General features: G+C 34.6%; 1 pseudogene; it reads right to left on the bottom strand.

The window, feature by feature from the left end:
• Positions 1 to 7,897: 7,897 nt before the first annotated feature.
• LOC149138461 (mitochondrial pyruvate carrier 1 pseudogene) lies at positions 7,898 to 43,840 on the bottom strand (annotated as a pseudogene).
• Positions 43,841 to 60,948: the final 17,108 nt, after the last annotated feature.

Raw genomic sequence — 60,948 nt, 5'->3', positions numbered from 1 at the left:
CTTTTCTCCAGAGACCACTAGATTTTTTGCTGCACTTTCAGGAACCACAGAACTGTTGCACCCATCAATAACAGTGCTACCTTGAAGCTTGTACAGAGTTCCAAGCCGAACTCTCCACATCAATATTAGTGCTCCTCGAACCATCTTGCAGGTATCTTTCTCGAACACTATTTTTATACCTGCATCATCCATCTTGCTTACAAAAATCAGATTTCTGGCCAATGCAGGGATATTGAGAACACCTAGAATTGTTCTAATCCTTCCACCTCGCGGCTTCAACTTAACTTTTCCACGACCAAAGATTCTAGTCTTCCTGTCATCCCCTAAGAAGACATCGCTACCATCATATTTCTCATACTTGTAGAACCACTTTCTATGGGGAATGGAGTGAAATGATGCACCTGAGTCAATCAACCATGCCTCATGATCTACATGTGTACTTGAAGAAGAAGCCAAGTACACATCCCCACCTTCATCTGAGGTGGTTTTCGCCTCTGCAGAATGAGCATCATCAGATCCATTTCCTTTTTCAGGAGCTTTAGATTTACAATCCCTTTTCAAGTGTCATTCCTTTCCGCATTTCCAGCACACCTTTACAAATTTTCCTGGAGATTTAGATCTCCCACTCGAGGACTCATTTTTATTTCTGTTCTGGGACCTTCCTCGTACAGACAAGGCATCATCATTCTGGCCCTCCATATTTTTCGTTTCATCTCCTCCAACAACAAGGATGAAACTATTTCATCAAACTGTAAGGCAATTGCATTGCTACCTATTGCAACAACCAGACTATCCCACGAATCTGGTAGAGAACACAACAAGCTGATGCACTTATCTTCATATGAAATTCTAATATCAATAGATAATAACTGGCTTACCACAATATTAAATGCGTTCAGATGCTCTGTCTCCATCTTTCATCCTTAGGTTATACAGATTTTTCTGTAGGAACAGTTTATTCACTAGAGACTTAGATTGGTACAAAGTCCCTAACTTGTCCCACAAAGCCTTTGCCGAAGCTCCCCCTGATACATTCAACAATACTAAATCCGAGACACACAATCATGTTGTGCTCTTTGCCTTCCGATATAACTTCGCCCAGTCTTCAGTCGACACTACGCTTGGTTTAGTACCTAAATCTACCACGATCCACTGATTTTTATCCACTGGTAGATCCTCCTTCTTGAGTTTCTACAACTCAAAACTCTGACCATTAAATTTTTTGATCTCTATCTTTCCACTGCTCGCCATCTTCTTTCACCACAAAAATCGATCCCGTAGATCTCCCATTGAACAAGGTCTACCACAGGCCCGAGAAAAAACCCCTCAGCAGTAAAGGTGTCCCCTTGAAGCCAAAACAACTCTGACACCAAATGTAGGTTTTAACCATATATAGAAATTACCTGCATATGAATTCTAAAAACAAAAATTAAACAATGGCGAGAGCATAAAACATAAAACAAATATACACATATATTTTCCCTTGGATCCCAAAACTGGGATTACCAGATTGATTTTTCATTATGTTCCTTTCAATGTTACAATCAATATATATATATATATATATATATATATATATATATATATATATATATATATATATATACATGTCGAATCATCCATAAATCCCAATCCATTAACTCTGGATTAGAACATAACCGTAGTTTTCTTGACCGGATCTACAAAATATCATGGACATAAAACCATCGTGCCCAAAACCATGTCTTTTATGAGAGTGTAACATATCATTAAGAGAGAGAGAGAGTTACGTAGTGCCATGAGAGTCATCAAGGAGAGAGGTGCGAAGTGATTGAGGTGATGAAGGTAAGGTGACTTGTACTTCCTTTCAATAATAATATCATAGTATCATAAAGGATAATAATAATAATATTAATAATATCAATTATTAAGTTGAGATTGAACTATTAAGATTGTTTAATGATAGGTTAATGATTTTCCTTCAACTATACTTGATTACCAATAGAAGTAAAGTGATTTACTATTTTTGGAAAGTTGTCATTAGGGGAGTTTTGAGGTCTAAAATGGGCCTCCTAAGAAAAATGTACAACCAAAATAAACTTTATAAGAACCAATAGGACTCAAGATGATGATGTCAACCATGGGGGATGATTCACCATTTTTGGAGTAAAAAAGTAAAAAGGCTAAAAAATAATAAAATAATAAAATAACTTTTTCAACTCGTATTTTCAACTTATCTCCTTAAGGTTTTAATCAAATTTCGAGTGGGAGTACTCGTTGGATGAAAAATTTAATTCCTCATCCAAGGAGTACCGATGTTGCATACTTTCAATCGACCCTGCTACACGAAATATGAGAAATACATTAAAAAATGTGATTGCAATCACGTTTTTCATGTATTTCTCATTTTTCATGTAGTAGGTTTTTTTGAAAGTATGCAACATGGGTACTCTTTGGATGATGATTCAAATTTTGCATCCAACGAGCATTTCCACTCGAAATTTCAATAAACCCATAGGGAGATAAGTTGAAAATACGAGTTGAAAAATAGTTTTTCTTTTGTTTATTCTCTTTAAAATTTGATGATGTAATCTATTATTATTTTATTATTTCCATTATTATTTCATAATTTCCTTAGGAGGCCCATTTTAGACCTCAAAAATCCCCTAATGATTTGAGATGCTAGACATGACTTTCTAATTTTATGCCAGCCAGGTACCCCATATTAGCAAAAGATGAAAAACCCTATAAGGATTCGTTGTTATATCAAACCAAGACTTGAAGCATTCTTCCACAAAGTGACCACCACAAACAGTTTTTAGATCTGTTATAAATTCTCACACTCGTGTAATGTATGAACAATAGGCAAATAGGTGATCGAATTGTTTGACAGGCTGGTTTGCACAAAAATTGTCTACTTGGGCCATACCTTCCTCTATTTTGTGAGTTTTCCCAAGTGAGGGCTTTGTCACTTACGCAATCTACATGAAAATTTGGGCTTTCAAAGAACACTGAAATTTCCACTACACTGCCACCAGCTAGAATCTCTATTCCATGCCCCATTACATAAAGCATCGTTTCCAAGCTTCGGTGAATGGTATCCTCGTGTTGCATTCTTTGATCAGATCATTTCATCAACATTGTCCTTCAGTCTTACATGACTCATTCTTAGGTTTTCAATATATTAATCTTGTCTTGTAGCAAATGGTGAAGAATGTAGCTAGTGTCGTTCTTCATAATTGTATTTTTCAAAAGAAATTTTATTATTAAAGAAAACGACTTATTAAAGCATGGGTTTCATGTTTGGGTCAATGATTTCTAGGTCAAAGTCTCCATTGAAGGCTTCTACATTTTGTCTTGAGTCAATAGAGTCATTGTCATTTTATTAGACCCTTCTTGGGCTTTTGTATCATGTAAAAATAATTATTTTTGAGTCAAAAGGGTTATTTGTCACCTCCACGCCAAGTCGGCCCTGTCCTCATGAAGTCGACCTAGATTAGGGTTATTCGACCGAGCAAAAAGGCTATATATGGAGAGGCAACTCGACCTATTTGAAGCATTCACTTAATAAGTTCGATTTGCAAGAAGAAGTAGAAAAAGAGAGAAAATTTGCTGGAGAAGGATAGAAGAAGTTGGGAAGACCTAAATCAAGTCCTTGGGCAGTTTATCTCTCACACTTGCAAAATTTCTGGGATGTATTTGGGGCCAAAATTCTGAATCTCCTGTAGGTTTGAAATTTTGTTGTTGGGGCCGAAATTATGGATTGAAGTTGCAACTGGGACGCTGACACTTCGAGACTTTGGCAGGGGTCATCTACAAGGAGGAAGGGCTGACTTGGTTATTGGAGGAAATCTTTGTCTAGGTCTAAAGGGTCTTGGATTGTCTCATCGTGATTTGAATCTATTAGTGGAAGAGTTGGACCGGGTTTACCCCTTAGAGGGGTTTTTCCCTAGCTGAGTGCCTACATCTTGTGTCTCTCGTTCTTGTGATCTTCATATACATTTTACTTGGCAATTGCTTGATGAAAGATAAACTAATAAAGAAGTAAAAGAAGCCAACATAAATCACAAGTAAATATCAAGAAAGAGGAATCAAACCCTAAGATGTTGCAAGACAAAATTAGGGATAAGGTATGGTTGATTTGTAACTTGCAGATTATCATTAGAATCAGGATTCATTTCATAATCAAATTGTTCCAAAGAAAGACAAACCAATCGCAAGAATTTTTCGCGCAAATACATCCAATTACTAATTTTTCTTAGGGATGTATTATTCTTTGCTCTATTTTAATCGCATTTACCAGTTTATTCATCTTCCATATTACATGCACCCCATGACATAATAACTTTATTAGCATTTATGTGGAAAGAACAATAACATCAGTAATGCAGCGAAACATAAAGGAACAACAGAAGAAAAGAATGCACAAATAGAGATACCAAGGTTTGGTTGGAGACCACGACAAAACCCACAAGGGGGAAGACCCTAAATTCAATTATTCTTCTTCTAGATTCATCAATTGTCCAGCTGAGATACAAATTACAACTATCTTATAGTAATGCTGTCAACATTGCCTTTGCATGTAAAAGTTAGGGTTTCTCTTTAGGGTTATAGGAGGCAAAATCTATGCACATAGAAAGAAAGAAAGAAAGAAATTATTTTAACGTCCACGAGGCTAAAGATAGCCTATGGGACAGATTGCTTTTTCATCTGCTTGATGTATTCGGCCCTTTTTTTGTGAAGCTTCACAATAAATGCTCCCGTCTTCTCGACAAACCCCTCGTTAAATAGATTATCCCAAGAGCTAGCTGTCAGCGTATCTGCATAACTTTCCCTGTTGTCTTTGAAGGCCTCACATTCTAAAATGAAATGTTTTTCTGTTTCCACTTTTCCGGAAGAACAAAAAATGCATACCCTTTCCTCCCACACTTCCTTTGGCCTTTTCCAATGCCCTGTGTTGGGTGAAACTATGTTCGTTTAATTCCGTTGTAGTACTTACCCAACTATTTAATTTATCAATCCGAGGTCCGTAGACTTACGAGACACATGCACTGTATATGCAGGACTGAAGTGGAACTAATCTAATCTAATCTAATCTAAATTACTGAAATCAAATTAAAGCATTGAAACACTAACTAGGAAAGCATGAAATTGCATGAAGGAAAATAAATACAACATGTGAAGAAGTGAATGGCAAACAACAGATATGAGCTCATGACAATAAAACTATGTCAAACTATATTACAATAACTAAATTACAAATCAAGAAAGAGTCAAAGTTAATCTCCATTCTCTATTATTCATTATTCATCACAATGAAGAGAGAGCACTCTCTTATATACATGAGGAGGATAACCTTTCCATAATTACATTCAAATATTCTCTCAAGCACTCTCAACTAGTTTCCCATTATTACAAGATATCATCGCACAAATCTCTCAAACATGATCCCACAAATCTCTCATATCTTGGATAAGATATGTCTTCATGATTTTCTCCTTAGGATAAGATATGCTTCCATGATTTTCTCCTTAGGATAGGATATGCTTCCATGATTTTCTCCTTAGGATAGGATATGCCTCCATGATTTTCTCCTTAGGATAGGATATGCCTCCATGATTTTCTCCATAGAAAAAGGCTTGCATAATTATCTCCTTGATATGGTGGAGGAGATATTAATTCTTCACATATTTCCTACATCACAAAACTCACATATTCTTGAGATATATATATAAAAATATGTACATTTTCTAATAATTAATCATAAATTCACTTATAATACAAAAATGAATAAAATGGAAAATAAGAAGGTTAAACCCAAGTGTATGTAGGAAAGTGATATGATAACAGGTTAATGGAATGATGAAATGTAAGGAAAAAGGTGGATGAAAATATGACATTTCTGAGTCCCAACATCCTCCCCAACTGAACTTGTTGCATGTCCTCATGCAACCATGCATGGGTATCTTTTAAGAACATTTGGCATATTGAACTTTGGCTTTACATGACGATGTCTTAAATGTTTCCAGGATATGTGAGAGACATTTAGTAACAATTTACATTTTCTTATGGTTGGTTCTTGTGTGACAACCATGAATATGGTTGGTTCTTGTGTTAACAACATTCATTTCATTTTCTGTTCTCTTTTCTTCAATAATGTAAACACTCACTGGAAATCATAATGTGCATAAGAAAGCCCTTTTGTAATATTAATGAAGCATGCCAATATTGCGTATGAAACAAAGTGCAACAAAGTATCATTGGAAAATAAATGTTGGTGAATGGTAAATGGAGTGATAGTGGTGAAGAATTGGAATCATGGAAGTGAATATGTAGTGAATGTAGTTCTCCCCCCCCTCAACTGAATTGGTTGCATGTCTGCATGCAACTTAACATGGCGTATGAAAGGAAATGTAGCATGGTGAGGGAATTTTCCAAAATATTCAAGTTAGCATATAAGGAATTGCATGATTAAAGATTAGAAAACAACATACCTCTACTTACCCAAGAATGATGAAGTATGCAATAGGAATGTAGCTGCTGCTGCTGCTAGATCAGGAAAATGTGACTGATGTAACTGGATCCTGGAGAATGAAGGAATCTGAACTGCTGATGCTGAATCATGGAAAAGATAAATGCTGAGAGTGGTACTGTGGTACTCTCATAGATCAGAATGCATGCTACTGTAACTGCTGAGGGAGTCATGAAAAAGTGTATAGTCTTCACCCACTACAAACCCGATGGTACAATTTTAAACATGCGAATGAATGTGTCGATGTCGAGCATGAATAGAAATCATTGGATTACCGGCCATTGATGTATGCCGTTAACCAATGCGAGGCAACTCACCATTGATGTCAATGAGTGCCAAGGTACCGGAGTACATCTTGCGAAGTACGAATGGATGTGTCGAGGTCGAGCCACTTGCAAGATCTGATGATCAAGGGACATTGATGTATTCCCATGATCGCCAGCGAGAGAACTTGCCATTAAGGCATGCAAGCCTCTAGGTACTCAAAATGAACTCTAGTCTATTTCCCAGATAAGGTGCTGGTGTCGATGGGGCAAGACTTGTTGAAAGGTGGGCCTTAAGGAATCCCACATCAGTCAACGCGAGTTTGTACAAAAAGATTTGGTAGGACTATAAATAGAAAGAACTCATGGACAAGCAGTGTGGATCAGCATGGCTAGGAAATCAAGGTAATGTGATCATGGAAAGGGAATGAGTTTTATTCAAAAGGCAAACTGAAAAGGTTAAATGGATGTATGCGATTCAGAAAAATAAGCGTGCATGAAGTCGTGAAAGATAAGGAAATGGAAGATGGGCTGCAACACAAGGATGGTCTAGGTATGTGGAAGAAAAAAGGGAAGTAATCATGACGCAAAAGGTGTGTAGTGGAAAATGTCATGATATGTGCAGTGAAGAATTTGTTCCTTCAAGTGTCCAATGATGCATGTTTCATTGTGATTTCGAAAAATCACTTTGCATACTCTGAAAAACTTAGCACCATTCCTGCATGAAAATTGTCATTTTCATGTGCCATCTCCATCGATCATTCCTGTATGAAGTGACTTCAAAAACAAATTAGCTCATTTTCAAGAATTTATGAAATGTCCATTTCACTTGTTAGTATATACATCCTAACTCTTGCCCACAAATTCACAAAAATATCCAACATACTTTGATTTCCCCCCAACTAGAAATATTGCATGTCCCCATGCAATGTATTCATTGATTTTGCAATATTTTTTCAAAATGTTGTTATTAGTTTGCAGTCAAATTGGTTTAAAACATTTGAAAATACTTTTTTTATCTTTTTGGGAAAGTAGTTGGTGTTATGTAAATGAATGAGGGCAAATTTTATTTGATTATTATTATTAGTTTTTTTTTTTTTTTTTTTTTGGGTCACGAGTGATAAAAAGGACAAAATACTTCTCTAAAAGCTACAAATTGTCAACTTTTCTTGTGCTTGTCTAATGCAATTCCTAGCTTTAGACCAAATTACCAAACTAATATGAAAGCATCGTGCCTATACTTAATCTTTTGATAACTAGAATCGCACCACAAGGATTTGGTATTTCAGCAAATTCCCCAACATTTTCATCATAATCAACAGCCAAAATAAAAAAGGCATATTGCAGAGAATAGGAATGAAAGGCAAATATCACGTGGCAGAAACATTTATTTCTTCTCGGCTTCTTCTTTCTTTGGTAGGTACCCATTAGCAGAAGCCCATCTAGACAGCTGATAAAGTTGCACAGTTTCATTTGAGGCATGGCAAGCCAAAAGTAAATAATTGCGGGGCTGCACCATCCAGGCAAATCTCATGAACAATCCTGAGTAAACACACATTGCTGCAGTCATATTCCCTGATATCATATCTGGGGGTTTCTGCATATCAACCAAGCCAGCAATGACGAAGCCCCAGTTGGCAATGGGACCCCAGAAATGAGTTGTTTTGGGGCCGACAGGACTGTTCCAAAATGTTCGCAATGCTGCCACTCCTTGATTCGGTCGTACGCAACGGCGCCAAAATGTTGGGTGAAACTATGTTCGTTTAATTCCGTTGTAGTACTTACCCAACTATTTAATTTATCAATCCGAGGTCCGTAGACTTACGAGACACATGCACTGTATATGTAGGACTGAAGTGGAACTAATCTAATCTAATCTAATCTAAATTACTGAAATCAAATTAAAGCATTGAAACACTAACTAGGAAAGCATGAAATTGCATGAAGGAAAATAAATACAACATGTGAAGAAGTGAATGGCAAACAATAGATATGAGCTCATGACAATAAAACTATGTCAAACTATATTACAATAACTAAATTACAAATCAAGAAAGAGTCAAAGTTAATCTCCATTCTCTATTATTCATTATTCATCACAATGAAGAGAGAGCACTCTCTTATATACATGAGGAGGATAACCTTTCCATAATTACATTCAAATATTCTCTCAAGCACTCTCAACTAGTTTCCCATTATTACAAGATATCATCGCACAAATCTCTCAAACATGATCCCACAAATCTCTCATATCTTGGATAAGATATGTCTTCATGATTTTCTCCTTAGGATAAGATATGCTTCCATGATTTTCTCCTTAGGATAGGATATGCTTCCATGATTTTCTCCTTAGGATAGGATATGCCTCCATGATTTTCTCCTTAGGATAGGATATGCCTCCATGATTTTCTCGATATGCCTCCATGATTTTCTCCGTAGAAAAAGGCTTGCATAATTATCTCCTTGATATGGTGGAGGAGATATTAATTCTTCACATATTTCCTACATCACAAAACTCACATATTCTTGAGATATATATATAAAAATATGTACATTTTCTAATAATTAATCATAAATTCACTTATAATACAAAAATGAATAAAATGGAAAATAAGAAGGTTAAACCCAAGTGTATGTAGGAAAGTGATATGATAACAGGTTAATGGAATGATGAAATGTAAGGAAAAAGGTGGATGAAAATATGACATTTCTGAGTCCCAACACCCTGTTTCACAACGGAGTTGATGAGAATTAGTCCTTAACTGAGCAATAAGAATTTTGGCTCTCCAAGAGATATTGGCCTTTATGTATGCTTTTGGTTGATGATTATGAGTGGGATTAAACAATTCAATATAGTAATTTTTCTTTCTTCCTAGCTCCTTCTCCCAAGTACGTTTGTGGAACTTTTCCATAACAAAAGCTTTTATCTCTTTGTTGTTTATGGGGCACGCGTTCAAGCAAATATCCCATTTACTAAACCATTTGTTATTTTGTTGCATCCAAGTTTTTTTGCTCTTGCACAATTTATCATTAAAGACAACCTTAGGCCATCTACCCTCTTCCATTTGCTCAATTTTTTTTAAATAACTTATGACTCGCACCATAGCAATTGCTTCAATAGGAGCAGCCCCTATTTCACTTAACAAGATATCATAAGGCACTGCACTTTTAATCTTAAATTTGTTTGTAATCAAACGCTTCTGAATTTTCTCAATTTGTCTCCACTGCATGTCGGAAGTACTGCTAGCCCACAGTTCACAACCATATAGAATCACTGGAATCACTAGAAGCCCAAAAATAGTTTGAGTGGTCTTCCAGTCCCATAACTCTGCCTCTCTACACCTATTTTGAAAAGCATAAAATGCTTTCCAACCACCCAAAGTTCTTTTCTTTCTACAACCATTCCAGCTTAGATTTTTGTTGAAGTCAACTCCAAGGTATTTGTATTCCGCAACTTTTTCCAGAATGTTGCCTTCAAAGTAGAACTTATGTTGGTTATGTTTTCTTTTCTTAGGGAAGACCACTACTTTCGTTTTGCTGATATTGACTTGCATCCCCACACTTCTACAAAAATGCTCAAGGGATAGTAAGTGCTCTTGCAAACCAAGCGCCGATTTAGAAATCAGAATAAGGTCATCTGCATACAAAAGAAGCCTTATAACAAACTTGCACAAATAGATACCATCACCCCCTTGCGAATTTAACCACTCCTCAAGCTTGTCGATATATAAACCAAAAAGGGTAGGAGACAGTGGGCAACCTTGCTTGACCCCAATATCGCTTCTAAAACTTTCAAAAATGCCTGCCGAAGTTCTAATTTTGACTTTCACCTCTTCATACAGCCTATGCACAGCTGCTCTCAAATGTTTAGGAACCCCAAGTTCCTCCATTCTTTGCCAAAGTTTATCCCTAGGAACCGAGTCAAACGCTTTTCTGAAATCAACAATGCAACAAAAGACTTCTTCCTTATTCTCCCAAACTTTTTCAATGATGTGCCTTAAAGTTATGCAATGATCAACTGTTGAATGCTTAGGTCTAAAACCTGCTTGCCCTTTAGCACGCTTATTTCTTTCTTCTGCCCACTTGCTAATTTTGTTTTCTAGCATGCTTCCAAATAGCTTTGCAAACAAAGGGTTTATCATAATGGTCTTATAATTGAGGGATTATTGATGTCACCGCTCTTGAAAAGAGGTATTGCCAGACTAGTTGTCCAATCTGTGGGGAGCCCTTGTTGTATGATGTTGTTGAAGATTTTTGTAATGTGAGGTGCAAGGATCTTTGAGCCCCACTTTAGATATTCTGCTTGGAGTTCAGCTAAGTCTTTTGCTTTTCCAACACCCAACTTCTTGATACCCATCTCTACCTCTTGTACCGTGAAGAGTTTAGTATCCGTGTTGACCAAGGGGGGAGGGTCAACCTTGGGAACCTGCTCATAGAGTTGTCTTGCATAGTCAAACCATTTAGAAGCTGTAATATTATTTCCAATTTGTATCTTTTTCGGTTGGAGCTCCTTCCAAAATAATTTGGGATTATTTTTCCCAAGGAAAATTAGTTCTTCCCTCCTTGAAACCATGAAATCAGCCTTTTTCTTGCTTAATAAATGCTTGTAAGATTTGAGCTTTATGTTGTCCTTGTTTGACTCTTTCCAGATTCTCCTTGCCTTTTTGCATTCCTCGTCAAACCAAGCATTAACCGGAAAGCAATTTGTTTCAGACTTCTTAATTTTTGTTCTTTTGCACTTTGCAAGTGCGCATTGAATTAAATGTGTTAATTCATGACTATGAAGGCTGTGAATTGTAATTTTCTCCTTCTCAAAGAGCCTCTCTAACGTCATTTTGAAGGTATTACAATTTTCTGGGGTCAAAAGAATTCTGCCCTGTGGGAGATTTTGTTGGACATGCTGAATTTTTTACTCTAATTTTTTCTTTCCAATCCAAGAGAAACATAAATAAATTGGCTTGTGATCTGATTTCAAATCCCACAGCTGATCTCCAACCAGAACTTCGTCCATATATATGATGTTATATTGTCTCGCATATGATGCCATACCAATACATATACAACGCCATATTTCTCTGAATAAGCTGCCATACTAATGCATATATGATGCCATACATATAACTCGAAGCCATACTTGTGACTGGAGCGAGAGAAAAAAGAATTGATACTAGACAAAACATAGAGAAATTGATGCCACACTTAATGTAGATGTCATACTGCCATTCATAACGTAGACAAACTAACACATAGGAATTATATACATATCATTACAGAGGAATACATACGAGACCATACCATATCATATGCCATAACAAAAAAGTCATATAAATCATTTTAGTAATGCGATGTCGAGATACAAATCCCTTTAGAAAGAAACAAATCCCTACCGAGATGCCATTATACAATACGGTGATGTAGAGGATTGATACCTATACTTCCGCACTGAGAGCTGAGAACATTGTGTCACTGAGCTCTTCCGAGACTCCTATGCCACTGCTATGCCAAGACTACTGAGGCACTGTTATTCTGGGACTATTGAGCCACTGGTATGCTGAAACTATTGTGCCACTGTTATACCGAAGCCACTGTGCCATTTTGCAGAAATATTGAGAGTCAAGACAACACTATAACAAGATCGCAGCGAGTCTAATATTGTGATCACAGAGGATGCATACTTTGCAGAGAGTCGAGATAGACCAACCATAGAGGGTGCATATAAAATGTGAGACTAGCCATTGCGATGTGCATATATCGCAGCGTAGATACGATCCATACCATACAACGAGACGTATCATGCAATATGGAAGTGCCCAATCATATTGTGACGAGATCAATCGATGACCATTTGAGTGAGAGTCAAAAGCTGCGCAGTACCACATTTGAGCAAGAGGATAAACCTATAGTCAATACAAAGTTTTGTGCTCAGTGGATAGAGTCCTGTAGCCATATCCCGTGATTCGCACCACAGAGAATATGTTATCTGCACCACAAAGAGAATTTAATACGAACCGTAGGAGATATGATGAGCCACCGAAAGATATTCGATATCACCGAGTGATTACCATGGATAGGTATTTATATTGATTTCCTTGTGTGATAGGTCACGTTCATTTGAAGAGTTGACATGAAACATTTGAAGTTGGCCTTGAATTTTGGCAGGTGATTTAAAATTTAAATCCAAACAATCATTTGAATATAAGTGCCTTCATTAGAAATAATTGTTTTGCCAAATAATAATTTCTTTAACATATTTTGAATTTCACCTATGGGGTTTAATGGATCTCTCAAAGGAAATTTTTCTCAACACCGCCCCATATTTTCAACACTTTCTCTCAGCTAGGGAGGAATTTCCATCAACATCACAAGCCTCATCTAGGATATCTCATTATAGTTGCATCATGATGTATCTTGAGTGAACATATCTCAATCATAAGAAAGGCGGACAATTGAATCATTGATAAGACCTATCTAATATCCTCTCATGAAAGAAGAGTAATCTATAACCAATGGTAGGGGAGATCAACCCTCCAAACCCTACTTATGCATAATCAAAGGTAGGGGAGACCAATCCTCAAACCATACTAGTCTCAAAGACGTATCCCACAACTATATCAACTAAATATCCATTACATCATATCTCAACATAACTTGTTTCCATTGATCATTAGCTAAACAATCTTGATCTAAAGAAGAGGAAGAAGCATCATAGGGGAGTCCATATCAAACCACATCATAATCATAGGGGAGTCCATCTCAAACCACATCATAATCATAGGGGAGCATTTGACTTCCATCCTATATCCAATAATCAATTCAGTCATCTGAAGTAGAATCATCATCATTATCAAGTCATATCTTGTCTCGGGTCATCTCTGCTCGTCTCCATTTGTTGAATAATCTCGAATCTAAAGAGGAGGAATATGACATCATAGGGGAGCTCAAGCTACCACCCTCTATCCAAAGACAATAGGCGAGATCCATATACTAGGCAAGGATCACATCCATCTTGTTGTTAGATAAACAAGTGAGACCAAACTTGCCAGAAGGTAACGATCACATCTATCCTATCGTCCAATGACAATGGGAAAGATCCATCTACCAACAAGGATCACATCCATCATGTTTTCTAGTCAATAGGCGAGGCTAAACTTGCCATATAGGGTAGAGATCAAAACCATCCCAATGTCTATTGATCTTCCCATGTTGACCCTCAAGAGTCAAGTGGTAGAATGATTGCATCCTCAACACTTTAGGGAGATACCACTTGCTATGCAAGGATCACACTATCTCAAGTCATCTCAACCCATTGGCTAGATGTGTAGGCAAACCCAACAAGCCCCGCTTGTGGGTAGGATGCATACTGGGGTGTACTTTGCCAATCATGGTAGAGGGAGATACCCAAATTGTCATAAATGACAAGGATCATACACACCCTAAGGTGATAATAGGTGAGATACCACTTACTACAAAGGGTAAGGATCACAACCATCCTATTCTAGAGATCCCTCAACCCTAGGAGCTCTCAGGCTCAATTCCTCTCTCTGTGAACTCAAACAAGGGGGAAGAGTATAGCTTAGTGTTCTCGATCAAACCTGACCATTTCCTAGGAGGGTCACATCCATCAATCCAAGTTGCTCTCAAAATATCAAAAAATATGATGTAGCATCACTGCTTCTCTTTGCAATATATCAAAATTTTCATATCTAGTACCAACTCAAACAACTTATTGAAGATCCCGTTTACAATGCCTTATGCAGTAGTTTCGAGCAACATTCTTTTGTTTTCCTGTTCATACAGGTTATCAAATCAAATATTATGTTTGAGAAAATACATGTTGTAAAGAAAAGAATACCATATTCATCATTTCTCCCTCTCATATAGGGAGGAAGCAACCACAAGCCTAAGCTTGTCTCATACAACAACGTAACCTCAATCCATGAGGATGTCTTTGTCCCAACCATATATGTCCAGAATTTATCTAGCTCGGGATGCATGCAACACAAGGATCCATCTGGTTGATTTCTCATTACATGATCCACCAAATATAGCAATAATAATCCATCATGATTCTAACAAAACACTTCTACACAAGAAGTGGATCCTGAAACTGCTTGAGGAAAACCAGTCTTGTCCCCAATGAATTGTCAGCACATAAATTAATTAATAGAGACATATCTTCAAGAACATCAAATGTTTCATCAATCCTTGTATCATTTTGCAATCATGGGATTTCTTATTCATTCACCACAAGTAATAATAGGTGTTGGGATCTTATCAAGGGTCTTCTCCCTCTGAATCGGAAGCGTCTTCAATCATTATCAATCAAGACTTCAACCCACCTATCATATTACTGTCATGCATCAAGATCATTGTTTCTTTAGGGCATAGCCATATTAGTTCATACAAAACTATCATATATCAGATCAGGTTCTCATTATATATCATTGTCATGAGAAATCAACATCAATTATTCAATATTGCTTTATTGTATATGTCATCAATTATTTATCAATGGTTAATGTCGTGCAATTATGGTAGCTGAGAAGTGTACCTCCATTCATATCACATCTCTATCATGTTATCAAATCAATCTATCATCAAATCAACGCATCAATTTTTGTTATATTGTCAAATAGTTACAACTTATCAAAGCCTTATCACGATCAACAAGAAGATAGTTAGTAGATCTTGAGTATCAATCTTATAGCCACACTCACAATAAGGAAAAGACCCTCTAACAGAGTTTTTTGCCGAATCCCCTATTAAAATATCCCAAAAATCCATTTGTAGCAGAGGTCACTAGTAGAGTTGGCCAAGTGGATGTTTTAGCGGGTGTTTTTTAATGGTGCGTCTCTAATACAATAACGCACCAATGTGTTACTATACATATACGCACCCATGCCTAATAGCACATGGTGCACCATGGCAGCTTTATTTTTTTATAAAAATAAAAAAATAACGGTGCACTAAGCACAAAAAGCGCACTAGTGTGTATACTACTCGATAGCACTGAAAAAAGGGTTAAATTTGCAAAAATGACGGTCTTAAAATTCATTTTTCTCAATCTGGTGCTATACTCTTATTACGACCCAGTGCTAAACAAGTACACTAATGCCCATGTGCGTACACAATATAGTGCATTGTTGTGGAGTTTTTTACTTCAAAATAACGATGCACTTATTAGATTATACACACCAATGTTGTTAATTGAACTAAAAGCCCCAGTGCTGAATAGAGAGTGATGCATCGTCGAAGTGTTATTTTTTATACAAATTAAAAAAAACGGTGCGCCACCTATATATGACGCAATAGTGCTTACACTACTCGATAGCATTAGACAAAAGTTAAATTAAAAAAATTTGTCGTAAAATTATTTTCACCATTTCGGTGCTATATTCCGACGAAGCACTGGTGTTGTCCGTGTATTAAAATGCCTTGATGCGTAACTACCAAGGCACCGATGCTTATACTACTCGATAGCACCAGACAAATATTAAATTTAAAAAATGTCGGTCCTGAAATTGTTTTCACTATTTCAGTTCTTTATGCCCATGACACATCGGTGTTGTTCATGTATTAAAACACCCCAGTGCGTACTTACCAAGAGCACCACTTCATGGTTTTTTAATTTAAAAAAATGTGGTGCGCTTGGAAATAGCACACACTAGTGTTGTTACAATAATGCACCACAAAAAGGTTAAATAAAAAAAAATCGGTCATAAATTTAATTTTTACCATTTGCAGTGTTGTAGAGATCTAAAGCACCGATGCCACTTTTGCCTCACTCAAGCGCATTGTCGTCGATGCTTCTCTTGCTCACCGCCCTTTTGTCTCGTGCTAAGTGCTTGACTTTCGAATTTTCTCAAATGATGGTGAAATTTGTTTTTCTCATTTACGTGTCAACTATGCCTCCCCGATGAACAAATGTCTAGGTAATGTCTATGTTTCTCACTAATTTAATTTTTTAGTGGATTAAAATTGCAAGTTAGGTCCAAAAATGCATTGTTTTCGGAAGAAAAATAAATCCCACGCGGTGTGTTCAACAGGTTCGGCTCGCACCAGTGGTGGTGCACCTTGTAAATTTATAGGGTGCACCGCACTCTGGTGCATGTACTTAATTCACCGCAGTGTTGTCTGTGAGTTTGGTAAATTAAAATGCACCAGGAAAAGCTATAATTTGTACGTCGATGCATACGATTTTAAGTTCCTCCCAGTGCGTTTATATTTATAAACGCATTGCACGCATAATATTAAAAAAATATAGCTATGTGCATTTGATAACCTGAACGTTCTGTTTCGGTACGAAAATGTTATACGTATGCACCGATGCGCAATATTGTCTTGGCGCATTGCGTTGAAGATAAAAAATAACCAATGTGTTTGTATGTGTGCCAACCAAAAGCAATGTGTCATATGTATGTACACATCGTTTTTAGTGCTTTCCTGTTTGATGGTGCATGGATTCCGGTGCATTATTGTTTTTGGGCTGCAGTGAGGATGATTTTATTTATTCATTGAAAGTTATATTTCCATATTTATAAATACATTTTTCATATAATAAAAAAATGATGGTTTATGTATGAGGCTGATGTATTTTATATGTCAGTCATGTAGCAGAGACGTCAATAGAGGAAGTAGTAGCATGAGAAATTGTCAGACCAATACAATGTGGTCTAACCATGGGAGGCACAAGAGAGGGAAAGGGATTTATACCATTGCCCTATTAGCGCAGTGACCCGAGTGCTCTTGAGGAATCTAGGCCTCCTTAAGTACTATGAGAAGTCCACATCTTTGAAGGCACACTCTGGCTTGTTAGCACAGTTGATTCGTTGGTGGAATGTCCAACAACAGTCTTTCCTTGTCGGTCCTAACATGTGGTATAGGCCCTTTGAGGAGGACATATATTTTATCACTGGCCTATCTAGGAGAGGATAGGATTTTCCCCAGTTCCCTGATGTCCCCCATGGTGTTGCAGCAAAGATTCAGCTTGCCTACTTTTGGGCTGGTGTAGTGCGTCTAGAAGATTTTTAGGTGTCCGGTGGACAACTATGAATTGTTTCTTTTGGTACAGAGGAGGTTAGGTGCCTCTCAGTATTAGTGAGTACAATTGCACACTATATTATTGATGGGAAACACATTAGTTTCTCTCTTTTGTTTTATGTCGATTCTTTGGTGCAAGCACCACGATGTATCAGATGGCCTGCCATTTTTTTGCGGCAGTTTTGTAGGGATTTAGATAGATGTCATTCTATGATACATAGGAGGACGAAATTCCCTTTCACTTTAGAGATTTTTTGTTTATTTTTTGAGAGGTTTTCGGAGACAAGGCCTACTTTTGACCGTTGCCCAAGAGGGGTCTTCCGGTGTATTTGGCCAGGATTTCCGCCGAGGCATTAAGGCTACTGGCCAGTGAGGATAACCACATGTTTGTTTTGGTGTCGTGTCCGTACGTGGGGATGGATAGGAGATAATGTCCCAACATCCTCTTCACACCATATCAACCTACAGATGATAGAGGTAATATTGGTGTTTTCTGTAAGTTAATCTTGTTTCATTTTATTATTTTGATTAGTTAGGATAAAATTTAGTTTAGCACGTTCTTTAAGTTGTTTTATTAAATTGTTTAATGAAATTGTCTAATTATTGTTGTGTACTATATATTTTGTAGACATTAGCAGTTTTGTGGGGGACATGCCTCCTCCCCCACCAGAGGGAGATGTAGAGATAGGCGAGGACTCGGAGGGTGAGGCACATCCTTCGATGCAGAGGGGTGTGGGCATGCAGGCGCTTATGGATGGTCTCCAATTCAGGATGGAATATTGTCGTCAATTGTTTAGGCTTTTGGTTGAGGAGGGAGTCTTCCTTGCGAAGGTTTGAGACATCAGGGCATATCCTAGACTCTTGGAGCTCTTCAGGGATTTTTTGTGTGATATGATGAGTCTTATGCATCACATCATTTGAGATACCAGACTACTCGTAGCGAGGAGGGATGATAATGTATCAAATACGTCACACGAATATTCACCAGTGCTACCCCATCGAATCATGATGATGAGGGTGGTGATGCTTCTAATAGTACTACACCATCAGATCATGGTTAGGGTGTAATTGATCCTTCTAGTAGTACTCCACCCCCTTATTATTCACCTCATGATGATCAACCAACATTGGCGATGGTGCCTCGTGTTTCTCTAGAGAGAGTAGACCAACTACCTTCTCCAGTACCTCATAGTTCGACTATTGAGACAGTGCTTGACCATCCATCGAACCCAGGTTGCCATTACTGTGTCTCTTGTATAAGATATTTTACAATAGTTATTTGAATTCATGCAGTTATTTGACTTTTATATATATATATATATATATATATATATATATATATTGCATTTATTTTGTTCATGTTGATGTACTTAATTTATATGTTGGTGTTGATGGGCATATTGTTAGGTCATGTTAAATATATTCATTTAATGTGCTTGTAGATAAATGTGTATTTGATAGTAGTTATTTGACATGAGATGTATATCTGAGTATCTGTGGTGATGATGTTAGATTACAATACTTGTGTTTGTTAGACGTGAGCATGATGATGATGCCATGTTAGATTATTAGATTTGTGTGCTAGCTAATGACGTTTATATGTGCTAGAGGTGTATATAATTAGATGATGTTAGCAAATTTGAATGTGTATTTTAGATGATGTTTATGTTTGTTAGATGGTTATCATCATGATGTTTATTTTTATGAAATAATATTTATTATAGATTATGTATTGGTGAAGTTATATCAAAATTTTATATATGAAATTACATGCAAAACAACTTACTTTAAAAAAATGCAAAAATATTTTTATAAATTACAAAGTTTAATATGGTTGAAACTATAACTATAAAATTACCATAAATATTTTTCTTTTGCTTAGATAGTTCATTCATATTCATTTTAACCTAATTGGTAAAATATTTCAATACTCAAGGAAAAAATAATTAAAGGTAAAATAATTTAGTTAGTTCTTAATAAGATGAAAATGTGTAACTCATTCAATTTTTAATATAAAATATTAATAATAATAAATTATTCAAAAATAAAATTTAAACATTGAAAAATTACATTATAGTCGATCTATATATAGAGATAGAAAAACATTATAGATCCATCTTAATCACATATTTATGAATCACTAAAAGAGATTATATCTTTTGACATGTACATCTTTTTTCAAGTTTTGCATTCCAAAAAGAGATTTTCATATAATGAGATTTCATCCCTCTCGTCTCTTGATAGATCCATTGTTAAAATGGATCTATATTGGTTTATAAAATTCAATCTATTGTTAAATTAAAGAAACTTAGGTATATTATTATTATTATTTTTTATTTTATAATTAATTTAGATTTAATATAACTTAAAAATTTCTATTTTAATAAAATTTAATTTATCACTAAAATTATGAGTATTTCAAGCAATTTAAATTTAATATTTATAGCAACTCTTACCAATTTAATTTAGAAATTTCTTTCCAAAGATGAGAATCAAGACGTGTAAAATAAGACTTGTAAAGTTACTTGTAGTTGGGAATTTTCTTTATTGGAAGTTCTCCCTAAAAAATGTAAGTGATTTTTTTTTTCTAGTAATAAAGATATAACATTTTGGTGATATTTTGGTTTTTTATTTGTGATTATGGTTTAAATTTATAAATTTTTAATAATGATTACGAGTTAAATAATACAAAAATCACACTATCTCAGATATAACTTTTTTACAAATAATATATTTGATTATTTTTTAATGAACAACTCAAGAAATATTATTTTTTCCACATACTTATCACAAGATGGTCACCAAAATTCATGTTTTCACATTTTTGCTAACTAATATTACATCATGTTTAAATAATTTACTTATAAATACATAAAAATAGATGTTTATTTTACATAATCTAAATAGAGAAGAAAGATGCATCACCAAGTCTATTAAAAAGTCAAACAAATGTCTCTTAATCCCCATCACATTATTTATCATTTAATTTTTAGCCATAAAATATTTATTAATTTAACTTTTATTTACAATTACCATTGAAAAGAAAAAGCCAAAACTCTTCCATTATCCATGAAGAAAATGCATCCATGTCAACGCATTTGTTTTTCTTTTGGTCCATAGAAAGATGTAATCGACATTTTATACATGCATTAGACCTCCTTTTAGTTTACATAATATTGCAAGAATTGGAATTTAAATATAGTAAACACGACTTTACCTTTCATGTCAAGAATGTAGTCTTACATATTAATACGCAATTTTTCATTGTTAAAGTACTCATAGATTTATCACTACATGATTTATATTAATTTTTAAATAAACCTGAAGAAAAAACATGTGAACTGGTTAATAAACCAATAAGTATCTAAATCTAGAATAAATCTTCAATGTTTTCCCAAATTCCCTATTTTCTCATTTTGGTTATAATCTTCTCATTTTCCTATTTGAGAAGGATTGTCACCTTGAATCCTTATTATTATAGATATTGTAAACCATGTTTTAAACTGCATTTATATTTATGGAGACATGTAGCATAGTGAAAATAAGGGAGGTTATTTTACTATATTGAAAAACTTTAGCGATGGTTGTAGTAGGCCTTTTAGTACACATATATAACACAAGTATGAATTTTCTTCTCCATTTGCTATGACTTTATGAGTTATTTTAAATTGATACTCATAATGTCATTTGAGAAAGGAGATAGTATGAGTATATTTAGATTGATATCTTAATGAAATATGGCTCTAAATTGATAATTCTTGCTTAGAATTATAATATTTTGATCCATCTTGATGTCATTTTTTTTCCTCTGGAAAAATCCGTAAAGTTTTCATTAATATGAAAAAGTTACATATGTAGATGCTTGTTCGCATATGCCATGATCGCTGTGGATCTGTACAATTTACAAAAAATTTGCATTGATCATTTGCCTGATATAAAAGACTTGTGCAAGCCTATTTTGTCTATAGAAAAAGTTGTTGCCTTTCCGCAACCTTCAGTTTTGTCAAAAATGTCTATACAAAAAACTGTAATCTGTAGAGCTGCTGCCATTTCTGCTATGTTATGTATGGGGTAGACCCGCTGTAGGATATCGCGGGTCTATATAGGGCCGATGGTAGGATCCATCTTGATGTCTATCCAAAGCCTATAGAAAAATTCTACTGTAAATTAGATTTAAACACCAAACAAATATGTTAAAATTTTAAATTTTAAATTATAAATTACACAATTTGAAATACTCGGTTTTAAGTGTAAAAATGTTTCCATTGCAAAAAAACGTGTATAAACGTTTGTGAATCTTGCCAATTATATAAAATGCCAACAAGACAAATAAAAAACATTATAATTAGCAAAATAAAGAACAAATACATACAACAATAGTGTAAATGATGAATTAACACAAGTACATATCACTCTTTGTTGTCATTACTTTGATTATCTTCCTCACTTGGCATGATAACATTTTTGTTCTCAAATATATCTTTTGATCTAGGGTCATGTCTTAATACGAACCACCAATCTCTATCCAACAGATCTAGGTAAAAAAACACATGGCTGTAGTGTTTAGGGAGAACATAAAGCTCCCTAGCTTCGTGCCACATCTTTCTAGAGTTGATAGATATCAACCCACTATTACGATCTTCCTTTACATTGTCTGATCAAAGGTGTTCCACCATTTTCACCTAAAAATAACACATTGGAATGAAGAGAAGTCCACTTGAATGATCTCTTTTATCTTTTCGATGTAACTTAATGTCCCATGTATTAGGTTTTGATTGTGGTGGCTAGCACGACTAGATTCATTGAACTCGACTTCCACTCCACAATCTTGTGTCATGCATTGATCATCGACATCCTTCATGCAAAAATGATGCCCATATGCCCACATAGATGGCAACAAGTGCACCTATAAAAAAGTGAAAAAATCATAGTGTCATGTGTCTAATAATGCGAACATAACTAAAATATGAAATATAGTTGTTACAATTCAAAGGTGCATTATGAAGTTAAAAATGTATAGAAAGAGATTATTACCAAGTTGTTGCAACCAATCCCTATGTTTAACGCATCCTCTTTAGCACGCGAGTAACGACTAGATGCACCATATTTCTCTTTGACTTGATCAACAACCCAACTGTTAGGGCATTTCATTGACATATATTTTTTTAAATGATCAGGATAAGGCACACTTCTACCATTCAATTGTTTGAATTATTTCCTGTGATTTTCACATTTCCTCTTTTGTTTGTACAATGCTACCCACGATTGTGTCGCTTCCATATTGTAAAGAATGAATTTGTAGATGAATTCAATTTCTGAATTTGCTTATGAAATCAAACCAACATATACAATACATATGAGATCAAAATATGCATTAATATGAAGTTCAATGTGAACAGTTACTGTGTAGAAATCTGACCAATGATAAGTCACTAACCCTTTATCATGCGCCTTTTTCCATTTGTTTGGAGAAGCTCCCCTTCTCTTTTGTCGTCTCAAATCACTGCACCTAGTGTGTTGTCGATTTGCTTGATGTACTCACTCACATAATAGAAAGACTCATATGATATGCACCGTTATACCATAGACCACTCATGTTTTTCCTTTGTGATGCAGGAGCATTCAACCCAAAGGAAACTATTGTAAATAGTAGACATAGGGGGTCATGCATTCTTAGAATTATTTTCCTAAGTTTCAAGTTAGTTTAATATTTAGACTTCTAAATGTGATTTAAATTAGATGCTCTCAAATAAATAAATAAGAGCATGAGTAGTTCCATGATTTTAGAAGTAAGGGAGAGCTTTTAGGCATAAAAGAAATAGATGTGGATAAGGAGGCTTTTCTGTTTTAAAACAGAGAAAAGATAGAATAAAGCCTCAAGAGGTTTTTTCCATATATGCATGCATGTAAAAGCTTTAGGCTTTTGATATCAATGTTTATTATAAATATGTATGTAAGCCTAAGGGCAAGAGGGAGCCACTAGAGGAGAGAATTTGGCTTGTGAGAAGAGAGGAGAATTTGGCTTGTGAGAGGAGAGGCACCATAATTGATAGTCGGGCCTGTGAGAGAGTGCAGCATTGACTGTTAGGCCTGCGTGCCTGTATATGTGTGTGTATGTATGAGACCGAAGTCTCAATATAGATTTATTGCTTTCAGATTAATATATGCATAGTTTCTGATGAAGGGCACGTATGAAGTGTCTGCCTGTGATTATTTATGGTATGGATGAGAATTAATGGTTCTGTTAATGTGCATGTATCGGACAGCTTAATTACTGTATATTGAAAGTATTGGAAGTGGTTTATTTCCCTGCATAATGTTTGGTTGGAGCCTTCATGGCGTTTCCATTTAACTGCTGCTTCCGTGGACTCTCTAAGTCCTTTTTATAATGTTCTGCGTATAACTCTGTTTACATAGAGAATTGCGATATTTTTCCTTAAGTGGCATTGTAGCGGACGCGAATTATTATAGTGGCTGATTAAACCCTTATCGGGTCCGAACCCTATTATCGGATCAGAAGAGAGCCTTTGGGATCACTGAAGTGGAAGCCCGAATTACCGGAGCCGAAATCTTATAAAGCAGAATGGAAAGCATATCGGGTCCGAAACCCATATCGCGTCAGAAGGGAGAGAGGGCCTTAACCTTGTGAACGCTCTGATACACCGGAGCCGAATTGTTATGAAGCGCAACATATAAATAGCGTCGGGTCCGAAGAGAAGCCTTAGCAGTGTTCCGAAATCCGGAGCCGAATTTATATTAAGGAGCACCCTAAAGGAGATCGGGTCCGCAACCCCGTCAAGACTGGCCGATAAGGAATCCGCCGATACGACGGATCCGAAATCAGTTTAGAAAGGAGTGTAAGGAGGCATCGGGTCCGCGTTCCGTCGGAGGACTGAATCTATTATTTACAGCGAGTGCCGATATATATCGGACCCGAAACCGATATATAAAGGAGTATAAAAGTACATCGGGTCCGCACCTCATCGGAGGTCAGGCCTTAAGAGTTTTGTTGTGGTTGCGAAATCCGGACCCGCCGAATTTATGAAAGCGGCTATATAATCCTTGAGATCCGCGTACATTGAGTTAAGCGGGTTTTATGTTGGTTCTATGTATTGATATTATATGGTTATATATGGCCATGAGGGGTTTTATGGTATCTCCATATATGTTTATATGTGTGGCGGGTTGATTAAAGTGCTCGGTGATGGTTGATTATAAAGCGTCGATAAAAAGGTGGCTGTGATTCTAAATAAGTCCATGGTTTATAAAAGGCTTAGAGCCTAAGCTGAAGCTTCCGATAGGACTTTGTGGCCATATCCACAGGTCCAAGGTTTAGGAATTTATATAAGAAAGGGGATTTTGGGCTTGTACCAGATCTCTTTTCATCACTTTGTCGATCAAAACTTTTCAAAATGTACCTCTAAGAAAAACATCTAACGACAAGAAACCACCCCAACTAATTCAACCTCATCTACTAGGTGAATTAGAAGATGAACCTGCAAATCCATGAAACTCGTCGATACATTGGAGAAATTTTGAAGTCTAAAATGGGCTTCAAAACAACAATGTACAACCAAAATCGACTTTATGAGAACCAATAGGATTCAAGATGATGATGTCAACCATGGGGGATGATTCACCATTTTTTTGAGTAAAGAAAAAAAAGATTAAAAACTAAAAAAAATAAAAACTACTTTTTCAACTCATATTTTCAACTTATCTCCTTACGGTTCTACTCAAATTTGGAGTGGGATCACTCGTTTGATGCACAATCTAATTTTTCATCAAAGGAGTACCCATGTTGCATATTTTTGATGGACCCTACTACACAAAAAATGATAAATACATGAACAATGTGATTACAATCACATGTTTTCATGTATTTATTATTTTTATGTAGTAGGGTCCATCGAAAGTAGACAATATGGGTACTCCTTAGATAAGAAATTAAATTTCGCATCCAACGAGTGCTCCTACTCAAAATTTGAGTAAAACGGTAGGGAGATAAGTTGAAAATACGAGTTGGAAAAAGTAGTTTTTCTTTTTTTCCCTCTAAAATTTGATAATGTAATGTAATCTTATTTTATTATTTCCAATATTACTTTATAATATTTCTTAGGATGTCTATTTTAGACCACAAAATTTCTCTAATAGTTCCTTCTTAAACATACAAACAATCTCAGCGATCTCTTGATGCCACCATGGAATGTCAGCGATATGAATCTCCTTTGATGTGATCCAATGTACAAATGCGAATAATTTACATATGGCACGTCGTAGGTGTTGGGGGAATTCATGGTTCACACACCCATGCACGAGAATATATATATATTTAAATTAATATATAAATATAAATTAATATATTTAAATTTGATGTAAACAAAAAATTTTCAACAGAATAGGGAAATGAAATTCAAATTGACATTGAATGAAAACATAAATAGATATTTGACATTTGCACTGAAATCGATGATATACAAAGTTAGTTAATAAGTAGACATGTTAAGATTCATGACTTATTTTCATAGTCCTTTAAATAAGTTGCAGTAATCCATACAAGGAGTAATTTACAAAATTATATCCTTCTATTTTAATTTATAAAGTGTAAATGGAGATAGAAATAAAATTAAAAGTAGAAAGTGAAATTGATATTGAATAGAAGTAGAAATAAAAATAAAAATTGCAATGTACATGAAATCAATGTGTTAAAATTTCACACGTACATTGAAATCAATGCGCTAGAAATTGAACAAAATTGAAATAGAATTAGAACTGAGATGTACACTAAAATCAATGTGTTTGAAAATCACATGAACTTTAAAATAAGCTCATTAAAAATTGAGATGTCCAAAGAAATCAATGTGACAAAATATGAAGGTGACATTGAAGAGAAATTGAAATTGACTCTTTTAATGAAACCAATTATGTACAAAGAGAGTTAACAAGTAGTCAAAGAGCACACATGTCAGAAAACGATCATTGAAAACTGGATTGTTATGGTCAATTCACACCTCAGTACCCTTGGAAAAATTCCGTAGTTGACATGTAGACTTTTTCCACTCGTTAACTCAATCAATTAAATAATTTGTGATCATAAATTTACTGAGTAATTGTATGTCTAGATGTTCCTATTTCCATTTCAAATGTGGTAATGGAGATAGAAATAAAATAAGAAATTGAAATGGAAATTGAAATTTGAAATTGAAATTGACATTGAATAGAATATAAATACAAATTAACATGTACATTTAGGAATTGTCATATAAGTTGACATGTACGTTAAAATCAATGCTTTAGATTTTGAATAGAACTGAAATAGTATGAGAAAATGGGATTTTGTAGTAACCTATACGAGGAGAAATTTACGTAATAAAATATTTAACGAAACCATTTATGTGAAAAGGGAGTTAACAAGTAGTCAAAGAGCACATATGTCGAAAACAATCATTAAAACTAGGCCATTATGGTGATCTCACACCTCGGAACTGTTGAACGACATGTAGAGTTTTTCACTTGTTAACTCGCTCAAATAAATAACTTGTGATCATCTATGTCTCGAGTCTAGATGCTTCTGTTTCAAATTCTAATGTGGTATTGGAGACAAAAATAACATAAGAAATAGAAATGGAAATAGAAATCTAAAATTGAAATTGATATTGAATAGAATATAAATAGAAATTAACATGTACATGTAGAAAATGTCATAGAAATTGACACTTATGTTAAAATACAATGCCTAGATTTTGAATAGAACTTAAATAGTATGATAAAATAGGATTTCGCAGTAATCTATGCAAGGAGAATTTCACATAATTGTATTTTTCCATTTTAATTTCTGAAGCGTAAATGGAGATAGAAATAAAATAAAAATTAGAAATTTAAATTCGGAATTGAAATCCATACTCAATAGAAACAAAAATAAAAACTGCAATGTACATGAAATCAATGTGTTAAAAGTTTGCACGTACATTGAAACCAATGCGCTACAAATAGTAAAAATTGAAATAGAATTAGAGAGGTTCTTCCGTATTTGCGAGAGGTTCTTCCGTTTTTGCGAGAGGTTCTTCCGGCTGCGTCAGGGAGAGGTTCTTCTGTCTACGAAGAGGCTCTTCCGTATTTGCGAGAGGTTCTTCCGTTTTTGCGAGAGGTTCTTCCGGCTGCATCAGGGAGAGGTTCTTCCGTCTGCGGCTGCGGGTAAACAAGTTTATGAAGGCATGCCGTTAAGCTGCGGCTGCGGTTCTTATATTTTTATAAGCTGCGTTTTTCCTTCTGCGGCTGCGATTCTCAGATCTGCGCTATTTTTTATTTTTTTTGAAGACTATGTTCAGCATTCTCCATAATGATCACCGATCTCAGATCTGCGAAAATAGATCTGTGAGCAAGTCTTTTTTTTACGTGGGCATCCCGGATCGAGTGGTTCATGAAGCGAAAGTCGGTGATTTATTTTTCCTGCTGGGTTCTAGATCCAATCTTCTGCTGCTAGATCTAGATCTAGATCTAATCTTCTTTGCGGCTGGGTTCTAGATCTAATCCTCTGCGGCTAGATCTAGATCTAATCTTCTGCCTTATTTCTCTGCGACTGGGTCTCGGCTTTCTACGGGCAAATATGGCTCCCAGCTTTGCGAAAATAGTTGTTGGCTCAGTTCCGTCCGCTTCTGGAGGGCAAGCTCCTGCGCATATTGTCAGTGAAGCCCCAGCTCCCACTGTCCAGGTGGTCCAGGCCTCACTCAATGAGGCTTTGAAGTTTTCCGAAAGTGCCCTAATCTGCCGATTCAATGGTTTTTGGCCGCGATTGACAACTCTCCACAATTGGATCTCGAAGGTATGGAAGCCTGTCATTTCTGATGAATTATCTACCCCTGTGCTAGGGTTTTTTTATATTAGATTTTGAAAATCCTGAAAGCAGACAATGTATTCTAGATTCCGGCCCTTGGTTTTGGGAAAACTTAGGCCTATTCATGAAGCCATGGAACCCATCATTCGATCCCTCAACCACAGTCATAACTTCAGAACCAGTTTGGGTGAGATTGCCAAGCCTACCCTTACATGTCTGGAATCTCTCCTCGCTAAACGCCATTGGAAATACAATTGGGAAATTCACTGCAGGTGCCCAGAAACAGAGGAATATGCCAGAACCACCTATGCACGCATCTGTGTGGAAATGGACTTCAACAACGGATTCCCAGCTGAAATAAACCTAACAAGTAAAGACTATGTGTGGAACTAGAAACTCGATTATGAAAGTGTCCTCTTCAGATGTCGATCCTCCTTTGAGACGGGCCATCTAGCCAAAAATTGCCCAAAAGCCTCCCAGAAAAAAATTCTGCTAGAAAAAACCACCACATATCTACATGGTGGGAAGGAGCACAAAAAAAACACTACATTTTCATCAAAGAAGAATACTCTAGAGAAAACTCTGAATCACAAAAAAGAAACAACTCTCAAGACAAGCAGGGAGAAAGCCTCGCCCAGCAACAAAAAAGTGAACTCGACAACCCCTCAAGCATCAACAGTTATGAGGATTTGGATACCGCACAAAATAAATCATCGTTTAACAGCAAAGCAGATCTCCTAGACCAAACTTCTTCTTCGTCTATCTTCAAGAGTACGAACACAATAGATCGCGAAGCTAAGACACCAATGTCCCAAGAACTAGAAGAGATGAAGGAGATGCAAGAAACAGGAAGTTGGAAGACCGTAGAGAAAAAAAAGAAAGCTACAGCATCAATCTCGCCAAGAAAGACAAGGAGCCAGACAATTAAAAACTAAGAAAATTATAGGTCCGATAGACCAATTTGGTCTCAGTGGACGTTAACCACTATCATCATCATCATCAGAACTTATATGTACAATAAAATCGATGTGTTAAAAACTACATGGACTTTAAAATGACTGCATCAGAAATTGACATGTACACCAAAAATAATGTGATAAAAATTGAAGTTGACATTCAGGAGAAATTGAAATTGACTTTTTCACTAGAATCTTTTATGTAAAGTCAATCTATTGGAAATTGGCATGTATCCTCAATTATATAGTTATGTAGCTTAAATACAAATAACAATTGACATGTTCTTTGTAATTAATATATTAAAATTTGAAGTAGACAAAAAAATTGCAACAGAATGGGGAAATGAAATTCAAATTGACATTGAATGAAAACATAAATGGATATTTGACATTTCCACTAAAATCGATGATATGAAAAGTTAGTTAATAAGTAGACATGTCAAGATTCACGACTTATTTTCATAGTCCTTTAAATAAGTTGCAGTAATCCATATGAGTAATTTACAAAATTATATCCTTCTATTTTAATATATAAGGTGTAAATGGGGATAGAAATAAAATTAAAAGTAGAAAGTGAAATTAATATTGAATAGAAGTAGAAATAAAAATAAAAATTGCAATGTACATGAAATCAATGTGTTAAAATTTCACACATACATTGAAATCAATGCGCTAGAAATTGAACAAAATTGAAATAGAATTAGAACTGAGATGTACACTAAAATCAATGTGTTTGAAAATCACATGAACTTTAAAATAAGCTCATTAAAAATTGAGATGTCCAAGGAAATCAAAGTGACAAAATATGAAGGTGACATTGAAGAGAAATTGAAATTGACTCTTTTAATGAAACCAATTATGTACAAAGAGTATTAACAAGTAGTCAAAAAGCACACATGTCAGAAAACGATCATTGAAAACTAGGTCGTTATGGTCAATTCGCACCTTGCTACCCTTGGACAAATTCTGTAGTTGACATGTAGACTTTTTCCATTCGTTAACTCAATCGTGATCATCAATGTACTGAGTAATTGTTTGTTTAGGTGTTTCTATTTCCATTTCTAATGTGGTAATGGAGATAGAAATAAAATAAGAAATAGAAATTTGGAATTGAGATTGACATTGAATAGAATATAAATACAAATTAACATGTACATGTAGGAATTGTCATAGAAATTGACATGTACGTTAAAATCAATGCCTTGGATTTTGAATAGAACTGAAATAGTATGAGAAAATGGGATTTTGCAGTAACCTATATGAGGAGAAATTTATGTAGTAAAATATTTAACGAAACCATTTATGTAAAAAGAGAGTTAACAAGTAGTCAAAGAGCACACATGTTGAAAACGTTGATTGAAACTAGGATGTTATGGTGATCTTGCACCTCGGAACCGTTGAACGACATGTAGAGTTTTTCAATTGTTAACTCGATCAATTAAATAACTTATGATCATCTATGTACTGAGTCTAGATGCTTCTGTTTCAAATTCTAATGTGGTATTGGAGATAGAAATAAAATAAGAAATAGAAATCTAAAATTGAAATTGGTATTGAATAGAATATAAATAAAAATTAACATGTACATGTAGAAAATGTCATAGAAATAGACACTTACTTTAAAATACAATGCCTAGATTTTGAATAGAACTTAAATAGTATGATTAAATGGGATTTTGCAGTAATCTATACTTGGAGAATTTGACATAATTGTATTTTTCCAGTTTAATTTATGAAGCGTAAATGGAGATAGAAATAAGATAAAAATTAGAAATTTAAATTTGGAATTGAAATCCATACTGAATAGAAACAAAAATAAAAATTGCAATGTACATGAAATCAATGTGTTAAAAGTTTGCACGTACATTGAAACCAATGCTCTACAAATTGTAAGAAATTGAAATAGAATTAGAACTAATATGTACAATAAAATCGATGTGTTAAAAATATACATGGACTTTAAAATGACTGCATCAAAAATTGACATGTACACCAAAAATAATGTGATAAAAATTGAAGTTGACATTGAGGAGAAATTGAAATTGACTTTTTCACTGGAATCTGTTATGTAAAGTCGATCTATTGGAAATTGGCATGTATCCTCAATTATATAGTTATGTACCTTAAAGACAAATAACAATTGACATGTTCTTTGTAATTAATATATTTAAATTTGATGTAAACAAAAAAATTGCAACAGAATGGGGAAATGAAATTCAAATTGACATTGAATGAAAACATAAATGGAAATTTGACATTTCCACTGGAATCGATGATATGCAAAGTTAGTTAATAAGTAGACATGTTAAGATTCACGACTTATTTTCATAGTCCTTTAAATAAATTGCAGTAATCCATACAAGGAGTAATTTACAAAATTATATCCTTGCAGGGAATCAATAGTTGAATTGAGGCTTCTGTGATCCATAATATTTGAAAGAATAACTTAGGCGTAAATCACATGTACATGTGATAACTTCGGTGTAAATCACATGTACATGTGATTTACGCCGAAGTTATTCTTTCAAAAATTATATCCTTCTATTTTAATATATAAGGTGTAAATGGGGATAGAAATAAAATTAAAAGTAGAAACTGAAATTAATATTGAATAGAAGTAAAAATAAAAATAAAAATTGCAATGTACATGAAATCAATGTGTTAAAATTTCACACGTACATTGAAATCAATGCGCTAGAAATTGAACAAAATTGAAATAGAATTAGAACTGAGATGTACACTAAAATCAATGTGTTTGAAAATCACATGAACTTTAAAATAAGCTCATTAAAAATTGAGATGTCCAAAGAAATCAATGTGACAAAATATGAAGGTGACATTGAAGAGAAATTAAAATTGACTCTTTTAATGAAACCAATTATGTACAAAGAAAGTTAACAAGCAGTCAAATAGCACACATGTCAGAAAACGATCATTGAAAACTAGGTCGTTATGGTCAATTCGCACCTCAGAACCCTTGGAAAAATTCCATAGTTGACATGTAGACTTTTTCCACTCGTTAACTCAATCAATTAAATAACTTGTGATCATAAATGTACTGAGTAATTGTATGTCTAGATGTTTCTATTTCCATTTCTAATGTGGTAATGCAGATAGAAATAAAATAAGAAATTGAAATGAAAATAGAAATTTGAAATTGAAATTGACATTGAATAGAATATAAATACAAATTAACATGTACATGTAGGAATTGTCATAGAAATTGACAGGTACGTTAAAATCAATGCTTTAGATTTTGAATAGAACTGAAATAGTATGATAAAATAGGATTTTGCAGTAATCTATACGAGGAGAATTTGACATAATTGTATTTTTCCATTCTAATTTATGAAGCGTAAATGGAGATAGAAATAAAATAAAAATTAGAAATTTAAATTCTGAATTGAAATCCATACTAAATAGAAACAAAAAGATAAATTGCAATGTACATGAAATCAATGTGTTAAAATTTTGCACGTACATTGAAACCAATGCGCTACAAATTGTAAAAAATTGAAATAGAATTAGAACTGATATGTACAATAAAATCGATGTGTTAAAAATCTACATGGACTTTAAAATGACTGCATCAGAAATTGACATGTACACCAAAAATAATGTGATAAAAATTGAAGTTGACATTGAGGAGAAATTGAAATTGACTTTTTCACTGGAATCTGTTATGTAAAGTCAATCTATTGGAAATTGGCATGTATCCTCAATTATATAGTTATGTACCTTAAATACAAATAACAATTGACATGTTCTTTGTAATTAATATATTAAAATTTGAAGTAGACAAAAAAATTGCAACAGAATGGGGAAATGAAATTCAAATTGACATTGAATGAAAACATAAATGGATATTTGACATTTCCACTAAAATCGATGATATGCAAAGTTAGTTAATAAGTAGACATGTCAAGATTCACGACTTATTTTCATAGTCCTTTAAATAAGTTGCAGTAATCCATACAAGGAGTAATTTACAAAATTATATCCTTCTATTTTAATATATAAGGTGTAAATGGGGATAGAAATAAAATTAAAAGTAGAAATTGAAATTAATATTGAATAGAAGTAGAAATAAAAATAAAAATTGCAATGTACATGAAATCAATGTGTTAAAATTTCACACGTACATTGAAATCAATACGCTAGAAATTGAACAAAATTGAAATAGAATTAGAACTGAGATGTACACTAAAATCAATGTGTTTGAAAATCACATGAACTTAAATAAGCTCATTAAAAATTGAGATGTCCAAAGAAATCAATGTGACAAAATATGAAGGTGACATTGAAGAGAAATTGAAATTGACTATTTTAATGAAAACAATTATGTACAAAGAGTGTTAACAAGTAGTCAAAGAGCACACATGTCAGAAAACGATCATTGAAAACTTGGTCGTTTTGGTCAATTCACACCTTGCTACCCTTGGACAAATTTCGTAGTTGACATGTCGACTTTTTCCATTCGTTAACTCAATCAATTAAATAACTTGTGATCATCAATGTACTGAGTAATTGTATGTCTAGATGTTTCTATTTCAATTTCTAATGTGGTAATGGAGATAGAAATAAAATAAGAAATAGAAATGGAAATAGAAATTTGAAATTGAAATTGACATTGAATAGAATATAAATACAAATTAACATGTACATGTAGGAATTGTCATAGAAATTGACATGTACGTTAAAATCAATGCCTTAGATTTTGAATAGAACTGAAATAGTATGAGAAAATGGGATTTTGTAGTAACCTATACGAGGAGAAATTTACGTAGTAAAATATTTAACAAAACCATTTATGTAAAAAGAGAGTTAACAAGTAGTCAAAGAGCACACATGTCGAAAACGATCATTGAAACTAGGCTGTTATGGTGATCTCGCACCTCAGAACCATTGAACGACATGTAGATTTTTTCACTTGTTAACTCAATCAATTAAATAACTTGTGATCATCTATGTACTGAGTCTAGATGCTTCTGTTTCAAATTCTAATGTGGTATTGGAGATAGAAATAAAATAAGAAATGGAAATGGAAATAGAAATCTAAAATTGAAATTAGTATTGAATAGATATAAATAAAAATTAACATGTACATGTAGAAAATGTCATAGAAATTGACACTTACTTTAAAATACAATGCCTAGATTTTGAATAGAACTGAAATAGTATGATAAAATGGGATTTTGCAGTAATCTATACGAGGAGAATTTGACATAATTGTATTTTTCCAGTTTAATTTATGAAGTGTAAATGGAGATAGAAATAAGATAAAAATTAGAAATTTAAATTCGGAATTGAAATCCATACTGAATAGAAACAAAAAAAATATTTGCAATGTACATGAAATCAATGTGTTAAAAGTTTGCACCTACATTGAAACCAATGCGCTACAAATTGTAAGAAATTGAAATAGAATTAGAACTGATATGTACAATAAAATTGATTGGTTAAGAAAAAAATCAATGAGTTTATGGAACAAGGGAAGGTCTATGAAACAGAGGAGCAAGAACATGGCGACCTAGGGTTTTAACATTTCTCAGCGACGGAGTACTGCTCAGAGCACGGCGCCCCAAATCCACCAACCCTGCAACTCCTTATAGCCACGCACGTCAGCTCATATTTCATCCTCAATGGCTTCCCTGATGGGGGAGGACTCAGGGCCTCCCCCTTTGGTGAACGATGCGCTACGAGCCACGAACAGATCTGACAATGCCTCTGATCCACAGCCGCAAATAGATCAGCATAACATTGATTCGCATAATGAACCACAGGGTACAAAAGATATACCCCCAGATAGACAACAACACGCAATGGGAGATGATGAGAAACCCAAAGCAACCTCTCCAACCTGCAAACCTGTAGCTGCAAAACGACCTAAGATTGAACTGCCCAGTCAGAGAATCAATACCCAAATCCAATACATGAAACACCATGCCCTTATTGGGAAATTTATTGGGTTTTGGCCAATAGAGAAATCCTTACAGGGATGGATAACATCCAAATGGAAACCAAAAGGACACATCAATCTGAAGCTAGGACCGAAGGGTTTTTTCACAGCAATCTTCAATTGCATAGAAGATCGAAACAGGGTCTTAGACAACGGCCCTTACTTCTTCAACGCTGCTAGACTTTATTTATGTGACTGGATCAAGCGATTCAACCGGGATAAAGAAGATCTTAGCTCAGCACCAGTTTGTGTAATATCCCTTCCCTTAATAATACATAATAAATAATAAAAATAATAAATAATACAAATAAATAATAATAATATAAATAATAAATAATAAATCACTTAATAATAAATAATAAAAATAATAAATCATAAATAATAAATGATATTTAAAAATATACAAGAAAATAAATAAAAATAGTAATAACTATACTAAAACTCTAAATCAGAATAAATAGAAATAAAACAAGAAAACTATCAAAAAGAAGGAAATAAAACAAGAAAGCTAAAAATCAAAAGAAAAGTAAAGAAATAAAACAAGAAAGCTAAAAATCAAAAGAAAGTTGCATGTAGACACATGGAGTGTGTGCATGTGGTTCCCCTTCCAATGTTTTGTTCTATTTAATAGATGGTGAGGAAGATGAGAGGTATTCCAGAGAAAGTTGGTGAAAAATAATCTGGTCCAGTACATCAATACCAAAACAACATCGGTGAATTTGGTGAAGTAATCTTGGAAACTGGACACAGGTGAAAATGGGTACAGATTCTATCTTGGGACAGAATTCCATTATAACTCCAAACTACTAAGCTGATCTTCATAGCAATGACTTACTCTTCATAAAAAAGACGCAACCAAGACACACATAAAAACAGAGCATCAAAAGCCAAATGTAACTATCAAGGCGCAGGTTACATATAATTTTTGTAATGTTTCCCTGTACATCAGTTTCCGGTTTAGTAAAGATCCATTCTTCTTTCTGAAATTGTTTTCTTTGTCAAGAATCTCGCTCTTTTGATCTGTTTTACTCCCATGGAATGATATGGGTAAATTGATAGCCCTCCATGCATGCTTCTGGAATTCTATTAATGCTGCTAAAAGATATGTTCAGGTATATAATTATGTTGTTCTGTGGCATCCATTTAATTATGTCAAGTAGTTCAGTTCCCTGCGGCAATTTGCGCATAGGGATAGTAAAGGGACAGAAACTTCCAGGAATAGAAATCGAACCCCAATCTTTGCAATTCCCTGGTAGACTTCTGGGTTGTAATACCCACAAAGGATGAGAAAAAAAAATGTAGGAATTCAATAAATAAAAGCTGTTGGAAGGAAAACTTCTTTCCGAGCAATAGCAGTTTCAACATCGTTGACATTTATAGTTTCTGCAAGGACAATCACTGGTTGGCCTAATATCCAGAAGGCACATAATATTAAACTAACATAAACTGAAACCCATCCGCAAACTATTCAAGAAACCCAGCAAAAAGAATAGTGACCAAACTAAGTAGGTAAAGATAGAAAACGGGAAGCAAAAAATAAATAAATAAAAACTCTAAACATCTTGTTAGGGAGAAATAATACCCATGTTTCTCTGCTAGCCATGGTTCTACGTGCTGCAGCTTGACTATCACTATGGTTACTACCCATAATCTACACTAGTTAGGGTTAGCATATACTCATTGCATTCTGCAAGCGCACGCTAGCCAAATTATATACCGCAGAAGATGAAAAGAAAGCAATACCTGCCGCAAACTCCCGAGGAAGTGGACAGTTCTCTGCCTGTGTTTTTTTGAAGTAGCCTTGTTCATGTGAGAAAGAAGTGTTACTAACTAAAATTTTAAAGCCATAAGGTCCCAAAGGGTTTGAACTGCTCTGATACCATATGTAACATTCCGGAATTAAAAATATCTAATGTGACATTAATTTAAATGAGAGTGTCACTTACCAAACCTAATAACCATGATTTTAATTAACTAAATGTTACTTGAATGAATAGTGCTTACCTGTTTACCTGTGGTCGAAGTAGGCTTACCGCAACAAGGTTTTGGGGACGACTCTCCACCCAACCGTAGGCTCAATTGTGCAACGTCTTGCTACAACTGGCCACCCCCGAGCCCTCAATCAACGTTCTACTGCCAGTGACTCCTAGGTCTTAGTATACCATTCTCCCAAGAGAATGAAAGACAGAATCTCGGAAAGATGGAATGCTGGAATCCCTCTCATCTTCCTCACCATCTATTAAATAGAACAAAACATTGGAAGGGGAACCACATGCACACACTCCATGTGTCTACATGCAACTTTCTTTTGATTTTTAGCTTTCTTGTTTTATTTCTTTACTTTTCTTTTGATTTTTAGCTTTCTTGTTTTATTTCCTTCTTTTTGATAGTTTTCTTGTTTTATTTCTATTTATTCTGATTTAGAGTTTTAGTATAGTTATTACTATTTTTATTTTTTATTATTTTTATTTATTTTCTTGTATATTTTTAAATATCATTTATTATTTATGATTTATTATTTTTATTATTTATTATTAAGCGATTTATTATTTATTATTTATATTATTATTATTTATTTGTATTATTTATTATTTTTATTATTTATTATGTATTATTAAGGGAAGAGATATTACAGTTTGGATCTGGCTATATTCCCTGCCGCTGGAATATTGGGATAAGGATTCTTTAAAAGACATTGGAAATGGACTAGGAGAATTCATAAAAGTTGCAGAAGAAACAAAACACAGAAGATACACTTCCTATGCCTGCATCTATGTCTACATGCACCTGAAAAAAGCTCTTCCAGACTCGGTAAGTTTATTCCACGATGATTTTGAATGGATTCAGACTTTAGATTACGAGCATGTTCCATTTCGATGTCGAAAATGTCATGCTCATGGGAACCTATTCTTAGACTGCCCACTCAATGCCAAGCCCTCCTCCAACACCGCCTCTGGGCAAACTGATCAAGAGGGCTTTACCAAAGTGAACTCTCGGAAAAGGAATCACAAAAAGCCTGCTTCTCAACCTAAAAATACCCTTGCTAGCAATCCAAATCCCTCAACCAGCAATAGCTTTGATATTTTGGCTCAGACTGACTCTATGGTCCCTGAACCCCCCATGCACTCTCATGAGATTCCTAATCAGCCCTCTACTAACCCTCAGCCGGATGCATCTCCTGACCATGTCCCTTAGCAACACTAAACTCCCCCTCCACTGCCTACATTAAAGAGATGGCCTGGAAACCTAATGGTATGGACATCGATACCCTTCTAATTGATCCCAAGCTTGCAGTGAACATCATGACTGAGAGCAGTGAACTCAAGAAAATGGATGAAGAGCCTAAAAGCATTGACCTAGGAGACTTGGATATTTTTAGCCTTGAGCAGGCATGCAAGCAAAAAACAATATGATAAGATCTTGGCAAGACAGCTAGAAAGTCTAGAGGTCATCCTATCCAGAGCACATCAACAAAGATCTCTAGGAATTCAACTAGGAAGTCAGTGGGATGGCAAGAACTTGTTCAAGGATACTAAGAAAAGAGGGAGAAAGACAGATCTACAGTGAACCATCCTCATCGGGGAAATGCTGGTAGAATCTGGAAGATATTCTAAACTCACAAAGTACTATAGGCCACTCCCCAACCCTGAACCATGAAGCTCACATCATGGAATCTAAGAGGGTTGAACGGCCTGGGAAATACAGAATGATAAAAAACTTGATACAGAAGGAGAAACCTCATATCTTCTTTATGCAAGAAATGAAATGTAATAGTACTCTTCTCAGTACCATTCTTTCAAAAGCATGGCCTGGCTGTCACACAATGGCGGTGGATGCTATAGGAGCCTCGGGTGGATTAGCAATAGCTTGGAATGCACAAGCTATTGCGCTCACAGATTTCAATGCAAACCACCACTTCATTCAAGCTAACTTCCATATCATAGGGACCAATGTGCATGGTCATCTTACCAATGTGTATTTCCTGCAAGCTGCTGAGGACAAAATCAAAACTTTGGACACACTCACACTGCTCAACACCAACCGAACCCATCCACTCTAGATCACGGGAGGCGATTTCAATATGATCACCAAATTAGAGGAAAAATTAGGAGGCCGAATCAGATTGGACAATGAAAGTGAGTACTTCAAGGAGTTCATTCAAAGCAATTGGTTAATCGACCTGCCCTGCAACAACAGAATATTCACCTGGAATAACAAAAGGTTCGGTCCTCATCAGATTGCTTCAAGGCTTGATCGATTTCTGCTATCAGATAATGCTATTCACCTAGGAGGAGACCTCTCAACCTCTATTCTTCCATTTGCAGGGTCGGACCATTGGCCAATTTCGCTTCAGTGGCAAAGACCAGGAAACTCCACTAGAAGACCCTTCCGCTTTGAATCCTTCTGGTTGACCCATCCACATTTCAAAGATCTAGTACAGCATGCATGGAAAAGTTTTCTTCCCCCTACAGGTTCCAAAATGTTCCAATTTCAGCAAAAGCTGAGGTTCCTAAAAGCGCAAATCAAACAGTGGAACAGTGCTACCTTTGGAAACATTTTTCAAGCTCATAAAGCCCTCGCTCAGGAAATGGAGAAACTCTAGCAAACCATCATCAAAGAAGGCAGGACTGAAGCCCGCAACGAACAGGAAAAGAATCTTCAGACTCAGATCAATGAAAGAGAAAAACAAGAGGAAATCCTCTGGAAACAGAAATCACGAATAAGATGGTTAAAGGAAGGTGAGAGGAATACAAAATTCTTCCATCGTACAACAATCCAAAGGAGAATGCATAACAACATCACCCAAATTCACAACCAACAGGGAGACCGATTGGAAGACCATGGGGATATTGAAAAAGAACTCATCAAGCACTTCAAATCAGTCCATCAAGAACCTAACACCAATAGACAGCCAACAATTGACAAGATTCTCCCTCATATCCCAAAGGTGATAACAGATGAACACAATCAATTGCTTCTTCATCCGATAACCTTACAGGAGGTGGAATCAGCTATGAAGCAGCTTCAGGAAGGAAAAGCTCCTGGTCCAAATGGCTTTACCTCCACTTTCTTCCACAAATTCTGGGATATTATCAAAGAGGAGGTCTGGCAGGTAGTCGAAGAATCTAGAACTCTCCATTGGATGTTACCCTCCCTGAATGCAACATTTATCACTCTCATCCCCAAGGAGGAACACTCTAATACGCTGGACAAATTCAGGCCTATAGCCCTCTGCAATGTCATCTACAAAATCATATCCAAAGTTATAGCCTCACGTTTGAAGTCGTTGCTTCCCCTGCTCATCTCGCTAGAACAATCGGGCTATGTCGAAGGAAGGCAAATCATAGACGGAATCATCCTCACCCACGAGATCATTCACTCTCTCAAGCACCACAAAAAAGCAGGTATGCTACTAAAAATCGACCTCTCAAAAGCTTTTGATAAGTTGAGTTGGGTGTACATTCAATCGATGTTAACAGCCTTTGGTTTCTCACCTATTTGGGTTCGATGGATCATGAGCTTAATCTCCTCAGCTTTCTTCTCCATACTGGTTAATGGAATCCCTTCCACCCCCTTTCAACCCTCAAGAGGCATCTGCCAAGGGGATCCCCTCTCTCCATTCCTCTTCGTTCTTATGGCTGAAGGGCTGGGTAGAACCATAAAGCATGCCCTCCAAGAGCAACAGCTTAGAGGAATCTCCCTTCATAATTCCCCTGCCATTACCCACCAGCAATTTGTGGATGATAACATGTTATTTGGGCATCCCTCGGTCCAAGAAGCCCGAAAATTCAAATCCCTCCTTGATGATTTCTCCGCAACATCTGGTGCCAGTATCAACACAGTTAAATCCCAGATCTTCTTTTTTCATACTCCTGCCATAACTCAATCCTCCATAGCTCGCATTCTGGGATTCTCTGTTGCCTCTCTCCCCTCCAAGTACCTTGGTGCCCCCTTAACTGATTCTACCCTCAAGCACTCCTCTTGGAAAATGCTCCTCGACAAGCTTGAAACCCGCCTCACCTCTTGGACCTTTAGAGCCCTAAACATGGCAAGTCGACTAATCCTCATCAAAGCTATACTACAATCTATGCCTCTTTATCTATTCTCTATTTTAGCAGTGCCCAAATGGGTTCTCAAAAAAATCAAAGATCTCCAAGGAACTTTCTATGGGGATTGACGGGACATAACCGCAAATGGGCACTGGTCAAGTGGGCTACCGTTTGCCTCCCAAAAAACCTTGGGGGAATTGGTCTTTGGGACCCTCAACATAGTAACGCAGTCATGGGAGCACGAATCTGGTGGAAGTGGCTTTCAACCCCGCACACACCCTGGGCGATCCTATGGAGAGCCAAGTATGCCAACCACAGATCAAATGAAGAACTAATCAGGCTTACAGACACGGGTAAGGGCTCCCTAATCTGGGACTCGGCTAGAATGCACAGAAACATGATCCATCAGCACAGCTTTTGGGAAATAAGAGACGACAATAGTGCTCATTTCTAGATGGATTCATGGCAGCAAAGACCCAAACTCAACAGCTTAATCTCACCTCCACCAACAGAAGACGAGGAAGTACATCGATGGGAAAAACCAATACTGGATTCCCACCCTCGATCAGGGATATAGACAATGGCGCAAAGCAGAACTCATCATCAGGAATGGTACAGAGATAATGTATAAGGAGCTGGACACAGAGCTAACCAATAGGTGAATCAGATTTTCTGAAGAAAAGGATATATTACGTTGGGGATACAAACCACGTGGCACCTTCACCACACAAGAGGCATACAACCTTATGATCAATCCTCAGACCAACAAGGACCCTCTTTGGGACAAAGTGTGGTCCCCTAAAATCTGGCCCAAGATCTCAACTTTTCTATGGTTGCTCTGCCATAAAAGAATTCTTACTTGGGACAACTTAAGGAGAAAAAAAAATCATGGCCCCTCAAGATGCCCCAACTACAAGCAACAGGAGGAAACTATACAGCATCTCATGGATTCCTGCAATCTGGCAAACAAACTTTGGGAAAAAACAATTTTTCAAATGTCAAAAAGATGGGAGAGTTAAAGAAGACATCACCAAAACCATTCGTCACTAGGCTAAAAACCCGTACAAGAGTCCCCTGCTTAATGCATTATGGAGAATCGTTCCAGGCCTCCTCATATGGACAATCTGGAAGGAGAGGAATCGGCGTATCTTCAGGAATCAAGCCACCCCCATAGAAATCATATGGAATAATATGTGCAGCAACCTTCAGGAAACTCTAGCACTCCAATCTTGGAGCAATGAGGACTTTCCCATCGAACTGCAAGAACGAACTATATGGATGAATTGGAACCTCAGGCTCATCCAGACTCAGGAGCCACCCAACAGATCCATCCCTGCCCATCACTCTTCTAGCAAGTGGTGCCCTCCGCCCTCAGGATTCACCCAGCTCAACTTTGATGGCGCTTCTAAAGGCAATCCAGGTCAGGCCAGACACGGAGGAATCTTCAGGGATCATTATGGCAATCCTTTGCTACTTTACCTAGGCACTTCAGGATGGGACACGAACAATTTAGCTGAATTGGAGGGACTATGGCAAGGTCTAAATCTCGCTCAGCAACATAGCTACTTTCCCTTAATCATAGAAGGAGATTCTCAAATCCTTATCAACATGGCCCAACAAATTATACATGGAACTCCAGTAAACAAGCTATCCTATAGCTGGAGACTTGCAGCTTGTTTGCAACACATTGAGCATTTGCTTGCAACTAATAAAGCAATCACTTTCAAACACATCAAGAGAAATGGCAACAAAGTGGCCGATCTCTTAGCCAATCTAGGGGTGATAAGTGATCGAACTCTATACACAGGTTCACTTGAAATTATAAAAGATGCCACACACCAATAGGAATACACCAAGCTGGTGCAAATGGATGCAACACCCCCAGATGCAGGTGTTAGATGAGCAATTAATGCACATTGGCCGCCGGACAAGCAGGTGACTGATCCTTATGGCAACATGTGCCCTCCCCTGTGGGAATTTAAGGCAAGTCCTAGCTCCTCAGCCGACGCCATCAACCAGTTGTGAAAACCGAGAAATTCCCTGCAAATTCAGACATATGGAGCAAAACCCCCTGCAATTACCCATTCGGCCTCTCAGTTGCTCTTGCCACCCCTTTACAGTAGAGTCGAGCCTTCGCACCACTACAAGAAGATGTTGCAGACTCCTCTACTGTGTCGACCTGGGCAATGGTCATCATTTTTCTCACATCTTTCTCTGCAACCTGCATTTTGAGGTCTCGGCCCCTCTCTCCAGCCCAAATTTGAATTCCCCTATTCCTCTTAACATCCCCTCCACCGTTCTTGCCCCGCCTCCTGACCCTGAAACTCAACACTCGCTGCAAATTTCTAGTCGAAGAATCATGCGCCAATGCTATAGAATGAGGTGCAGGCGAGGTGGTAGTTGAGGTGGCGCCACTCGCCCTTCGTCTTTACCCCCTTCTGTCTCCACCTCCCTGTCTACCTCCCCACCCCCAAGCCCTTCCTCTTCCTGCTTCCTTTGCAGAAACCTGGACACCCCCAGCGGCTGAGGTACACTAGGCACCCGCGAGGTTTGGCGTTCAGGTGGAATAACCTAGCAGACGACTTCCACTGCTTCTTCCTAGCAAGCACAATTCCAGTTTCGTTGCTCCATGGATAGGTCAGTCATCATTGCCACCGTCACGGTGGACTTCAGAGAGGTAACTGACTCATGCCCTAAACCAGAGCTCAGCCTGGAAATGAACCAGGCTCCTCCATCGCTCGTCAACTTTCAGGGGGAGCCGAGCTCCAGCCACCCGCCAAGAGACATGGACCATCCGTCCAGCAGCTGTCAGCAGACTCTAGGAGGCGACGCCACCCGTAAAGACAAAGGAATACAAGTGGAGGACCGTGAGCCACAGGACACTGCAGGTGGCGGGCAATCAGCGGAAACTGGTTCAGAAGAATATGGCTGGTTTCTGATCATGGAAGAGAAGCCACCAACCTAAGCCTTCTAACCGCTGCATGCCAGGTCACGTGTCGGGTTTTGAGTTCGGTTTTGTTTATTTTCGTTTTAATATAGTCAATTTTGAGTCTCGCGTCCAGCTCGAGTTCCAAGTTTTGGTTCTCTTGGGCTATTTTACTGTGGTTAATTTTGAACTATACTATGGGTTTTACTGTGGCTGTCTTTCTGAATTTTATAGTCTTTACACAGTGTTAATTTTGGTTAAAAATTTTGAATTCTGGAAGTGTAGCCCCTGCGTGGGTAAAATGAACTTTTCTTATCTCGTTCTCGGACTGGTTTCCCCAACTGGGGCAATCGCGAGGTCAAGACTTACTGTTTAAAATGGTCATATAGCTGACCTAGTACCGCAGAGGCCGGTGCCTCTTTGTACATTATGTTTTTATTAATAGATCAGTTTTACATAGAAAAAAATCGATGTATTAAAAATCTACATGGACTTTAAAACGACTGCATCAAAAATTAACATGTACACCAAAAATAATGTGATAAAAATTGAAGTTGACATTGAGGAGAAATTGAAATTGTCTTTTTCAGTGGAATCTATTATGTAAAGTCAATCTATTGGAAATTGGCATGTATCCTCAATTATATAGTTATGTACCTTAAATACAAATAACAAATGACATGTTCTTTGTAATTAATATATTAAAATTTGAAGTAGACAAAAAAATGCAACAGAATAGGGAAATGAAATTCAAATTGACATTGAATGAAAACATAAATGGATATTTGACATTTCCACTGAAATCGATGATATGCAAAGTTAGTTAATAAGTAGACATGTTAAGATTCACGACTTATTTTCATAGTCCTTTAAATAAGTTGCAGTAATCCATACAAGGAGTAATTTAAAAAATTATATCCTTCTATTTTAATATATAAGGTGTAAATGGGGATAGAAATAAAATTAAAAGTAGAAACTGAAATTAATATTGAATAGAAGTAGAAATAAAAATAAAAATTGCAATGTACATGAAATCAATGTGTTAAAATTTCACACGTACATTGAAATCAATGCGCTAGAAATTGAACAAAATTGAAATAGAATTAGAACTGAGATGTACACTAAAATCAATGTGTTTGAAAATCACATGAACTTTAAAATAAGCTCATTAAAAATTGAGATGTCCAAAGAAATCAAGTGACAAAATATGAAGGTGACATTAAAGAGAAATTGAAATTGACTCTTTTAATGAAACCAATTATGTACAAAGAGAGTTAACAAGTAGTCAAAGAGCACACATGTCAGAAAACGATCATTGAAAACTAGGTCGTTATGGTCAATTCGCACCTCGGTACCCTTGGACAAATTTCGTAGTTGACATGTAGACTTTTTCCACTCGTTAACTCAATCAATTAAATTCCAATATGTATACATCCAGCAATTATTTCTCTCATTGGTATGTTGCAGAAACAGCAACAGTTTTTCTGTTATGGGGGAACGGCCTTCTGTCTCCAATCTATTTTTGGTCACCATTTCAGGTATTCTGCACACTTCCGCGTAGCATCGTAGGTCATATGCTCTCATTGGTATGATGCTGTAACAGCAAACAATCTTTCTGTCATGGGGGAACGGCCGTCTGTTTTATGTCTCCACGGAGACAACTTATGTATTTCGACAAATTATATCACCTTAATATAATTATATCATGCTTTTTTCTGTTGAAAAAAAAAAAAAAAAAAACTCAATCAATTAAATAACTTGTGATCATCAATGTACTGAGTAATTGTATGCCTAGATGTTTCTATTTCGATTTCTAATGTGGTAAAGGAGATAGAAATAAAGAAATTTGAAATTGAAATTGACATTGAATAAAATATAAATACAAATTAACATGTACATGTAGGAATTGTCATAGAAATTGACATGTATGTTAAAATCAATGCCTTAGATTTTGAATAGAACTGAAATAGTATGAGAAAAGGGGATTTTGCAGTAACCTATACGAGGAGAAATTTACGTAGTAAAATATTTAAGGAAACCATTTATGTAAAAAGAGAGTTAACAAGTAGTCAAAGAGCACACATGTCGAAAACGATCATTGAAACTAGGCCGTTATGGTGATCTCGCACCTCGGAACCGTTGAACGACATGTAGAGTTTTTCACTTGTTAACTCAATCAATTAAATAACTTGTGATCATCTATGTACTGAGTCTAGATGCTTCTATTTCAAATTCTAATGTGGTATTGGAGATAGAAATAAAATAAGAAATAGAAATCTAAAATTGAAATTGATATTGAATAGAATATAAATAGAAATTAAATGTAAATGCAGAAAATGTCATAGAAATTAACACTTACATCAAAATACAATGCCTAGATTTTGAATAGAACTGAAATAGTATGATAAAATGGGATTTTGCAGTAATCTATACGATGAAAATTTGACATAATTGTACTTTTCCATTTTTATTTATGAAGCTTAAATGGAGATAGAAATAAGATAAAAATTAGAAATTTAAATTCGGAATCGAAATCCATATTGAATAGAAACAAAAATGAAAATTGCAACGTATACGAAATCAATGTGTTAAAAGTTTGCACGTAAATTGAAACCAATGCGCTACAAATTGTAAGAAATTGAAATAGAATTAGAATTGATATGTACAATAAAATCGATGTGTTAAAAATCTACATGGACTTTAAAATGACTGCATCAGAAATTGAGATGTACACCAAAAATAATGTGATAAAAATTGAAGTTGACATTGAGGAGAAATTGGAACTAACTTTTTCACTGCAATCTGTTATGTAAAGTCAATCTATTGGAAATTGGCATGTATCCTCAATTATATAGTTATGTACCTTAAATACAAATAACAATTGACATGTTCTTTGTAATTAATATATTAAAATTTGAAGTAGACAAAAAAATTGCAACAGAATGGGGAAATGAAATTCAAATTGACATTGAATGAAAACATAAATCGATATTTGACATTTCCACTGAAACCGATGATATGCAAAGTTAGTTGATAAGTAGACATGTCAAGATTCACGACTTATTTTCATAGTCCTTTAAATAAGTTTTTTTTTTTCAGAGGAAAAAATCATAATAGATTATATTAAGATGATATAATGATCAGTATTACAGGTGTCTCAGTGGAGACATTTTTCAGATAGACAGGAGATTTTAAAAACATATAGTGTCCCCATAATAGTCCTTTAAATAAGTTGCAGTAATCCATACAAGGAGTAATTTACAAAATTATATCCTTCTATTTTAATATATAAGGTGTAAATGGGGATAGAAATAAAATTAAAAGTAGAAACTGAAATTAATATTGAATAGAAGTAGAAATAAAAATAAAAATTGCAATGTACATGAAATCAATGCACTAGAAATTGAACAAAATTGAAATAGAATTAGAACTGAGATGTACACTAAAATCAATGTGTTTGAAAATCACATGAACTTTAAAATAAGCTCATTAAAAATTGAGATGTCCAAAGAAATCAATGTGACAAAATATGAAGGTGACATTGAAGAGAAATTGAAATTGACTCTTTTAATGAAACCAATTATGTACAAAGAGAGTTAACAAGTAGTCAAAGAGCACACATGTCAGAAAATGATCATTGAAAACTAGGTCGTTATGGTCAATTCGCACCTCGGTACCCTTGGACAAATTCCGTAGTTGACATGTAGACTTTTTCCACTTGTTAACTCAATCAATTAAATAACTTGTGATCATCAATGTACTGAGTAATTGTATGTCTAGATGTTTCTATTTCAATTTCTAATGTGGTAATGGAGATAGAAATAAAATAAGAAATAGAAATGGAAATAGAAATTTGAAATTGAAATTGACATTGAATAGAATATAAATACAAATTAACATGTACATGTAGGAATTGTCATAGAAATTGACATGTACGTTAAAATCAATGCCTTATATTTTGAATAGAACTAAAATAGTATGAGAAAATGGGATTTTGCAGTAACCTATACGAGGAGAAATTTAAGTAGTAAACTATTTAACGAAACCATTTATGTAAAAAGAGAGTTAACAAGTAGTTAAAGAGCACACAGAGAGTTAACAAGTAGTCAAAAAGCACACATGTCGAAAACGATCATTAAAACTAGGTCGTTATGGTGATCTAGCACCTCGGAACAGTTGAACGACATGTAGAGTTTTTCACTTGTTAACTCGATCAATTAAATAACTTGTGATCATCTATGTACTGAGTCTAGATGCTTCTGTTTCAAATTCTAATGTGGTATTGGAGACACAATTAATATAAGAAATAGAAATGGAAATAGAAATTTAAAATTGAAATTGATACTGAATAGAATATAAATAGAAATTAACATGTACATGTAGAAAATGTCATAGAAATTAACACTTACGTTAAAATACAATGCCTAGATTTTGAATAGAACTTAAATAGTATGATAAAATAAATAGAAATTAACATGTACATGTAGAAAATGTCATAGAAATTAACACTTACGTTAAAATACAATGCCTAGATTTTGAATAGAACTGAAATAGTATGATAAAATGGGATTTTGCAGTAATCTGTGCGAGGAGAATTTCACATAATTGTATTTTTCCATTTTAATTTATGAAGCATAAATGGAGATAGAAATAAAATAAAAATTAGAAATTTAAATTCGGAATTGAAATCCATACTGAATAGAAACAAAAATAAAAATTGCAATGTACATGAAATCAATGTGTTAAAAGTTTGCACGTATATTGAAACCAATGCGCTACAAATTGTAAAAAATTGAAATAGAATTAGAACTGATATGTACAATAAAATCAATGTGTTAAAAATCTACATGGACTTTAAAATGACTTCATCAGAAATTGACATGTACACCAAAAATAATGTGATAAAAATTGAAGTTGACATTGAGGAGAAATTGAAATTTACATTTTCACTGGAATCTGTTATGTAAATTCAATCTATTGGAAATTGGCATGTATCCTCAATTATATAGTTATGTACCTTAAATACAAATAACAATTGACATGTTCTTCGTAATTAATATATTAAAATTTGAAGTAGACAAAAAAATTGCAACAGAATGGGGAAATGAAATTCAAATTGACATTGAATGAAAACATAAATGGATATTTGACATTTCCACTGAAATCAATGATATGCAAAGTTAGTTAATAAGTAGACATGTTAAGATTCACGGCTTATTTTCATAGTCCTTTAAATAAGTTGCAGTAATCCATACAAGGAGTAATTTAAAAAATTATATCCTTCTATTTTAATATATAAGGTGTAAATGGGGATAGAAATAAAATTACAAGTAGAAACTGAAATTAATATTGAATAGAAGTAGAAATAAAAATAAAAATTGCAATGTACATGAAATCAATGTGTTAAAATTTCACACGTACATTGAAATCAATGCACTATAAATTGAACAAAATTGAAATAGAATTAGAACTGAGATGTACACTAAAATCAATGTGTTTGAAAATCACATGAACTTTAAAATAAGCTCATTAAAAATTGCGATGTCCAAAGAAATCAATGCGACAAAATATGAAGCTAACATTGAAGAGAAATTGAAATTGACTCTTTTAATGAAACCAATTATGTACAAAGAGAGTTAACAAGTAGTCAAAGAGCACACATGTCATGGCAGAAAAAAATCATTGAAAACTAGGTCGTTATGGTCAATTTGCACCTCGGTACCCTTGGACAAATTCATAGTTGACATGTAGACTTTTTCCACTCGTTAACTCAATCAATTAAATAACTTGTGATCATCAATGTACTGAGTAATTGTATGTCTAGATGTTTCTATTTCCATTTCTAATGTGGTAATGGAGATAGAAATAAAATAAGAAATAGAAATGGAAATAGAAATTTGAAATTGAAATTGACATTGAATAGAATATAAATACAAATTAACATGTACATGTAGGAAATGTCATAGAAATTGACATGTACGTTAAAATCAATGCCTTAGATTTTGAATAGAACTGAAATAGTATGAGAAAATGGGATTTTGCAGTAACCTATACGAGGAGAAATTTACATAGTAAAATATTTAATGAAACCAATTATGTAAAAAGAGAGTTAACAAGTAGTCAAAGAGCACACATGTCGAAAACGATCATTGAAACTAGGTCGTTATGGTGATCTCGCACCTCAGAACCGTTGAACGACATGTAGAGTTTTTCACTTGTTAACTCGATCAATTAAATAACTTGTGATCATCTATGTACTGAGTCTAGATGCTTCTGTTTCAAATTCTAATGTGGTATTGGAGATAGAAATAAAATAAGAAATAGAAATGGAAATAGAAATCTAAAATTGAAATTGATATTGAATAGAATATAAATAGAAATTAACATGTACATGTAGAAAATGTCATAGAAATTGACACTTACGTTAAAATACAATGCCTAGATTTTGAATAGAACTAAAATAGTATGATAAAATGGGATTTTGCAGTAATCTATACGAGGAGAATTTGACATAATTGTATTTTTCCATTTTAATTTATGAAGCGTAAATGGAAATAGAAATAAAATAAAAATTAGAAATTTAAATTCGGAATTGAAATCCATATTGAATAGAAACAAAAATAAAAATTGCAATGTACATGAAATCAATGTGTTAAAAGTTTGCACGTACATTGAAACCAATGCGCTACAAATTGTAAAAAATTGAAATAGAATTAGAACTGATATGTACAATAAAATCGATGTGTTAAAAATCTACATGGACTTTAAAATGACTGCATCAGAAATTGACATGTACACCAAAAATAATGTGATAAAAATTGAAGTTGACATTCAGGAGAAATTGAAATTGACTTTTTCATTGGAATTTGTTATGTAAAGTCAATCTATTGGAAATTGGCATGTATCCTCAATTATATAGTTATGTACCTTAAATACAAATAACAATTGACATGTTCTTTGTAATTAATATATTAAAATTTGAAGTAGACAAAAAAATTTGCAACAGAATGGGGAAATGAAATTCAAATTAACATTGAATGAAAACATAAATGGATATTTGACATTTCCACTGAAATCGATGATATGCAAAGTTAGTTAATAAGTAGACATGTCAAGATTCACGACTTATTTTCATAGTCTTTTAAATAAGTTGCAGTAATCCTTACAAGGAGAAATTTACAAAATTATATCCTTCTATTTTAATATATAAGGTGTAAATGGGGATAGAAATAAAATTAAAAGTAGAAACTGAAATTAATATTGAATAGAAGTAGAAACAAAAATGAAAATTGCAATGTACATGAAATCAATGTGTTAAAATTTCACACGTACATTGAAATCAATGTGTTAGAAATTGAACAAAATTGAAATAGAATTAGAACTGAGATGTACACTAAAATCAATGTGTTTGAAAATCACATGAACTTTAAAATAAGCTCATTAAAATTGAGATGTCCAGACAAATCAATGTGACAAAATATGAAGGTGGCATTGAAGAGAAATTGAAATTGACCCTTTTAATGAAACCAATTATATACAAGGAGAGTTAACAAGTAGTCAAAGAGCACACATGTCACAAAACAATCATTGAAAACTAAGTCGTTATGGTCAATTCGCACCTCGGTACCTTGGACAAATTAGTTGACATGTAGACTTTTTCCACTCATTAACTCAATCAATTAAATAACTTGTGATCATAAATGTACTGAGTAATTGTATGTCTAGATGTTTCTATTTCCATTTCTAATGTGGTAATGAAGATAGAAATAAAATAAGATATTGAAATGGAAATTGAAATTGACATTGAATAGAATATAAATACAAATTAACATGTACATGTAGGAATTGTCATAGAGATTGACATGTACGTTAAAGTCAATGCCTTAGATTTTGAATAGAACTGAAATAGTATGAGAAAATGGGATTTTGCAGTAACCTATACGAGAAATTTACGTAATAAAATATTTAACGAAACCATTTATGTGAAAAGAGAGTTAACAAGTAGTCAAAGAGCACATATGTCGAAAACAATCATTGAAACTAGGCCATTATGGTGATCTCGCACCTCGGAACCGTTGAACGACATGTAAAGTTTTTCACTTGTTAACTCGATCAATTAAATAACTTGTGATCATCTATGTATTGAGTCTAGATGCTTCTGTTTCAAATTCTAATGTGGTATTGGAGATAGAAATAACATAAGAAGTAGAAATGGAAATAGAAATATAAAATTGAAATTGATACTGAATCGAATATAAATAGAAATTAACATGTACGTGTAAAAATGTCATAGAAATTGAGACTTACGTTGAAATACAATTCCTAGATTTTGAATAAAACTGAAATAGTATGATAAAATGGGATTTTGCAGTAATTTATACAAAGAGAATTTAGGAAGCGTAAATGGAGATAGAAATAAAATAAAACTTAGAAATTTAAATTCGGAATTGAAATCCATACTAAATAGAAACAAAAATGAAAACTGCAACGTATATGAAATCAATGTGTTAAAAGTTTGCACGTAAATTGAAACCAATGCGCTACAAATGGTAAAAAAATTGAAATAGAATTAGAACTGATATGTACAATAAAATTGATGTGTTAAAAATCTACATGGACTTTAAAATGATTGCATCACAATTGATGTTGACATTGAGGAGAAATTGAAATTAACGTTTTCACTACAATCTGTTATGTAAAGTCAATCTATTGGAAATTGGCACGTATCCTCATTTATATAGTTATGTACCTTAAATACAAATAACAATTAACAATTGACATCTTTTTTATAATTAATATATTAAAATTTGAAGTAGACAAAAAAATTCAAGAGAATGGGGAAATGAAATTCAAATTGACATTGAATGAAAACATAAATCGATATTTGACATTTCCACTGAAACAGATGATATGCAAAGTTAGTTAATAAGTAGACATGCAAGATTCACGACTTATTTTCATAGTCCTTTAAATAAGTTGCAGTAATCTATACAAAGAGTAGTTTACAAAATTATGTCCTTCTATTTTAATATATAAGGTGTAAATGGGGATAGAAATAAAATTAAAAGTAAAAATTGAAATTAATAATAAATAGAAGTAGAAATAAAAATACGGGCTGAGAGTATGAGTATAACCATTTGCCAATGAGTTGCATTGTTCTATAAGTAATTTTGAAAACGTTGTTTCCTCCCAATGTTGTCAAAGCCATTACATAGTCTTCCATCATGGCTTTTGGTTCTAGTTGACTAATTGAAAAATAACCTTTGGTAGAAACTCTCATTTAAACTATAAATAATACAAGGTAGGTATATCAATAATTTTGGGAAGCCCTCGCACTTGTAAGAACAATATGAGATGAGGGATGAGGCTTATTATACATATAACTTTTATAGATTATTAGTTTTGGATGGTGTTGAAGCAAAATTTCTGAATTAGTATAACAAAAGGGAGATTCGATGTAGCAAGGGGTGATTCTTTTTGTAGGGAAGGGGAGAAGGGGTTGGGTGGAGTGGCTTGGGGTGGGGGGGCGGGCATTGCTTCTTGGGGATTCACCATAACTCAATTTGCTATTATTTGTTGATTTTGTAGGTTTGTAAGGACTTTTACATAGGCTTGCGTCTAGCATACATGAGAAAATTTTCTTTTTAGGTGGTGGTTTGATGGGCAATTAATATGAGTTCTTTCCTAATTAGAAAGAACATATTAATTAACTTAATTAATTATAGTTGGATAATTGAGCAAAATTTTAAGGTTAAATGTTTAATTATTTAAATGACTTAGATCTAATCTCAGCCATTGATCTAAGTGAGTAAGATGTTTCATTATTTATACTTATGTTAGGTAAAAGCATTCAAAAAAGAAAATATATCATAATATATTAAAAAAATGTTGCATAAAAAGCAACAATAGTACTATGATGTTTCATTATTTATACTTATGTTATGTAAAAGCATTCAAAAAAGAAAATATATCATAATATATTAAAAAAATGTTGCATAAGAAGCAACAATAGTACTATGATACCACAAGACGGGAATCTAAAAGGGAGGTGCATGGATGATTTGACTTGACATCTGGGAGGTGCATGGATGATTTGACTTGACATCTGGGAAGTCAAACCTCCGTTGCCCCTGCTTACCTACAAAAATTTGGAGTTGTCTATAATGCGACTTTTTGAGATTCCGGTGACGGAATCCGGCGGAAGAAATTGAGATGAAATCATTATTTGTTGCAGTTAAAATGGTTTTTTAATTGCATATTCGGATTCAGCACCCTCAAAAACCCCTGGGACGCTTTCATTGTGCAGAAACTAGTTATCAAACTTCGATTTCAATAAATTACTGCCGGATTTTCACCGGAAAAAATCGCCAGAAAGGCTTTCAAAAAGTCGCGTTAAAGACTACGTCCAAAAATTTCCCATAAAACATAGAATTGGATGTTTCCCCATGCTTCTTGGGATCGGCATGAAAGGGCGAGCTGTATCGATTGGTTAACCCGAATCCTTTGCGTGTATGGTCCGACGGGCCCTACTATTGTTACTTAAGGCACTACACATTACCTTATTAATCGAAAAATGGAGGGTTGGGATTTGAGGTCCTTTAGCCATGGAACACGGCACATGGAGGGTTGGGATTTGAGGTCCTTTAGCCATGGAACACGGCACAATTGTGTATATAAAGTGGGGCCTCTCAAACAGTAGCATGAAAGCTTTGTGCATCAACACCTGCTGGCTGGGATGCAAACGATCATACACAGCTAGATCAATAGGAGAAACTCATTGAACGGCTTATTTCCCTTCCCTCATTGAACGGCTTATTTCCCTTCCCTCGCTCGGAAACAGACTAGCATTGTGCCATATCTACTACGTATATAATTTAACAAATTTTGTTGTGTCTATCTCGCAACTAGCTAGACGTGTAGCAAGCAAATTCATAAGAAAATGTTTTAGATAGGTAGGTATTCCCCTTGGCGATCGGAGAAGAGTGACTATGGGCTCTCTAATAACTAATAAAAATAAGATGACCCCGCATTGGTCTTATTTGTGATCCGATATCCCAATAGATTATGTTTTATGTTGGCTGGGGTGGGTAAGAAAACAGGATCGATAGAGCTCTAATTGATTGATTTCGAGATTGGTGGCATTTTTCATGAAATTGGTGCTGGCCACTCTCACGATAAGACTGCTATCTACAGTTGAGGGATATATTCATCCAAATGTTTCACTATAACTATTGGGGGGCTGATAGTTAATCAGTAGATCAAAGTGTTTTTCGAATGTTCTATTTATAAAAATTGAATGTGGTTTCCGATGAAGTGAGGGAATGGGGCAGGGATACAAAAGTGGAGAAGGGAGATCAAAAGGTGTCGGATTCTCGAGTGTAGCTACAGTTATGCCAGTTCTAATGGCATATTGATAAATTCTACATATTTATGAGGTTCTGTTCGAAATATTTGTGCAACAACAAATATTCAATTTAAATTTAAATAACTCTCTAATTCTTTGCTATCTCTAACAACAAAAGTTCAATTTAAATTTAAGTGAACAAATTGATATGCTATTGAAAATACATCCAAATATAATTAAATCAAATCAATAAGAGGAAGGGAATTACAACATATTAAATTAGATCCGTCAAAAGCATTCGAGCCTCTGCCATTCTTTTATATCTGAGAAAAAAAAGCCAAACAATCTGCAATTCTTTTATACACGTGAGAAAAAATCAAACAAAAAGTCGAAACTAGATATTTAAATTTCAATGTACTCGTAAACTGTAGAGTTAAATATGTTTTGCAGGACATAGATAATAATTTCTGTAAAAAAAATCATACGGTAAAAATCAGACGGATACTTTATGAGTGTAACCTAAACATAAAAGTATGAACCCAAACATAAAAAGAATTCATGAGTATAGCGAGCATTAGCGCTATGCGCCACATCAGAATTTGCCTAAAGCACCACAGCATTAAAGAATTTAACTAATTTAAAGATAGGATTTAAAGAATTTACATAAGGCTATGGATTTGTTTGAACACATGGCCCGAGGGTTCAAATCCAGCAAGGAGGAAAAGAATTTTGATAGCAGCAAAGCTATTATTCCTCCTCCATGGGCATGCCCTGCTGAAACCACAGATCTGCAAGAAAATGCTGAAGGTTAGTCCGCCTGTGAAGACTTGATGTACCAGCGGATAAAGAACCAAAAGTGAGAGGAGCATTCGTAGAAATCACCTAAATCGAAGCAGATTGTTCAAGAAAACGATGGTGAATGCAGACAAGCTGGGCAACAGCAAAAGTAGGAGGCGAGAGGAGGCCAGAGTAGCTTAATGCGCCGAAGGAAGCGCCTGCACTGCAAGGGTTCCAGATCCAACAATGAGGAAAAGGACTTTGATAGCAGCAACGCTATTAACCCTCCTCCAGGGGCCGGCCATGCTGAAACCACAGAAATGCAAGAAAATGCTAAAGATGAGTCTGCCGGTCAAGACTTGATGCAGCAGCTGATAAAGAAATCAAAGGTGAGAGGAGCATTCGAAGAAATCACCTAAATTGAAGCAGATTGTTCCACTCGCGTTCAAGAAAACGACGGTGAAGGCAGACAACCTGAGCAGCAGCAAAAGCTTAATGCGCTGGATGTTTTCAGACATCAACGTGGATCATCTTTGGACGGCCTGGAGTTCCTCATTCCGAATTACCAATGGCCGAGCAAAAATATAAATGCAGATTTGCTTACCGTCGATCACAGATACTTTATACGGTTGATAACCATTGTAATTTGTTTATTGCAACCGATGCATTTGCAACGCTTCTTTTTTGCCGAATTCTTTTCATTTTCGTGTGCATTGCAGCATTTCCCCTAAAATTTAAATGGCCATTTCCGTCATTACACCAGCAGTACTATAATGTAAAAAAATTACAAAAATAGTGAAGTGAAAATGGATGTCAAATTATACCTCACGGAGCATTTAAATGGCCATTTCCGTGATTACACCAGCAATACTATAATGTAAAAAAATTACAAAAATAGTGAAGTGAAAATGGACATCAAAGTATACCTCACGGAGCTTCGAATTACAAACGAAAGAATAAGCCATGGCAAGCTCGATTTGCAGAGGTTCAAACCATGGCTAGGGTCCGATCACAAGAACACCAACAGAAATTATCATTGTCATTCATTCAGCCACCTGCACTTCTCATAATTCACACTGCGGACGAAGGCATGGAACTAAACTCCATTGGATAAACAGAGCTTGGAGCCGAATGGACTGAACAGATTGAGTCGCCCATAACGCTCTTTGCTACATAGAAAAGATTTTCACCTCCGTTCATTGGGCAATGTTCCACGACTTCTCAATGTCCACTTGACCAAATTACACTGGTATATTTGTGACACGTGTCACTTACATTTAATTCAGAACGTCCCCGCACCGTTAGATTGGAATTCTGTTACAATTGAACGGCGATAAAAAAGGGTGTCAGAAAATTTCAAAGGCTGTTTGTAATAACCCATGGATGAGTTTTTGTAATTGTGCATTAATCTTAATCAACTTATAGAAAACCTTCACCATCCACATCATTAAATTTGCATTCAGTTTCGTTTTTTTTTTTTATACTCCAAATTTATTTTATTATTTTAAATTAATGGTTTAACCATAATATAATTTGCTTTTAATTTTGATATTTTTTTGGAATAAATTAGATTTATGTAAATCTTATAGAACCTATTAAATTCTTATGAATGTTTAATTAAAATAAAAAAAATTATAATTTAAAAAAATATATATATCTATTTTTAAAATTTTATAATAATTTGACTTTTTTATTATAATTTGAATGTCTGTTTTATTGAGGTTTTGCTAGTTTACTATTAAGATTGTTTGAGTGTTGGGTCACGTTTAGAGGTCTAATCATATGGTAGTTCGCCCCACCTAAAACGGACGAGTTACACAGGGACAAAACATATTTTATCTTAAGCAGAGTGCTCTAACTGTATGCTAATTAGACCACCAATATAAAATGTCACTTTACCATTTCCTTCCATAGGCTCTTATCAAATGTACCATTTTTCTATATAAAGGTTCTAACATTTGTCATTAGCTCTCTTGAAGCCACGTGATGATATTTGTGATATCTTTGTAGAGAAAATGAGAACTTGTGAGCTTAACTCATTTCGTCCTTGATATACCCTTTATAGGACTCTGTATTATGGAAGTTTCCATTTCTTCTTAGCCTGGTAGCAAAATAATCTTCTGCAAAAGTATTGCAAGTCAAACCTCATCTTAATTTTTTGGGTTTCATTGGACTGGTGTAACAATACAGCCTGGTTTCAAGAGATGTTTGTGGTTGTGTAATGCTATTATATTAATAAAACAGGTAAGGTCAGACACATAATGTACAAGTAAAAGATTACGAGCATAGATCTATCTTTATACCAGATCTTTTAATTAGTAGGGCCTGGTTTCAAGAGATGTTTGTGGTTGTGTAATGCTATTATATTAATAAAACAGGTAAGGTCAGACACATAATGTACAAGTAAAAGATTAAGAGCATAGATCTATCTTTATACCAGATCTTTTAATTAGTAGGAGTTTATACCTGTCTTTTTAAGATGAATCGATCTATCTTTATACCAGATCTTTTAACTAGTGGGAGCTTATACCTGTCTTTTTTATCTTTATACCAGTGGGAGCTTATACCTGTCTTTTTTATCTTTATACCAGATCTTTTAACTAGTGGGAGCTTATACCTGTCTTTTTAAGATGAATCCATGCTCTTCTGCGCATTTTATAAGTTTTTGATCATAATCCGACCTAGAAATCTAGCCTTTCATTAAATTTGTATTCCATTTTTTTTTTAAATAATACTCCAGATTTATTATTATTTTAAAATAATGGGTTAATCATTACAAGTTGGGTGTGCATCATAATTTGTGTTTTATTATTATTTTAAAATAATGGGTTAATCATTACAAGTTGGCCCCTGCATCATAATTTGTGTTTAATTTTGACATTTAAATGCTAAAAATTATATTTATGTAAATCATATAAAATTTATTAAATAAATAGATTTCATTATTATAAAATAAATTTTATTATAATTTTTATATAAAAAAATTAAATTAAAATTAAAATAAATCCTAGTGAGAAAGATAATCATTATAGTTTAGTAATTTATTTTCAGCATAGTTTAATTAATAGATACATGCTTTTTTTCTAGGTTTTTTTTTTCTTTTTTTCTTTTTTTCAAAATACAGCAATTATAAGTTTAAGTTGTTTGTTTTGCATAGCTCCAATGGTATAGGGGTTATTTCATGATAATAAATCTATTTATGGATCTAAAAATACATTTTAAATAAGAAAAAATCACAATATTACTAAAAATTATATCATTAAATTCCAACTAAAAGGTTATTTCATTTTTCACTTAGACTTTTATTGTGTTAATAATTAAATTGATTCTAGAAGAAAATAATTAAAAAACAAATTATATACATAGCAACAATATTCATGATTTACCTTGGAAAAATTCTACTAAAAAAAACTAGACAATAATAAATCAATTATCTTATAGCTAAAAGCATAAAACTCATTAATAGTGCTACCAATTGCTTCCTCTAATGTCTTGTGTGAGAGAGATTAGATATGTCATCCACGTTAACTTCCATCCATAATAAAAATATAGTCAAAGCAATAAAGAAAACTAGAATCACAAATATGCCCAATCAAATCCTTCCCATAAAAATAATGAAATGGGTGATGCCTAAATCAAACCATAAGGGAGAAAAAACAAAGTTCAAAGAAAAAAATGGAGAGGTAAATTCAAAAACAAATTAGTCTAAATGGATAACTATAACATAGGTATAAGGTACCAAAAATGCAATGTCAAAACAACAATTTGTCACATCTAGTTAAAAATTCTAGACATCATATGCATGTGTCTACCCTATTAATGGATATTGATGTTCTAGTATGTGATGGTCAAGCAGTGCAATAAAAGACAAAGATTTGTTGTCTCAAATCCCAATACAATCATTAAAATGGTAGAAATAATAACATTGTTTTCCTTTGTTAATACCTTGCATATGGTTATACACTAAGTTTTTGTATTGCCAAAACCATCATTTCATTTCTAGCAATCACGCCTTAACTTATACTTTGCAACTTGAGCATGTTTATATACTAAGGTTTTGCATGGCCAAAATGGTCATTCCAACCTTATGTCATATATGGATTACATCGACATAATTACAATAGCCCATCCACTCAATATAACAATAATCTGCACCAAAAATACATACAAGGTTTTTTTGGTGGAATCCCCAAAACCTAGACAGAACATCAAATTTTGGTTCACCAAAATCGAAACCCAAATTTCATTGTCATAAGTTAGCTATCACTAATTTTCATTATCGCTTTCA

The sequence above is a fragment of the Pinus tabuliformis genome, chromosome X, assembly GCF_031772625.1.
Source record: "Pinus tabuliformis cultivar Carrire ecotype Pingquan chromosome X, CPIR1, whole genome shotgun sequence".
Taxonomy (NCBI): domain Eukaryota; kingdom Viridiplantae; phylum Streptophyta; class Pinopsida; order Pinales; family Pinaceae; genus Pinus; species Pinus tabuliformis.
Note: the sequence above shows the minus strand (reverse complement) of the source record. Positions and strands in the feature narration are given on the sequence as shown.